Source organism: Ochotona princeps, chromosome 4 (genome assembly GCF_030435755.1).
Source record: "Ochotona princeps isolate mOchPri1 chromosome 4, mOchPri1.hap1, whole genome shotgun sequence".
NCBI lineage: Eukaryota > Metazoa > Chordata > Mammalia > Lagomorpha > Ochotonidae > Ochotona > Ochotona princeps.
The window spans coordinates 50,379,929-50,452,017 of NC_080835.1; the positions used below are offsets into that span (position 1 = coordinate 50,379,929).

The 72,089-nt window shown below is 39.4% G+C and overlaps 7 protein-coding genes across 9 annotated transcripts; 3 read left to right on the plus strand and 4 right to left on the minus strand.

Annotated features, from left to right (window-relative positions):
* Nucleotides 1-559: 559 nt before the first annotated feature.
* Nucleotides 560-1,528, plus strand: LOC101522319 (olfactory receptor 51I2-like). Its single transcript, XM_004590088.2, has one exon. The coding sequence runs from the start codon at nucleotides 560-562 to the stop codon at nucleotides 1,526-1,528; it is 969 nt and encodes a 322-aa protein (XP_004590145.2).
* Nucleotides 1,529-9,716: 8,188 nt separating this feature from the next.
* Nucleotides 9,717-59,888, plus strand: LOC101531597 (olfactory receptor 51I2-like). 3 transcript variants are annotated; one of them, XM_004589969.2, is made up of 3 exons: nucleotides 9,717-9,772; nucleotides 10,913-11,049; nucleotides 12,070-13,704. In XM_004589969.2, exon 3 carries the CDS (start codon nucleotides 12,197-12,199, stop codon nucleotides 13,157-13,159), a length of 963 nt encoding a protein of 320 aa, XP_004590026.2. In that variant the 5' UTR covers nucleotides 9,717-9,772; nucleotides 10,913-11,049; nucleotides 12,070-12,196; the 3' UTR covers nucleotides 13,160-13,704. The 3 variants fall into 3 exon arrangements, 1 of the variants encoding a protein (XP_004590026.2); XR_009245331.1 differs by lacking the exons at nucleotides 10,913-11,049; nucleotides 12,070-13,704 and adding exons at nucleotides 53,613-53,764; nucleotides 59,792-59,888 and having other exon boundaries at nucleotides 9,718-9,772; XR_009245332.1 differs by lacking the exons at nucleotides 10,913-11,049; nucleotides 12,070-13,704 and adding exons at nucleotides 53,613-53,760; nucleotides 59,792-59,888 and having other exon boundaries at nucleotides 9,718-9,772.
* LOC101531362 (olfactory receptor 51I2) lies at nucleotides 21,253-22,191 on the minus strand. The gene has a single exon (XM_004589968.2). It carries the CDS (start codon nucleotides 22,189-22,191, stop codon nucleotides 21,253-21,255), a length of 939 nt encoding a protein of 312 aa, XP_004590025.1.
* Nucleotides 32,905-33,889, plus strand: LOC101531110 (olfactory receptor 51I1). Its single transcript, XM_004589967.2, has one exon. It carries the CDS (start codon nucleotides 32,941-32,943, stop codon nucleotides 33,883-33,885), a length of 945 nt encoding a protein of 314 aa, XP_004590024.2. The 5' UTR covers nucleotides 32,905-32,940; the 3' UTR covers nucleotides 33,886-33,889.
* On the minus strand, nucleotides 45,028-45,990 carry LOC101530866 (olfactory receptor 51Q1). The gene has a single exon (XM_004589966.2). The coding sequence runs from the start codon at nucleotides 45,973-45,975 to the stop codon at nucleotides 45,028-45,030; it is 948 nt and encodes a 315-aa protein (XP_004590023.2). The 5' UTR covers nucleotides 45,976-45,990.
* LOC101522061 (olfactory receptor 51J1) lies at nucleotides 55,484-56,437 on the minus strand. Its single transcript, XM_004590087.2, has one exon. It carries the CDS (start codon nucleotides 56,435-56,437, stop codon nucleotides 55,484-55,486), a length of 954 nt encoding a protein of 317 aa, XP_004590144.2.
* A 3,312-nt stretch (nucleotides 59,889-63,200) lies between the features above and the next one.
* LOC101530629 (olfactory receptor 51M1) lies at nucleotides 63,201-64,187 on the minus strand. The gene has a single exon (XM_004589965.2). The coding sequence runs from the start codon at nucleotides 64,185-64,187 to the stop codon at nucleotides 63,201-63,203; it is 987 nt and encodes a 328-aa protein (XP_004590022.2).
* Between the last annotated feature and the right edge of the window lie 7,902 nt (nucleotides 64,188-72,089).

Consider the following 72,089-nt stretch of genomic DNA (forward strand, 5'->3'; position numbering starts at 1 on the left):
TGCACAAATGTGAAAGTCTTATACAATTTGATAAATGTGTGAAAGGTTATCCACGTGGATGTGTCTTTCTGTTCATTTAAAATTTTGATTACATGAACAGATGGAAACCTGAGAGAAAACATGGGATTTTAGGAGCTGAAAGTCATAGTGGAGCTTGAATGGAAAGGAGGACATTATGATCCACTGAATAAACTCTGCTCAGGAAAACAGAAGGGCTGTTAAGAAAGAAGCAATGAGGAGAGGGCTTCTCTGAAATCCTGAAGATAGTTGTATCTATAGACTGACTGAGACATGAGCTCTTAGTTTAAAGGATGTGAGATGGCAGGAGGGAACTAGTCTTGCCAACTAGACCAAGTGAAATTATAGCATTTCAGAAGTTTTAGAAACAGTGAATTGCAGGGATGAGTCACTCGGTGAACAACTTTGATCAATGCCCTCAAATGAGGAGCTGAATTACGTAACAGACCCTTAAACTACCAGCAGACAGAGGCATGTATCTAAGTGTCTGCCTGTCTTTCTTACAGGACAGTGGCCCTGGACTCGAAGCAGGAATCCCAGCATGACAAGTCATGCCCACAACGACTCAGGGCTACCTCATTTCACCCTGACAGGACTCCCAGGGCTGGAGGCCTCCCAGCACTGGATGTTTGTGCTCCTTGGGGCCCTCTACATGGTTTCCATTGCAGGCAATACCCTTATCCTTTTCATTATCAAGGAGGAGCAGAGCTTGCACCAGCCCATGTACTACTTCCTGTCCATGCTGTCAGTTAATGATCTGGGTGTGTCATTGTCCACACTTCCCACGGTGATGGCCACATTTTGCTTCCACTTAAAGAAGATCAGTTTCAATTCATGCATGACTCAAATGTTCTTCATTCATTTCTTCTCTGTCATGGAGTCTGGGATCCTGCTGGTGATGAGTTTTGACCGTTATGTGGCCATCTGTAACCCTCTGCACTATGCCACGGTGCTCACTGATGCTAATGTGGTACGTATGGGCCTGGGTGTTATTATTCGCAGTTTCAGTGTGGTTTTCCCACTGCCTTTGCTTTTAAAGAGATTACCTTTCTGCAAGGCCAATGTACTCTCCCATGCCTACTGCCTGCACCCAGACCTGATTCGACTACCCTGTGGAGACATCACCATCAACAATGTCTTTGGTCTCTTCATTGTCCTGTCTACTTTTGGCCTGGATTCAGTACTTATCCTCATCTCCTATGTACTTATACTTCGTTCCGTACTGGCTATTGCCTCTCGGGAGGAGAGACTGAAGACACTCAACACATGTGTGTCACACATATGTGCTGTGCTCATCTTCTATGTTCCCATGGTTAGTGTGTCCATGGTTGTTCGTTTTGGGAAGAATGCCCCAGAGTATGTACACACTCTCATGTCCCTGATGTATCTCTTTGTTCCCCCAGTGCTCAACCCTGTCATATATTCCATTAAAACCAAAGAGATTCGTCGTAGACTTCACAAGATACGCATAGGAAACAAGTGCTGTTCAGGAGACATGCTGAAAAGTTAATAGTCCTGGGATTTTTATTCCAACTGTGAAATTCGATTTTCTGATATCTGTTTTGACAAGTCTTTTTATTATTCACTTGTATACTGGCTTATCAAATATTTGAGGACAGCCTGATAATAGATATCATAAAAGGCAATGGGTTTTGCCATTAGAAACTTCTTTATATCTTGCCAAACAATATTTCCTTTTTGTAAAAAAAAATACACACATCCTCTTAATCTGTCCCTTATTTTCCCAATATGCTTCTTTTTCATCCTTGTTTAAAATTAGTCATACTACAGAAATTTACCTAATACCACAAAAATACTGCCATGGTATTTCATCTGTGAAAGAGATTATTTAAAATGTGTCTTACACATATATATTCTTTCACAAGGTATGCTTGCTAATGCTTGTTTCAAATAGCCACACTTTGCCATCTTTTAAAAGAAAATTAGAGTAATATCATATAAACATAATTGAATTTTTAAATTTTTAAATAATTAAAACCCATACATTTTATAATTTAGACTGTATGTATCAGTATATCGTACATGCAATGGAGGTTGTAATATAGTAGGAAGATTATGCAATGATGAAGAGATTATAATAATGTGTCCTACCTAAATTGTTTTCAGATTTTCAACATATGGTTTTATAACAAACATAAAAGAAGAAATTTGGCATCCAATTTTAGCCACCGTAAAATAATAAAATATGTTATAAAGTGATTCTGATTGTTTGAAATAATGTGAATGATATATATAGAGAAATCTGATACATCTTTAACAACTGCAAAATAGACATTGTCTGGGAAATGTAATCCAATGACAACATGGTAAAATCTTCCATATTATGAGATGGAGATATTTTAAAATTATAGTATGGGGCCCGGAGCGATAGCGTAGTGATTAAAGTCCTCACCTTGCATGCGCCGGGATGGGCGCCGGTTCTAATCCCGGCAGCCCTGCTTCCCATCCAACTCCCTGCTTGTGGCCTGGGAAAGCAGTCGAGGACAGCCCAAAACCTTGGGACCCTGCACCCATGTGGGAGACCTGGAAGAGCTTCTGGCTTCTGGCTTCGGATTAGCTCAGCTCCGGCCATTGTGGTCACTTGGGGAGTGAACCATTGGATGGAGGATCTTTCTCTCTGTCTCTCCTTCTCTCTGTATATCTGCCTTTCCAATAAAAATAAATAAAATCTTAACAAAAATTATAGTATAAAGGTGTTTCAGTAGATTGAGAGTTTGATTAAGCTATTTTGTCAATATATGCATGTGTAAACATGAAGAATTAAGTGATAACTTGAGAAATTGAAAGCTATGAAATAATTATACTCCTACCCACATTCAAAATAGCACCGTTCAATAAGCTCTTACTTTTTCATCGAGATATAATATTAGTCATCTATTTTTTTGAGTATGCAAAAATTTGGAAAACTATGCAAAGGAGCAAAATAGCCCCAATGAACCTTACAGGGAAGAATTATATGAGCAAAAGTGCCTATATGCTTTGTAAACTAATGGAAACATGTATAAACAGAAAAGTTGTGGATACAGTTAAACAAGATAAACAAAGATGCACATATACATATATAAAAGAATTAAAATAATTACCTTCAAAAATTCTCATTTGATCATATGAAATAATGACAAACATGTATTAGCACAAATTTCAGAAAATGTAAAAATGAATAACCCATTCTATACATGATTCAAATAATATGTTTCTTCAATTTCTTTTTCAAAGAAATTCATGAGTATGTTAGATTCCCAGGGTCACAGCAAATGTGAGATACTGTATAATTCTGATGATAATGTTATATTATCACAAAGAGAGCAGATTCAATGTAGCTTCTAGTGACAATTCTAAGAATGTCACACTTTCTCTTCTCCCTCCCTCCCTCCTTCCTCCCTCCTTCGTTCCTTTGTCTCTTTCTTTCTTTTCTCTCTCTTCCTTCTTACCTTTCCTCTCCTCTTCTCCCCTCTCCTCTCCTTTCCTCTTATTTCGTTACTTCATTAGTTCATATGCTTTTGAGTTAAAATATGAGGAAAGCAGTTTCTAAGATTTTTAGCCATGGCTGATTTATCACCAATGTCTAAGAGATTTTTGACCAATGTAACGAGATCTTGTAACAGAGGTGAATTATTTCCATATAATTTTGTAATCCGGTATTTTCCCCATGTCATCACTGTTTCTACCTTATTTGGGGTCTTCATTATCACTTATTAGTTTAAATTAATACTGTCTTACTGCTTACCATTCTTTTATCTCCCATGCTGCAGCTGTAATAATCTTTCTGGAGTCTATGTGATAACATGATAACATAATCTGTATTCTTTCATCATCTGAGGATCAAGCGAAAACCCTTAGCTGGTGTCTTAGTCATATCAGCATTGCTTGTGTCCATCTTCATGTCTTGTTATCTTTAACCACTGTTCTCATCCTGAAATTATTTTGCCCAGGTATACAAGACTATATGTGGTAACCTAAACAACAAGCCTGCGTTAAGGTTCTGTAATTTTTTTCTAAGAGTCACTATGTGGAATATCTTGCTACATTCATCTGCGTGGAATATGCTTACCTTCTATTACTGAGCAAAACTATGTTTGTTGCATCTTCATTATGTGCCAGACACTGACTTATCTTTAGGCTCCTTACCCTGGGGAGCATGTCCAGAATGTCCACTACCTAGACTCTACCTTCCTACATCCAACAGTGTTACAACAGAAGCTCTAATGCTTTTATGTTGCTAACATAGTTTGTGTGGAATTATAACAGAACCTAGATGCCATTTTGTCCTCTCCATTCATTATATGCGGTTCCATATTTACATCATAACCTTCTTCAAAAAATCTGTCATTGTTTCGGAATCAGAAATAACACGAAATAAATATAACACCACCTTGGAAAAATCTCACGTTTTATTAGACTGAAATTAGTCCTATGTAAAATATAATAAAAGAAGCCCTGTACCTACAACACTATGTAATGGGATATAGAAATACAGTAAAAACAGAGAGGGGGCACAGTGGTGAGCAAAACATCACCTGCAAAGTGGCCGTCCTACACGGGCATCAATTCATGTTCTGGCTGCTCCGTTTCTGATTCCCCGATAATTGCTTGGGAAAAGCAGCATCAGATGACCACAATTATTGCTCCCCTGCCACCCATGCGGGAGACCGCGATGGAGCTTCTGGCTCCTGGAATGGACCTGGCTAAGCTCTGGACATTGTGGCCATCTGGGAAGTGAACCAGCACATGGAAAATCTGTTTGTTTCTCGCTTTCTCCCTGAAACACTAACTTTCTAATAAACTAATGAATCTTAAAAAAAAACAGGGAAAAGATAAACATTTAGATATATAGATATTCACCCACACTGAGCATGGTCTTCTCAATGTCTGTTCAATTAATCCTGCCAATGTTTCTACAATGAATGTTTCATGAACAGAAATTTTTGTTATGTAAGAGGTAACAAGTGTAAGATGACTGGTATGTTGGTTGGCAAATATTGATATATGATAAGAGAGAATCACACAGTGAGTCAACTTTTATCTTAAAAATTTAGCATTATATTAATTACATGTTAAATTTTTGTAAATCCTTACAGATTAGATAAATGAATGAGTATGGCCATATTATGATGATCAACAAATGATGTAATCTACGGATCAAGAAAACACAAAGACTTAATTGGGAAGATTACTAAAAGTTGAGGACATTTATCAAATAAGATGTAATAAATATAAATGTAGTAATTAAAAATTAACATATTCTAATCAATATTTGATTCAATTTTCAAAACCATTATTTTATATCAAAACGATTTTTTTATTGCATTTCATTTTATGACATTGTTTCATAGGCTCTGAGGTTCCCCCAACCCCTCCCCGTGCCCTCCCCCCATGGTGGATTACTCCACCTTATTGCAGTATTACAGTTCAAATCCAGTCTTGTTTCTTTCATTGCAAGCATGTGCCACGCATAGAGTCCAGCATCTTATTGTCCAGATGGTTTCCCCAAAATGATTTTCATGATAAAAACACTATTGATGGTTTAAAAAATAAGTTTGAATAAATATATATGGCAGCATACATCTAAACAGAAAGATTAAACATATGCTGTGATGGTGTCTATTCTCCTTAATTCAGTATATTTAATTGTGAATATTTTTGGTAACCCTACAGAATATTTTTATAGTTATTCAGAATTTCTATGCAAGAAAGATTGCCTTCCATTAAGTCATGGAAAAGTGAGAAAATGAGGAGAGGAGTATATCCTTTTAAATGTTAAAAAATCAAAGATTTTACTCATGAGAACAAAAGAGATGTTGCCACAAGGTGTTTTTAGTATGGACAGCTTAGAAAATATACAAATCACTGCAAAGGAATATTTTCAAATATTACACATAGTTAAAATCTTATCAATACATGATGACTTTCTGATAAACATTTTAACAATGTATATATAGACTTGTCTAGAAAAAATATTTGGGAAAAAGTGCTGATAGTCTCTGGTTAGTAATATTTGAGAAGATTCAGTTTCTAGTTGCCAGTTTTAATACTTTTCTATAGCACATACACACTTATTTGAAAAGCAAGGAGGTGACAGATGATACAGACAGAGATAGACCATAGGAGACAAGAGCAAGAGAGAGAGAACAGAGAAATTCAGCTGAACGCATCTGTGAGGATCAGGAGGTGGGTCCCAAAGGGAAGGGCGCCTCTAGTGGCTGTCCGGTGGAGGTTTCCAGTGTTCTCTCTGCTCGCCTCTAAAGACTAGCATTTCCACGGAGCTAAATATACATATATATATATATATAAAATCATATATATAATCACTTCACTGCTGTAATAATTGGAAATTGAAATAACAATATACAGAGTGACTGTGGGACTAAAGGGAGATCAGTGATCAAAACATATTCAGAAAGTAGAGCTGAAAGGATAGAACAGTATCTCCTTACTTAGAGTTCTTAAGTCCAACACTTGTTAGGCTCTTGCTGTCCTTCACCTGCCTGTCTGCATGTGATCATTCAGGTTCCAGCCTAATCCTCAGATTTGTTAGATCTTTGCCTTTAAAGTAGTCTCTCCTTTTACTACTCAAAGCCCTTTCTCTGAAGCAAAAAAATACATATGACAATTTGCTTAGCCTGTTTTTTCAATCACTACAAGCAGGGAGAAAGGGTTTGTCTGGTTGATCACTGGGATCTTGCAACAAATCAGTGTATTTATAGTTCCCAGGATGAACTTCAGCATTTCATCTATAAGAATTAGATAAAATTTTAAAGTCTTTTGTAAATACTATTTATTGTGTCTGTTGATTCTGGTAAACTTATGGCATATAACACATGTTTAATAAATGGTAGCTATTTTGTGCCCTATATTGTAATCAAATTAAATCAGCAAGATCTCTAATGCATGAGAATAATTTTTTAAAATATGGATATTGGACCCAGTGCGGTAGCCTAGTGACTAAAGTCCTCACCTTGCATGCACTGGGATCCCATATGGGCACTGGTTTGTATCTCAGCTGCTTCAATTCCCAACCAACTCCTTGCTTGTGACCTGGAAAAGCAGTCAAGGATGGCCCAAGACCTTGGGACCCTGCACCTGCATGGGAGACTCAGAAGAAGCTCCTGGCTCCTGACTTAAGATCTACTCAGCTCCAGCCGTTGGGGCCACTTGCTGAATGAATCAGCAGACAGAAGATCTTCCACTATCTCCTCCTCTCTGTTTATCTGACTTTCCAATAAAATAAATACATCTAAAATATGAATATCTTTATTTCTCTTTTCCAATTTGGTGTGACTGTTTTACTGATTAGTTACAGGAAGGCAGACTTTTTTTTTCTAAATAAGAAGAGCCATTTTGTCTTGCTTATTTCCTTCCCACTCATCCATGTGTATATACACTCACATACATACCCACACATATACATGCAGACACTAGAAGCAGGCACTAACAGAAGTGTTCAAACAATTCTGTACGTCACTAGTGCTTCTTTATAAATTTTGAAACAAAATATTATAAATGGGCATAAATTCAGTGAAGCTCTGGTGTTTCCTTGAGGAAGGGAAATTTATTTATTTTTTTAAATTAACTCCGCTGCTGTAAATTTGAAGCTCATTTTGCATTGAAGAATCCAATACTCTTTGATCTGGAACATAATAAAATATATTCATAGACTGTCCTACACGTTACTTGATTGGCAGTGAGTGAATATTGGTCATTCTCAAGGCTAGACAGTAAAAAATATTTTGTATAGGAGGTATAATCTCGATCTACCTACTCCAGGATAATTTTGCTCAAACTCTGCCTATAAATCTGTACAAATTAGCAAACTTTTTTACCTTTGAAAGTCTTGATTTCTCCATTACAATAGTTTCTAGGTGGTACAAGATGGCCCAAAAGTTCTTTCCAAGAGTTGTATTCATGTTTAAAAGTTAGCCTTCCCTCAGAGCCTGGAGAGCCTCTCCAAGGAGCTGACTCTCACACATCTTTCACTAGAGTTCCTTTCTGGCAAATGAAAAGCGAGCCGGTTCTTACAGTAAGTAGCTCCTGCTGTATAAATGCTTATCACACAATATTTTCACATTTACCCATGTCTATAAAATTTGCACTTCATTTAAAAAAAACGAAAGATTTGAAACATGAAAAAAAATCAAAACTTTTCTTCCTGATGCTCGTGTAGATGTGGAAAGAGACGATTTGGGGTTCAGGTTTGCCTATAGGCTGATAAGTTGTCCTCTCGACGGAAACTGAACATTCCCCAGAATGCTCATTGCTAAGGCAAACCACACCCCGGGAAAATATTATGACTCTATTTCCGACTGTATATAATTATAATTATACTTGCTGCTTTGCTTTGTTACTGTTTGAAATCTGTCTGAGTTGGGAAATAGTTTCTGGAATTATAATCAATGGATTTCAGAATCAAATCATTTCTGTCGCCGATTTACCTAAATCATTCTTCCTCGGACTCAGTTGTAGAAAATGAAGAGCTGGATATGTTAACTGCCCCAAGACAACCCAGTTCTCATCTTAATTTCTTTAACACCTTTCAGGAGGAGTATTGACAGGTAACAGAAGAACTGTTCTCTAAATGTTTTCCACACTTGCTATCACCACAGCCACATCTTTAACCATAATCAGACCCAGGGGATGCTTCAGAAGCAATTTACAGAGCTCACGGCAGGGGGAGGGTGGAGGCTGATGGCAGTGCTTATACACATAGCATGTGGGATCTGGGTCGGTTCTCCTCTGAGTGGATACCTCACCCACTTCATGGCTGCCATCCACCAGAGTGACTGAGGAGGTAAGAGAGGGTTTCAGTTCTTCTTTCACAGTCGAAGTTGAGAATTTTATTCTCCTTTTCAAATGCTAACGTGATCAGAGTGTAGTGTTCTGAAGAGGCAGAGGCTGTTTGTGACTTAGAGTTTTTCCTTCTGCCTCCAGTTCCTGTATTTACACTTTGCATCTATTGCTATTGCTGCTTGTTATCCCACTATTCTAGTCTCATTTTGAAAAAGATATATGTTCATTTGAAATATTGTGTTCACTTGAAAGGCAAATTTACAGAGAGAAGGAGAGACAGAGAGGGATAGATCTTCTATCTACCGGTTTACTTCTGAAATGGCCACAACAGCCAGAGCTGAGCAGATCCGAAGCTAGGAGCCAGGGACCTCCTTCCAGGTCCTGGACATGGGTGTAAGGTACCTGGACTTGGACCATCCTCTGCTGCTTTCTCAGGCCATAATCAGGGAGTGGGATTGAAAATGGAGCAGCTACAACATGAACCAGTGCCTGTTTGGAATGTTGGCGCTTGAAAATGAAGGACTAGCCTCCATGGAAAATGGAGCCAGGATGCTAGCTTCTATTTTAGTCTCATTCTTACAGTTTTACTCTATGGTATGAATGGGTTTGGCTCAGAGATAATTTTCTAAAACTTTGAAGTGATTGACTTATACCCTAATATTCTCATCAAGCTAGATAAAATGTTGATACAAAAGAACACAATCAGTGATTTGGGATTTGGAATCTGAAAATGGGAACAAATTTTGGAGATAAGTCCCAGAAATCTCAGCCCCTAAATATCTGTCTTAATCACTGTGTTGCTGGTTATTATTTACTCAGTACATGACTCTCCTCAGGTTTGTGGATACACCATTTAAATGTTTGATTTTGTTTGCTTTTTCTATTCTATAGGTGAAAAAACAAAAGATATAAAGAATTTGACAAAAGTTACAGCTATTATGTGGCAAAGGTGAGACAACTAGGATTTTAAATGTAAAGGAAATTGTTTTACTTGCTGCTTCATTTTAAACTTTAAAATAATGCTCATTATACTATCTTCCTAAGGTGTTTTATCTATGAAATCAATACTTTATATAGTTATGGTGGGAAATATATAAAACTCTCTGGCTTTATAGTCATTACTACCTGCTTAAACATTGAGGATAAAACAAAATAAAACACAAATATGGAATCTTAAACTTTACTGGGGAGAGAGAAACTAATTGAATAACTAGCCAAAGATGTAATAATGCAGTATATTTCTAAAGTGTATAAGAGACAAGAGGAACAATATGTGTAAGAAATATAATAGGGAAACACAAATAGGAGTAGAGAAATAATAAGTGATTAGAATAGTTGGAAAATGGCAAATTTTTTGGATAGTTCTGCTGCTACTGTATGCCATGGTAAGGGTTAAAATTATTCTTTGACTGGTTTTAAAAGGTAATTAGAACCAATGATAGATTTTCAGTAGGAATGTAATTTTATTTGTATTATAACTGAGTAATCTAGTTGCTTTGTAGGGAATGACTTCTCAGCATGACACCAAGCTAAGTAATCAAAAAAGAAATTTCTGAAGGTATTCTGGTTAAAGACACTGAGGAATGTCCAACCATTGGAAGGGAAATGAAGAGTAAAAGTCAAATTTACTTGCTGTGAGCATAGGTTGATAGATCTGTGATGCCTTTTAGGATTTAGTTGGCATGGGCACATGGATAGATTTAATGAACTTAAATGATACAAGGGCTGTAGATAATGATCACGTATGATGATATAACAGTTTAGCTTTGTGTATGTTATGTTTGCGATTTATGGTCTGTTACAACTGATAACTGAATCAGGAGCTCTATGCATGAATGAAAAACTAGGAAAAAAATATTTAGGTTAGAGACATTGATCCATTGACTCTTTAATGGACAGAGAGACTAGAAGTGAGAATTTTGTGAAATGGGAAGACAGATAAGTGATGTCTAGAATAATATGAGGAATTAATAAAAGGATTTGTTGGTGGTGTTTGTATCGCACATAGTAACTGCTGAAATAGTCTCTCCCCAGGGCAGAGTTCCTTTTGGTTACTGGCTGGATTCCAGCTGTTCCATTTCTGATTCAGCTGTCTGCAAATGCATCTGGGAAAACAGTAGAAGACAGCCCAAGTGGTTGAACGCTTGCACTCATGTGGGAAACCTGAATGAAACATCAGGCTTCTGGCTTCAGCTCAGTCATTGAAGTTGTTTATGACATGAACCAGTGGGTGGAAAAAGTCTTTCTCTTTCTCTGTATTTCTGTTTCTCCTTCTTTGTCTCTAGCTTTGCTTTTTATGTCAACAAATAAATTTTAAAAAATATTGATATCTGATTTTGAGGTACAGAGACTATCAAAGTAGCCTGGGTAATGGGTTTAAAAAATATTTGAGAGGCAGAGAATGTGGGGAGGGGGAGAAAGAGAATGAGAGAAAGAGAGAGAGAGAGAGCGAGAGCAAGAGCAAGAGAGACTTCTACTGGTTCCCAGCCAAAATGCTTGAGATTAGGCCTAGGTTAAAGCCAGGAGACAGGAATTTAATCCAAGTTTCCTATGTGGGTTACAGGAACCTAATTATTGGGTCATAATATTTCCTGCCATGGTATGCATTAGCAGGAAGCTGGAATTGGGAGCAAGAGCCAAAAAAGTCAAAACCAGGCACTACAAAGTAGGATACAAGAATCTTAACTGATGTGCTAAATGGTAAGAAAAACCATGCTTTTCCTAACAAAAGGGCTTTTATTTTTTAATTTCTCAATGAAAGTTAACATACAGAACAATTAGAGACTCCTTGACCTAAAGAAAGAAAAAGAATTTAATCATGTAAGAGAACTAGGAACCAGCAGGTATGGAAGAGTGAGATTCTGGATGCTTTGTAAATAATGCAGGGACTCGCAAACACAGAAAGAATGAAACACTGAAGTGATGCTTAAATGTGAGTGAGAGAGGAGGGTCAACCTGGGATACAAGGGAAAATCTCAACTGTGCAGGAGGAACAAATCTGTAAATAGAAAATATTCAGACTTTATGGAGGACAGACTGTACCTGATTATTGAAGAAGGTGATGAGTAAAAACTGGGAGAGGGAAAATCATTTTCAATCATTAGAGAAAAATTTACACCTATTCAAAGAATCCACACAGGAAGAATGTTTAAGAGGAATTAATGTAGGGACGGAGCTGGAGTCCATAGCAGGGCTGGCGATATTGACAGACTGCAGAAATCCTGAAATGTAATCTCTTCCTTCCAGACCTTTCTGTGATCTTCAGTATTGGAAGCTAAGCATTGCTGTTAGTCTTGTCCTAAGACACCAACAGTTCCTGGTCTTCACAATTCTCCCTGTGTGACCTCACTTCACTCTGGTTGTATTTCCCTGAATGCCACTCAGTGTCCTCATGAAAGACATTGGGACCAACATCTCCAGTACCTCCAGCTTCACCTTCACAGGCTTCCCAGAGATGGAGGACCTGGAGCACTGGCTGGCAGCCCTCCTCCTGCTGCTTTATGCTATCTCCATTGTAGGTAACACCTTAATTCTCTTCATTGTAAAGGAGGAGCAGAGCTTGCACCAGCCAATGTACTACTTTTTATCTCTTTTGTCTATCAATGACCTGGGTGTGTCCTTTTCCACACTGCCCACTGTGCTGGCCGCTATGTGTTTTCATGTATCTGAAACTACTTTTGAGGCTTGTCTGTCCCAAATGTTCTTCATTCACTTTTTTTCCTGGTCAGAGTCTGGGATCCTGCTGGCCATGAGTTTTGACCGCTATGTGGCCATCTGTAATCCCTTACGCTATTCAACTGTGCTCACCGATGCCCATGTGGCCCACATTGGCATATATATCATCATCCGCAGCTTCTGCATGGTCTTCCCACTTCCTTTTCTCCTGAAGAGGTTGCCTTTTTGTAAGGTCAATGTGTTGACACATTCTTACTGCTTACATCCTGACCTGATCCGCCTACCCTGTGGAGATACTACCATCAATAGTATGTATGGCTTGTTCATTGTCATCTCTGCCTTTGGTGTAGATTCAGTACTTATCCTTCTCTCCTATGTGTTAATTCTAGACTCTGTGTTGGCTATCTCTTCCCAGGAAGGGAGGCTTAAGACACTCAACACATGTGTGTCACATCTCTGTGCTGTGCTTATTTTCTATGTGCCCATGGTTAGTGTGTCCATGGTACATAGATTTGGGAATCATATCCCTGAATATATACACAAGTTGATGTCCCTGATCTATCTTTTCGTGCCTCCAATGCTTAACCCAATTATATATTCCATTAAGACAAAGGAGATTCGCAGGAAGTTACACAAGATGTTACTAGGATGTAAACTGTGATCTTGAAGGAAGCTTTTGGAAAGCCATATGTCTTAGGAGTTTTGGGTCATTATTAATGTGTGGGTATAGAAAGTACCTCTTTGGAGTCTTTCAATCACCTTTTATACATGGATCTAAAATTAGGATCCTACCATCAGTTATATAGTCTAAGTCTGACTATGAAATATAACGAAAAGCATCAGACTGCCCTGTGTTATAATAATCCAAGTAAAAGGTTGCCACAAATGACTTCTCTCACAGACACCAAGGAAGAGGATTTTGAAGACTTACTGTAAAATAGTGAAATCATGTCCTAGTAAAGTTGTAATATCTATGCTTCCCAGTAATCCTCAATGTGCAATGTGCACATACATATCATGTTATAATTCAGGATTTTGTTATTTAACATCATAGGTATAGCTCAAGAATTGTTAGTAAAATAATACTGTATCTTCAGACTTTAAAATTCAAGCATGATTTTGATAATGTTTATATTTATGAAATAAGGAAGAGTACTGCCATATTGTATACAATAGAAAATACATTGCTGTCACATTTTATTATATAATATAAATCATTTAACATGTAAAATTTTGGATTTTATAACAATGAAGAATGCTTTGTGAAAGTCATATGCAGTTATCCATTAGCTAAAAGCGGAGGGAGAATGTAATTTCTTCCCAGGAGCTGCTAAGCACCGGGTGCAAGATTAATGCATGTTGGCGATGGCTGGATGAGCAGGGGCAGCTTGGCTTCATGGTCTGCTGGAATATGGACTCAACATTCTGGAGACAGCAGCCCAGCCCCAAGTATTCACCACAGGCTGCAGCAAAGGAAGTGTGGCTGGTGCATGTCAGGAAATTCAGAGTAACGCTCACTAAGAGGAAGGAACTCAAGCAAGCACACTGAAGTGTACACTAGCAGGCTGGCACTTAATAGAAGCAAGAGGGTGATACAGGGCCTTTCACTGGGCAGTGTGCTGGCAGTGATTGGGTTTCAACCATGCTAAGTGACAAATATCCTTTCAAATACCTTAGAAATACACTTGCCTCCTTTAGGAGATCCATATTCTGAGTAGAAATTGGGTAGATGGCTTTGAGATTGGTGAAACTGAAAGTAACCCTCACCTTCTCCAAGTCCTGGTGAATGAGAGGATCAGACACTGCTCACAGTCCTAAGCATCTGAAAGACTCAGAAATGTGTTAATGTTCTGTGATGTGCAAATCTTCCTAAAATATACAGCCTTATTCGAAAAGATACCCTAGGAAGTGGGTAAAAAAATCACTTAAGAGAGACAGAAGGTTCTAATCCAGGACAAAGAGAGGAAGCAGATGCATAGAAATGTTGCAAGAGCTTAACATGATTTCTGGAGTTGGTGTGCCAGACATAAGCAAGGCCTGTAAGGTCTAGGACTGGGAGAGATGGAGCAACGTATCCTGAAAGACTACCCTTATCTCTAACACACAGCAGAGTCCAGAAAGTTGTTGTTTTGAGCTTTTTTGCAAAACAGCAGAGTCTTAGAACTAAAAAAACTGAAAAACCTAGTGAGTCCTCTTCCTCCTAATCATCCTAGAAAACCAAATTTTAACTGTATTTTTATGGAGGGATAACAAGGGAATATTAGTGAAATCTGTGAGGAATCATAAGCAAGAATGAAAAAGCCATCAAGGACAAAGGTTAACCAATGACCCTTGTAGTCACATCAGTGAGGGGGGAGACATTCAGTTTCTTTTTTTTTTTTTTTGAATTTATATAAAGAGAACAAATTTTTGTGTTTCGTATATTCACTTTTGAGAGCATAATGATACTTATCACTCTTCCTCCCTCACACTCCTTCTCCTTTTCTTATTTTTCTTTTCATTTTTACAGCCACATATTTTCAAATTAACTGAAATGCTAGTGTAGCGATAGCTGAATATTAGAGTTCACCTTACAGATTTCAGCATATTTTAAGCTTTTAAAAATGACCTTTGGGCCTGGCAGCGTGGCCTAGTGGCTGAAGTCCTTGCCTTGAAAGCGCCAGGGTCCCATATGGGCACCGGTTCTAATCCCAGCAGCCCCACTTCCCATCCAGCTCCCTGCTTGTGGCCTGGGAGAGCAGTCGAGGACGGCCCAAAGCCTTGGGATCCTGAACCCGTATGGGAGACCCGGAAGAGGTTCCTGGCTCCTGGCTTCGGATAGGCGCAGCACCGGCTGTTGTGGTCACTTGGGGAGTGAATCATTGGATGGAAGATGTTCCTCTCTGTCTCTCCTTCTCTCTGCTGTATTTCTGACTTTGCAATAAAAATAAATAAAACTATACTATATATTTGAACAAAAGCCACACCCCCAGTTTACTAAAAAATGTGAAATTAATTTTGCTGGAAGAATGCATAGGGTAGCCTCGTTAGACTTCAAGATACCTTCAAGTTATTTAGTTAGGTGTCAAGATGGACAGAAACTAATAGGCACTTTCTTCAGATTCTGTCATCAGAAAGGCTTGGCTATAAATGTGTAGTGACCTTGAGTCACCCTGTTCAAGATTCAAGTAACACTGCATCAAGGTGGAGGAATCCACCAGGGGGGAGGGGGAGAGGGAGGGGGAGTTGGGGGGATTCCCAGAGCCTATGAAACTGTCACATATTGCAAAATAATTAATAAAAAAAAAAAGATTCAAGTAACAAGAGAATCAGCCCAGCTTGGCTGAATTCTCAGGCGCACAACTTGTCCAAAGGAGTTGGGTCACTTGATTGGCAGTCCCAGCATGTGGGATGCAGGGAGTGCCTTGCCAAAGGAAAAGTGGGTGCTAGCACCAGAAGGGGGAAGAATTTCTGGTCTGGCAAAAACAGATTCTGCCACAGAAGCCTGTGGAGTATTTTATGTCCTATTATTAAGATATTGGATACGGTGCATTTTCTTCCTTACAGTGGTTTTCATGTTTTGGACATTGGAACATTAAGGATAGTCCATAAACTTAGGGTTGAAAGGACACCATGGAGTTAAACATTCTTGTCAAACAGGCAGTTCCTTCACCCAGGTTGTCCTAGGAGGAGAGCTGGGGGAATGAGGAAACATTTCCCCTGACATCATCCCCCTGGCTCAGTTAATACATTTGTCCTAGTGAACATGAAAAGCCTCAATAGCAGCAAATTTAGCAACCCTTCCTCCATCCTTCCCGTTAGATACAATGGTTTGGACTTCAGAAGCCTGTGGCTGACTAAGCAAACGTTTTTAAAAGAGTCTTAAAAAAGTGGCTATTAAGTTATTAACCTTATTAACTCTGCAGATGATACATGTTTTTCCAGATTTTTGTCTTCATCATTCAATTCTTGGGCAAATATAAAGGGCCAGGACTGTGTTCCTACCACTGGCTGCCATGATTCCATACTTCCATAACGAAAAGGCATTTCATACTATTTTGGGGAATAAATGGATCATCAGTAGAATAAACATTGCTTCTGTAATTTCTTCTGTAAGAAGGCATTTTAAATTTTAGAAAGAAAGAAAATACATTTTGGACATTTCTCTTTGTTTTGGATTCAGATTATATTTGTAACTATTTATAACGTACTGTGTGATTTACCTATTGCTTATGATCCGCTTGCAGAAATTAGAATTCCTAAGGATAGAGATCATTGCCATTTTTGTTTTCAGGTGGGCTTTTAATTATGTACTTAATAAGCATTTTGAATAGATTAGCTCTACATATTTTACTGTTGTTATGTTGGAAGTTAATTCGACGTCTCTTTTAGTATAGTAAAATTTTCATATGGACAGATATCTTTGTTTTGAACTAGGATGGCACATTCTCCTTGGTTTTAAATAAATATTTGATTAATAAATAAAGTATTTTAATAAAAACATGAAATCAAATCAAATCTTAGTTTCTGATATTCAGATCAACATACATAACAGTTTCCCTCTAAATGTATAGTAGACAATTCCTTGGCCGATTCCTGAGCAGTTGTTTCAAGTTAGGAAGGTGGTAACTCACTGAGTGACGGCTCACCTTATAAATTGCTTGTTGTTTCTAAGAGAATCGCCTGAATTTAGAAGCCAATGCTCTACTCAGTTGTTTGGGGTCTATTAGTTATCTGTGCTGAAATGTTCAAACAGCACAGATCCCTTTTTATCTGACACTGCAAGAAAGCAACGATGGTCTAGAGCACAGTTAGAAAATCTGTCCTCTGGATAACTGGACAGTCTCCTGAGGGACTGCCCTTGCAGCTACAGCTTGAGATAAACTCCCTGTGCCCCGTTCTTCATTTATTATCATATAAAACATAGTGTGAAAAACTCTGTGCACTCAACTGAAGTGTACGTTCAAGAGCAAAGCAATCTACTTACTCTCTGTTGAATTCTTTTTTCTTAGCAAAGCGTTAAGCTTTTAAAATAAAACAATCTGACAATATATCATTGTAAACATGAAACAAAAAATGAGGAGGGAAAGTGGGAACATTGATGGGAAGTGGGGTAGAATGGTAACCATCACTATGGTCCTAAATCTAAACATAAAAATCTAAATAGAAAAAAATCTACATAAAAATCACACAAAAATCATATAAAAATACAAAAAATCATACAAAAAGTACATACAAAAGTTACAAAAAATCATACAAAAATCTACATATAAAAATCTAAATACAAAATACATGAACTTTAATCACTTTATGGAAATAATTAAAAAACAAATAAATCTTGTCCTAAACAGAGCTATTGTGTATGGAGATCACTTTAGGTGTTTAGAAAAGAAAGCTGATACTTAACCCTACATGGATACGTGAGCATTGACCTTTTCCGTCAAGGATTCTTTTCTGAGTGCCATTCCCTGGGTTCACAAACAAATCAGTTTAATTGAAGTCCAAGTAATATGGATTTGTATTTTTTTCATTCTCTATTAGATTGCAGTTATCCTGGCCCTTATCCATGGGTCACAGAGGTGGAAAACGTCTCCTATCAATACTGTCTTTCCTAGTTCCTCCTCTCGCTTCCTACTAACCTACCCAGCACTGACCCCGGAGGATACAAAATGCACTCGTGCATGAAAAGACAACATAGAATGATGCTGTTTATTATTTTTCTATTTTCTATAAATGATAGATGACTTTGCCCAGGTTAGAAGCAAAGCCTAAGAAGTTCCTCAAAAATGAGTAGGAGAGTTTCTCTTTGTATCTTTTTTTTCTAGGCTGGATTCATGAGTTTTTGCCATATCACGAGGGAAAGAATTGATTCAAAGAAAAGTAGAGCGATCAAAAGGTGGCAAATATGCAGTCCCAGCTCAGAAACTAAAATTTACTTCAGGTCCCTGAGATGATAGCTGCAAGTGGTGCTCCAAGGCTTCTTCCGGAGAGGAAAAAAACACAACACTCTCTCCCTTAGCCTCTGAAAAGCAGTGGCTCTTTTTTTTTTATTATTAAATTTATTCATTAATTACATTGTGTTGTAATTACATAGAATCTGGGATTCTCCCTCCACCCTCCCCCCATGGATGTTATGTCATATGTCGTGCATAAACTAAAATTGAACTGTGAATGGGGGGTCACAGAAAGTGGTTAAGAAACCGCATTTATTTATTTTTTTTAAAGATTTATTCATTTTATTACAGCCAGATATACACAGAGGAGGAGAGACAGAGAGGAAGATCTTCCGTCTGAAGATTCACTCCCCAAGTGAGCCGCAACGGGCCGATGCGTGCCGATCCGAAGCCGGGAACCTGGAACCTCCTCCGGGTCTCCCACATGGGTGCAGTGTCCCAATGCATTGGGCCATCCTCGACTGCTTTCCCAGGCCACAAGCAGGGAGCTGGATGGGAAGTGGAGCTGCCGGGATTAGAACCGGCGCCCATATGGGATCCCGGGGCTTTCAAGGCGAGGACTTTAGCCGCTAGGCCACGCTGCCGGGCCCCGCATTTATTTTTAACATGTTGACTGCTCAATACCATGTCAATTAATTCCATAACGATGTCAATTGTTGCAGATGGTATGTTAGTGCTTTTATTTGACTGGGATGATACTCAGCAGTGGCTCTTCTAATGGGTGATGCAGAAAGGAAAGAGAAAGTAACGTGGAAAGGACCCTGAAACTCTTAGAGGAAGCTCGTGTTTCCTTGCTTCTGGCCCTTTCTCTTTATGCCCTTGGATTTCAAGGTCAGGGTCATTTTGTCAAAAGGATGTCTCCTTTTCTATGATCTGGCAAGTAGTCAGTGTTCTTAGCTTCCTTAAGTCTTGTCTTTGCACGGGTGTCTTCCTTTGAAATTAAAATAACATAATGTCAAAATCATCATTTTAAAAATCATTCAGAAATCCTTCATTTTCATTTTATTTGGGAGGCAGAGAGGTAGAAGAAGAGACAGACAAGAGAGACTAGGGAGACATTTTCTGGCAAATTTTCTGACCTTTTCTGTGCAACACCAAGGGCTGGGCCAAGTTGAAGCCAGGAGGCCAGAACTGCAGCTGTGCTTCTTAGGAGGATAATGGAGACTCAAGCACTTGAACCACAGTCTGCTGTTCCCAGAGCTGTGTGAACAGCAGCTGGACTGCAACTCCAGTATGGCATGTAGCTTCCCAAGTAGAAACACAAGTCATTGTGTCAAACGCCCACTCTGAATTATTCTTTGTTGTTGAGAAACTGTCTTCTATATGAAGAAAAATGGCGTTTAATCGACAGAATATTGTACTCCACCGCAGATCACAAGATAATTAGCTACTGTTTGAAGTCACGTTGAGTTATGTTATTAAATCATTTCCCTAAAACCAAACTCATCTGTGGGCCAGGCACCTACTGAGTCTGTTTTGTACTCATGAGTAGTTTTGGAAATTTGTCTTGTAACATTTGCATTATGTCCATTCTGAAATAGTTCCCTCCATAGCTGACACTTCATGCATTTCAAAAATACAGTTTTGTATCTATAGAAAAACTCTAGATAATTTGAATTTTCTTCCTTTTGATGTTCCAGGGCATTTTTTTCCTGATAAATTATTAGATGAGACTTCATTGGGTATCTCTTGAATATTTTCTCCTTTTTTAAAAGACCTATTTATTTGCTTGCAAATGAGAGTTACAGAGAGAGGAGGACACACACACACAGATCTTCCACCCACTGATTCATCCCTCAAATGATCACAATGGCTGATACTGAACTAATTCAAAGCCAGGAGTTTTTTTCCCCAGGTCTCCCATGTGGGTGCACCAAGACTTCTGGGGCTCCCTCTACTGTTTTCCCAGGCCAGAAGCATTTAACTGGATCAGAAATGGAGCAGCAGGGACTCAAACTGGCCCTCATATGGGTGGGATGCTGGCACTGCAGATGGAGAATTAGTATGCTACCAAATCATCCCCAAGAAAATTTAGTTTCTATCAAGGGAGCAGAAAGAGAAGAAATGCCCTTAGCATTATGTTTTCTTGACAAAGTGTTATGGCTCAGCTCTTTCAGGTGTTGTAAATACTGAGCAGTGTTTTCCTTGTGAGGTGATTTGAATGTTGAGTGTCAAGCAGACCAAAGGTGAGAGAGGAGTCTGGGGATATTTCTAAATGTTAGCATCTATCAATTTTTCTCAGCCATATTTGTTCATATATGTTGATGTGAGTTTTGAAAACACATTGCATTTTATTTTGTGATGTAGGAGCAGTATATGAGTATTTGAAAATAATAGTGCTATGAAAAGCAAGCACAGAAATGGTCATGTTAATAGTTAAGCCCTTTAGACAAAGATACAGTATTTCTAGTAGTTGAAGGGCACACTAATACAGAATAATTAACCCAATTTTGTGTGCCTTATAAGATTTTAATGGCTGTTAAGTGAAACATTTAAGGATTTAATGCATAGATAATTATATTAGTAAAATTCATTGTTGAAGAAAATGATTCCTAGCTCAGATTAATCAGCCTCTGAAGGTTATGCAGTCCTACAATGGCTTGGGCATTTATCTTTGACTTTTATTTGTATTTACTAAGTGTACCATTCATTTGGATCTTCTTGTCTTTTGTTATGATTTTCATGTTTTAATTCCTAGCCTTATAATTCTTCCCCCAGTGTACACTTCTATTTTATACCCTATGGTGATAATAATTATTATGATGATGAAAGTGATGATAATGGTGATAATGATAGCTCCGTTTATGAGAGTCTATGAAAGTCACTTTTTGATGCGTTGAAACATGCGGACCACTGCCCGGCGGATCTCCTTTGTCTTGGCGCTATAAATGAGAGGATTGAGTACAGGGGGAACGAAGAGGTACACGTTGGACATGAGGACATGCAAGTAGCGTGGAGCATTCTTCCCAAAACGGTGCACTGCGGAGACCCCAATCATTGGCACATAGAATGCCAGTACTGCCAGGATATGTGACACACATGTATTGAGAGCTTTGAGGCGTTCCTCACGGGAAGCGATGGTCATCACAGAATGAAGAATGAGCACATAGGAGAGGAAGATGAAAAGGAGATCCATGCCAAAGGTGGACACAAGTACAAAGAGTCCGTAGATGCTGTTGATGGTAATATCAGCACAGGCGAGCTTCATCATATCTGGGTGCAGACAGTAGGAGTGGGAAAGGACATTGGATCTGCAGATAGGCAATCTCTTGATCAGAAATGGAAGGGGAAAGAGGGTAATGAAGCTCCTAGCTGTCACAGCTAAACCCATCCCAGCAATTACGTCGTTGGTGAGCACAGTAGCATAGCGCAATGGATTGCAAATGGCCACATAGCGGTCAAAACTCATGGCCAGTAGAATTCCCGACTCCATCATGGAGAAGGAGTGAATGAGAAACATCTGGATTAGGCAGGCATCAAATGAAATGTTGCGGGCATTGAGGCAGAAGGTTCTGAGTACAGTTGGCAGTGTAGCCATAGACATGAACACATCACTAAAGGACAACATAGACAGAAAATAGTACATAGGTGCATGGAGACTGGGCTCAAGGCGCACAGCCTGCAAGATTACTGTGTTTCCTCCAAGGGCCACAACATACATCAGGCAGAGAGGTCCTGCCAACCAGGGGTGAGAACGCTCCAGACCAGGGATACCAGTCAAGAGGAAAGAAGCAGGATGAGTGACATTAAACAACCCCATAACAAGGTCAGATCTTCTGACTCGAAGAATGTTAAGAGTTGCACTTACTAGAGGATAAAGAACTAGGAATTATGATGAAATAAATATGAATAAAGAACTTTGAGTGATAATATCTATACAATTGGAATTGATGCATTCACATCAGGGTACAGGACAGGCTAATATTTCCCTTTATTCTAGGAGAAACACATTGACAATTTCATTAAAATATCAATTAATTACAAAGAAAGTGTTTTAACCACGTTTTCCATAACTTTTATGGATTTTAAAAGCATTATTCAGTGGAAATGTGTTAAGTCAATTAATAAGTGGTTATCAGAGAAGGAAATACAGAGTTTGAGTCACTAACAGTTTCTGAAAGTTTCCAAATATTTCATATGTTTAACATCGTTGAGCCACTAACTAATGAGAGAATTTCCCATAGCTGACTTGAGATATGATGTATTCTTGCCTGGAAAGGCCAGGAGCAGTAGTATGTGGAAGGCAGACTCAGGGATTTTCATTTGCAGAGTTGCTTTGAAGAAAAAAAGACAGAAATAAAAGCAAAAAAGTCATACATTTGTAGAAAGATGCAAATCTTTCAGAAAAGCTATCAGCTCATCTGTAAACATTTTAGATCCACTGTCAGTCCATGGGAGGGCGTTGCTCCAGACTTCCACAGACTTACAGAGTCGTAGGTGTTCTCAAAATACTCGCTGTTAGAAAGACTCATTCAGGTACCTACCCTCACAATCTTCTGGTAGACCCCATGCACACTCTGACCAAGCTCTCACTCACATAGCAACTCTCTTCCTCACAACCTTACCCTGATTGTACAAACATATAATATCCTCCCTTTTGATACCTATGCTTTTAAAAAATTTTTTAAAGATTTATTTACTTTTATTGGAAAGGCAGATTTATTGAGAGAAGGATAGACAGAAAGAAAGATCTTTCATCTGCTGGTTTACTCCCAAGTGGCTACCTTGACAGGAGCTGAGCCAATCCTAAGTCAGGAGCCAGGAGCCTCCTCCAGGTCTCTCACATGGATGCAGGATCCCAAGGCCCTGGGCCACCCTCACTGCTTTCCCAGGCCACAAGCAGGGAGCTGGATGGGAAGTGGAGCAGCCGGGATGTGAATTGGCACCCATGTGGCATCCTGGCGTGTGTCCGGTGAGGATTTAGACACTGAGCCATCGTGCCAGTCCTGATACATGTACTCTTTTGTTTTACATACACTCTTGAAGTGTACTTCTTGCCTGCTCGTACTCTCAGCCTCATGGACATACTGACAATATTTCTGTATGCACAGGCATTTAGGTGTACAAGGATTTGTTTATAACATGCCTACTCACATGCTGGCAGACTGTCAGATTGTCATGTTTTGTTTACGCACAGTTTCTTTTTTTTCATATTGGCACTGCACATATATTATTAAGTTCCACAGTCATTTCTCTGTGAGGGAGATTATGTTTGTAGATACTTGTTTTTCTTATCATTTGGCTATTCTGCAAATGTTCTCATGTTCATTCCCTCGTGATGGCTGAGGGTAGAGAAAGCCAGAAATCTTTGCAGTTGGCACATATGTTTCAGGTTTACCAGGTACCACACTCATAGGAGAACTCCAGACATACATACTACTGTTTTCCCCTCCTCATTCATTTTCAACATCTAACAAACTCTACCAACTTCTTTTTTGATGGAAATGAAGGACACAGCGGAACCGAGTTGTAAGTATCTGAAAGTTAGAGAGTCCCTGAATTGGTTTGCAATGCAACATTGCCTGTTTGGGGGAGCATGCCTGAGTTTTCCCAGGGAGTACTAAAATTGCCTGCACTGCAGTTCCCAGCAAGTGAGCAAGCCCTGCTCTGTGACATTGATCACGTCTGTCTAGTCTTAAACCTTAGCCCGTGCCTGCTTGTGACATTTCTAGAACCACGGTTCCGTGGGAATCAACACTGAGCTGCCTTGTTTGTCTCTTGTACCTCATGCTTTCATCCCCATTTTTCATGGTGAGCCTCATAGCAGGAAATCAGAAGATACAGAAGAGAACTGAGCTAACAACGAGGAAACAGAAAGGAAAGAGAAAAATAGGCAAAAGCAGCATCCTGTGCATGCCACAGCCAAAGTCATTATAGATCCAGGAACCTGAGTTTCAAAATTTGTGGGAAGAATGCCTGACAATCTTAGGGTTACACTTTTTCTGATGAACTGGGGCTGTTGACGTTGTAGGTTGTCTAGATAGCTGTGAATAAAGGATTACAGAGAGAAAAAATGAATTCTTATTTAACACATGCTATACACCAGTTATTCTGCAAAGAACTTTATTACTGTTTTCTCATGTAATCCTTGAGAGATGTGGAAGCAGGCCAAGTGAGATTTTCTTGCCTGCAAGACTCTGTTCACTCACCCATGTCTCTGAGGCATCATCAGGATGTTCAAGGGGGAGGCAAAGGGGGAAAATAGAAACATGCATTATGTAATTTCTGTCTGATCTCTCATGTATCCTTGAATAGATAAATAGCTGAAGTCAGATACATGTAAAAAAAAATGAAACCAAAGTTACCTGTCTCCAAACTGATTTTAATTTATTCTGCTCATGGGATAGAGACACTTTAAATTATTGGGAACATACAGCAACCAGGGCAGTGTAGGGGAATGATGCTGGCTGTGTCAGGATTCCTGAGATTTAAACTAGCTCGGTTACTTCCTGGCTACATGATCTGGCAAAATACATTTTTAGACCCATATCTTCTTTACAGCTTTTGAAAAGACATTCTCTAAGATCCTTTAATAGCTCTGGTGTGCTTTTATCTTATTCTGCCGCGAATGCTGCTAGGATCCTGAAAGGAGGTAGAAACGAGGACGAGACAAGGTTGGAGGGGTAAAAAGAGGCATGTGTAAGCACAACAGCTTTGAATCTATTTCCTGGAAACCAAAGACTAGAAATAGCTACCTGTTCATAATTCACATAAAGCTGACCACTAGCCCATATCTGCAAATCTTTTGTTCTCATGTCTAGCAAAATATCAGAAATAGGAAGCTGCTGATAGTTCATGTGAAGTTTATGATTAGCTCGTTCTTGCTATTCTTCTTAGCTGCTTTGACAACTCAGAATTTGTAAAAGAATACTAAATGAGACTGCACGTGTGTTTCTGTTGTTAGTTTGGGTCATTCAATAATAAGAGGTTGTGACCATTTCAGGCTTAGATTTCTGTGTTCTGAGTTCTGCTTCCTTCCCAGAATTTGCAGCAATGTCAATGACTTCTAGAAATTGCATCTTTTACAGTTTGATGCCCCACAAAAATAGAATATGACAAGAAAGTAATCTAGAGAGGTGCAGTGAGCCACCCAGATTCTCACTATCATTAGATGGCAGCAGCAGAATGAGAAATCAAATCTGGAATTTTCTGCCTGCTCCTCTCCTTCTGCTAAGATGCTCTTCTCAGAAACTCCCATCCAGCTTCTCCCTCTTCATCTGGTGCGGATCCTTGCAGGCCTAACCCTTTCTGGGAGAAGGCTTTAGGAGGATCACCTGGTTCACCCGTCCAGAGCACCAAAACTCACCACAGGGCAGATTGATGAGACACCCGGCAGAACAGGCTGTCCTCTCCGTCTGCTGAATTCCTGCCTGGCTCTTTTAAGTCTCGTTCTGAGCCCAGGGGAGAGAGGAGTGGTGCTGATGTTGTGCCTGAAAATTCTTTAGGGAGGATTTAATCTCTCAAAGTCCTTAATGGAGACTGAGAAAAGATACGTGCACTTTTAACTGCTCCAGCAGTCTGCTAGATCAGTTATCCATACAACACAAGACACTGTGTGGTGATAGATGGGCAGGTACTATAGGACACAGCCCCTTACTTTCCAAGTGACACCAGTGTAATATGTAAGCCAAAATAAGGTGCCATCAGAACATGAAATTTTTAAAAAAATTTATCTTATCCCCTTAAGTGTATTGGGAGTAGTTCTTTATTACCAAATTAAACTCAGTTCATTTGATTTTTGGTTACATTCACACAATAAAATATACTGTGGTAAACAATTAGAATATTAATATCATGCAATATTAAAGCACTCAGTCTTCAAAATCAAAGACTTTCCTTTTCTTCCATCTCCCGGTTTCTAACCATGGCTTTCGGAAGAAAGGGATGAGAAAATTAAAAAAAAAAAATCATAATTCATTCAACTACATTTAGTTGTTATCATGTTTGTTGAGCTTATTAAAATTTAAAGCTGATTCTTTTGACATTTAACACTTTCAGAAATTATTTAAGTAAATTCTCATCTTTTAATTGTTTTTTATTTGTTTCATCCAAGTTCATATGTTTACTCTGCATGCTTGCTTTTTAATATTTGCAACCCAGCTGCCCTAGTAGAATATCTTCAATATGAGCATCTGAGGCAACACCTGGCCAGGTGTCTTTAGCATGTAGTTGATCCAGGAAATGTGCAGGCTTCCTTGATCACAACGCATGCTCTCCTGAAAAGCACGAATAATCTCTTGATCTATCTTCCTGCCGTGACAGAAGGCACTTTTAAAAAAAAAATCAATTTGAGGTTTGCTTTTTAATTCCAACATGCAAGTGCATCATGCTTTGTGACTCTGTAGAATTCAAACGTTATCTGTCACAACATAACCTAAAAAGCAAACCTAGGATTCAGTTATAGGCCAATCAGAATGGAAGAGCCACAGCAATCCCTTTAGTCAAAAAAATTAGTATAAGAAGTTGTTTAGTCACTATTTGAGAGCATATAATACAAAATCAGAATATAAATGCGTCATTAGATATAGCAACTAGAAGTAGCTTCTAGCTGGAGAGTTGGAGAAACCGGGAGAGGGATTTGGAATCACTAAGGCCTACCAGCTTGGGAGAGGAATGCTGTAAAGCTAAAAGGAGTGTGCACTGCTTAGATGCTTCTGGGTCTGAAGCACTCGGAGGGGCACTCCTCCATGGTTTATATTTACTTTCCTGAGACAGGAGTTTGGAGGGAGGCTTTTCTGGTTTGCTTGGAGCTATTTTAGGAAGTTAATGAAATGTTTATTCAGGGAGTGCTGGAAGCTGCAAAATAAAATTTAACTAGTGTCACTGAAGTAAACCCCGGTGTGCGAGTGAAGACAGTGTTGCTAAGGTAACAGAAAAGGGAGTTGGAATTCCTCTCCTTTATCTCAGCCCCTTAGGGCTCTCTGATATTAGATCTTGGGAACTGGTTGGCTAAAGAAAGGTGGTCTGCACTGGAGAAAGGAAAGTAGGGTCAGAAAGTGGGATTGAGAATGAGGATCATCATATAAATGAAAATAAAACAAAATTCATTTAATAATGGAGAGTGTTTATGTAAATTTCAGAGGCAATTCAGGCTAGATGTTTGCGACGGTGGGTGTTCCAACCACCCAGGGGCTGAAGCCTCAAGGGTAGCCTTGCCAGAGCTACTAGCAAGGTGACACTGGCAGCTAGGGAAGAGTGCACCCCAAAACAGAGACTCTAGCTGTGACAGGGAATTGGAGTTAGAGCCACACCTTTAACTGTAAATGTTTCCAAATGGCTGAATCCATCTGAAAGTCAGATGGCCTGTGACTTTGCAAGGGGCTTCAAGTAATCATTTGAGACCTGTGATGTAGGGGAAATCCTAAGAGTGGCAAGTGAATTTGAAGGTACACAGGGAAAACCCCCATTGAATAATGCCCAATTCATTCACCTAACTTTTATATTGTTACTAGCGTTGTAACATGGCGATCTCCCTTGAGCTTTCATCCACAATCCCATTCTAGTGTGAAGTGTTGGCTCACTGTCATCTGAGTCAGGCATAATTGAACCTTTAAGCTTCTCAGGAGTAGAAATTCTGTCGTATAAACTGATAGCGAGATTTCATCAGGATCTAATGATCTAATCCTACTCCCTCTAAAATCTAACCCACTCAAACAGAACTGATTCTCTTTCATTCTGTTACTTTTCGTGAAAGTAATGATTGCTATCAATTATAGCTGAATTGGATCTGTGACCTTGGAAGAAAGCTTTGTAAGGAAAGAAATAGATGTCTCAAATGGGACATATTATGACAAAGAGTGCTAATTTGTTGAACGTGGTTATTTAATCTTGGACAAACCATGTTATAAATGAGAAAATTGGCTGCTACTTTCAATCACGTGAAAAGACATCAGTTATACCAAATTCAGTAAATTTGTTCCATGACATAACATAGATCATATAACATATACACAAGTTTTGTTTGAATTGAAACTTTGGATCTCTTGTATTAGATTGGATTTTCATTGCTATAATTAATGTGTAAATGAGAAAGAATAGCTTTTATCTTCATCTTTTTCTTATTTTAAACAAATTTCCTAATATCACAAAATATTCAAACACACAGAAGAAAAGAACTTTAAAGTGATATTGTATCTGACACCGAGTTTGTAAGATGCATAATGAGTGACTAGAACGTTGAGAAATTGCATGGTCATATCCATATTTGTGTTTATTGAAAAATGAAATGTGATTGTTTAGAAAAATAAAGCTGCATGTGTATATATGTAGAGGTGTATCTGTGGGGATCTCAAGGTGTCCATGTCTGTGTGTGTGTACTGTGTGTATGTGTTTGCATTCTCAAATCAAGGTGTAATTGCCATACCAGTGTGTAGGATGATGACACCAGGGGTGATGGGGCCAAGAAAATTCTCTTAGGAGCAATTGTCCAATGACTCAGCTCACTATTTACTGATAGCTTGATCTCAACTAACACCCACGCTCCCCCTCCAACCAGATGCAAATGAGCCCTGGGATCATGAGATATGCATAAATTTGAATCCTAGAATGATGGACCGATGCCGCTTTGCTGGCTGAAGCACGGCCAGCTGCTGGGAGAAGGCAGCATATCCTACCCCAGTGAGTTCCCCTTCTTTTAGACTTCCTAAATGTGCTTTCTCTAACTCTAACATCAGGTTTTGCCCAGGTTTTTGAGATGCCAGGCAAATTGTGATTGTTAAATCTCCTCTCCAAATGCAAGCTGTATCTGCCCCGTTCCAAAGCCAGGAGCACAGATTCTGCTTCCAAATTATCTGACTCAAACCCTAATACCAAACTGTATGCTGTTTGGCTAAGGATCTAATATATTAGCTCTAGAGTTTCCTCTGAAGTTGTTTTCTATTTCTCTTAAAAAATTCTTAGTTTGAACTATTGAATCCTATACTAAACTTTTAAATGTGCAACAGGACAAAAATCGCGAAACCAAATGAACTGTTCATTCAGCATTTTGGTCTTCAAATTTCTTTTTTTTTTTTTCCATGTTGTTTTCCTTTCTTTTCTTTTCTTTTTTTTTTTTTTAAATCTATTTTATTGTGTTGTTGTTGACAATCTTTACATAGTTATTGGTCTTCAAATTTCACTGAGTTTTCAGCATGTCGTAGAAATACAATTGAATTATTAGTGTGATTTTGATAATGATGATGCATTTGTGATACCATGTGTATGTATGTGTTAGTAAATTGTTTTCTGAAGGTTGTATGATTTGAGACATCATGTGGTTGAAAATGAAGAGCTAGGAATATTCCCAAATTCTGTAGTATTTGTATAAACAAGGATGTGAGTTGTAACAATGCCTGCTTGTGTGTGAGGGAATATCTATGACTGTGGTGTAACTTTAATGTGAAAGGATAAAACATATTATTTTCTGGTACTTTTCAGTGAATGGATCCATGGACAAAATAAATAAACAGTAAAATTGGTTGTTGGGTAGTGGTTGGACATTAGTCTCCTTGGGAGAGAAATTTTCTTTTTTTTTTCTTCTTTTTTTTATTGATTACATTGCATTATGTAACACTGTCTCATAGGCTCTGGGATTCCCTCAACCCCTTCCATGGTGGATTCCTCCACCTTGTTGCAGTATTACAGTTCAAATTCAGTCAAGATTCTTTCATTGCAAGAATATACCAAACATAAGGTCCAGCATCTTATTGCCCAGATAAATTCAACAGTTTCTTGGGGAGACCATTGCTGGTCTGAAAGCAGAGCTGGCAGAATATCATCCTGATCAATTAAAAGCCACAACATAACGTCAACAACAATTTACAACATTATGGAATTAATTGACATGATATTGAGTAATAAATACGTTAAAAAATGCAAGTTCTTAACTACATCTTGTGACTACTTCATTGAGATTTCAATTTTAATTTATACACAGAACCGGCTGCTATACACCTTAAAATGGCTATAGGGTACTATTCAGCTGTCTCATGGCTATTTTCATTTTAGCGTTCAGCAGTTTATAGCGTTGAAGCTTAATTTTGCTGAACTTGGCAGATTTTGGGATAGTCGAATCTGGCTTATAACTCTAACAAGGCATATGTCAATAGTTTAGGTGCAGAACAGTTTTAGGAGGGGTGTGCAGAGAAATCTTCAATACCCTTGTGAGGAGTAACTAATCTTTGTGTCCTACCTAGTAAGGCATGAATGAGTCCACACTGACCATTTCTTGTCTGGTTCCAAGCTTTCCTTGTTGTTCTTTGTCTGTCTGTTCTAGTGTGTGTGTGTGTATGTGTGTGTGTCTTGAAGTGGGGGGCTCCGGAGTGACCCTGATGGTCACTGCAAGATAGGGTGGGGATCCAAAGTTGGAATAAGCAAGGACCAGAGAAAGATCCTCTCTCGAGTCCTGAAGGAAGCTTACTGTTCTTTTTTCTGCGGACCACTCAGGGCTCCTGGCTGTTGTTCCGAATACCTTGGATCCTCCAAGGAAAGGTTTGGGCTTCTTCCATCCCATGTGGTAGATCCAAATGGGGTGGGGATGACCTCAGAGTTCTTGGCCTCCGAAGGCATTCCAGTTCTTCGTGGTCTCCTTGGCAGTTGGGATGTAGTCCTAGGTGCCTCTGTGCTGATAGTCCTTGGTGAGGATCCGGGAGTGGGAGAGAAATTTTCAAAGCTTTTTTCTAACTGAGGGGATTGTGCAGCATAGATGAGATACTGCCTTTGTAGACTACCTCAATTAGCCCTGGAATATTATTATAGATAGTGGAGCAGAACTATCTTTGAGAAGAGTTCATAGTATCTGTTATTACCCCCCCCCAAGGGTCTGGATGTCTTCAGGACTCAGAGAAAGTGTTAGAGATAATACAAAGAATACAAATCTGGACAGATTGGATCTAAAAAACACTTCTTGATACATTGACTTTAAGCATGGGTTGGGGGGAAAAGAATTTCAGAGAGAAATCAAGGAAGGAAGAAAATTTGGTGATTATAGCGCCCTAGAAGGAAGAAGGAGTTTCTAATAAAGAACTCAATAGGAGTAAATGGATTAGCAGTGAAGATTGGCATGAGACTAGGGACAAGAAATCACTAGTCACTAAAGGGAAAGGTGTTTCAGTTTGGAGGGTGAGAGTATGGAAGGCACAATTCAATGAAACTAACAGTGACAGAAGGCAGGTTGCTGAGACGGAATCCCGACATTGAGTATGTTTGACACAAGTGGAGCAGCACACACATAAACAGATAAAGCAGCGGTAATCATCTTTAGTATCTGGAGAGATAGCAGCTCAAGAGATTTTCCTAGGAATTTAAAGTGATGGAGAGGCAGTTAATCAGGAAAGACTAGAACATTTTTGGATGGGATGGCCTGGCATGTGCTCATTACCTGAGGGGGAAAACGCAGGAAGAGAAAGGGACTGAAGACACAATGCAATGGACCGATGGAAGAGGTCTCTGAAGGAGCTGGAAAAAATGGACTTTCGAATGCAGAGGCCTTCTGGGGAGAATGAGAGGCAGATGTTTCACAGGCAAATGGGAATAACAACATATGCAAGTGTGAATAAGCTTAAAACTTCCACAGCAGTAATCATTCTCTCCTTTGTTTCTTGGTTCCAATAGAATACTTGCTGCTTTGGTTTAAACCAGCTGCACACCCGGTTGATTCTAGAATTTACAAAAGTTTGGGACAAACCACATGGATATGAAAGAGAAGCAAAGAGCAGATGAAGATGGCAACCTTTTCAGAAGTCTAGCCAGAAGAAAGTAAAGGAAAAAGAGATAACAGACAAGTGGACTAGACAAACCTTGAAGAATCATGGCAACTCAAGAGCAAGTGCATGGGATTAATAAAATAAGAGGGCTGGAGAGTTAGACTATAAAACCTTGAATTTAGGATTCCAATGAGGGATCTCATTTGAAGAGTAAATTAGAATCATTTTTGTTGACAAGTTTAGGAACAGTTATTGATTGAGACTGGGAGACTGAAGTGAAGTCCCAGTAAAGGTTATTTGATATTTCAGAGGTTTTAAAGATTATTTGAAATTTGATATTTTGGAGATTTTAAAGGTAACTAAAGGTCATTTTATAGCTGTATATATTCCACATATGCTATCTACCGAACATTTCTCAAAGGCCTGGGCAACTGTTGCCTCTTCTCAGTCTATCCTAATTTTGTCTTCTTAAAATTCCCAGGATATAATTTTCAAGCAAGACAGGAAGGTAAAGGAATGTTGCAGGATAAAGTTAGAATTAGAGGAGTTTATTTATGTTCTGAATTACCTTGTTGCCTGTGCGTGTTATTCCATTTGATCATTTGAACTTCACAGTTTTTATGACAGCTCAGGTAGAGGTGGGCCTTTTTGGTACAGACATTAATAAAAGCCAGGAACTCATTGTAGTAGAGGAAGTAGGAACACTGACAAACCTTTTCAATCTCTTACCTTTTATTGGAGACAGGATATCTGAAAAAAGAAAGTGAAGAACTCCCCCAACACCTCCTTTTGAGCCATCTCCCTGCATATACTCCCACCAGCTTGCCATGCTGGGCCTCAATGGCACCCCTTTCCAGCCAGCAACACTCCTGCTGACAGGCATTCCTGGGATGCAGACAGGCCAAGCGTGGGTTGCTCTAGTTTTCTGCATCCTCTACCTGATCTCCATTGTAGGCAACCTCAGCATCCTTGCTTTGGTGGTTCGAGAACCTGCTCTGCACCAGCCCATGTACTACTTTCTCTCGATGCTCTCTCTCAACGATCTGGGTGTTTCCCTTTCCACTCTTCCCACTGTACTTGCAACCTTCTGCTTCAACTATCCTCAGATTGGCTTTGATGCCTGCCTGGTGCAAATGTTTTTTATTCACACATTCTCTTTCATGGAATCAGGCATCCTACTGGCTATGAGCTTTGATCGTTTTGTGGCTATTTGTGATCCACTGCATTATGCTACTGTTCTTACCAACAGCCGGATCTTGACTATGGGACTGGGCATCCTTACCAAGAGTTTCACCACTCTTTTCCCTTTTCCATTTCTTGTGAAAAGACTTCCTTTCTGCAAGGGCAATGTTTTACACCACTCATACTGCCTCCATCCAGACCTCATGAAAGTGGCATGTGGAGATATCCATGTTAACAATATTTATGGGCTCTTTGTGGTGATTTTCACTTATGGTGTGGATTCAACTTTCATCCTACTTTCCTATGCATTGATTTTGAGAGCTGTGCTGGCCATCGCATCCCAGGAGCAGAGACTCAAGGCACTCAACACCTGCATGTCACACATCTGTGCAGTGCTGGCCTTCTATGTGCCCATCATTGCTGTCTCCATGATCCACCGCTTCTGGAAAAGTGCTCCACCTGTTGTTCACGTCATGATGTCCAATGTCTACCTATTTGTGCCTCCCATGCTCAACCCCATCATCTACAGTGTGAAGACTAAGGAGATCCAAAGAGGGATTCTCAAAGTTTTTCATAAATCTCAGGACTGAGGAAACCTTCAAACTCCAAGAGAATCCCTTTGGCAGGAGGACCGAAATGTCATTGCCAGCTTGAGGAATACTAAAACAAAGAGGAAGTGGATCCAGGCTTTTGACAATTATGAATGCAAAATTAATAAAAGAATAACCTCACGAAATAATATACATACTGCATATTTACTTTTACTGTGTGAAAGTTTTGGCAGCAGTTGCTGAGAATGCTGTCATGGTGAGTATATTAAATAAACAGACACGTCAAGGGAAGTATATAAAGGAAGAGCAACAGGTACTATGAAAAAATGTCTCTTTATCATACACCAGAATAAGGAACATCTGATAGAGCAATTAAGTTTGAATACAAGTAATTTTACTGCTATCCTGAGTGAGGGAAATGATATACAGTAAAGACAGACAAAATGCTATGAAGTCTCAATACTTTAAGCACAAGAGAACAGGCATTTGGTTTGTGGAAACAAGAACGGACTATGTTGCATGGCTATGAAGTTCTTGGTGAAGGAGGCTAGGGGTTTGGAGACCTGATCCTGGATGGCATGGAACAGGGCAGGTAATGATATTGGCAAATATAACTTCATGAAAAGAAATGCACCAGCAATAAAGTTCAGAACATAAATACCAAGTATGGCTTCCCAGCCAGATTGGTGTATCCGGTAGCATGTTAGAGAACTTCAGATCATATGCATGATCTGCTAAATGAGATCTGCTTTTAATATGAACTTTTAATAATCAAAACTTGAGGAAAACTTCTAAACTATGATGTGGTTAACAATCTGCTGTTGGCGAGGTTGCGGGGAAAAGGGAACCCTACTCCACTGCTGGTGGGGCTGCAGGCTGGTACAGCCTCTATGGAAATCAGTATGGAGAATATTCAAACAACTCAAATTCAACATACCGTATGATCCAGCAATAGCACTCCTAGGAATATATCCAAAACACTTGTTTTATGAGAAACCAACATGCACTCCTATGCTCATAGCAGCACAATCAGTAATTGCAAAAACATGGAAGCAACCAAAATGCCCATCAACAGAGGATTGGATAAGAAAGCTATGGTTCATCTACTCCATGGAATACTACTCAGCTATTAAAAAAAACAAAATGCAGTTCTTTGTGGCCAAATGGGCCAAACTGGAAACCATAATGCTAAGGGAAATGAGCCAATCCCAAAAGGTTAAATACCACATGTTTGCCTTAATTTAAGATGATATGATGTTATGTATAACATGTTATGTTTTGAATGTTATATGTTGTGTATAAACTAAGATTGAAGTATAGGTGAGGTGGTCACAGAAGGTGACTGGGAACTCGCATTTACTTTTAACATGTTGGTTACTCATTACTATGTCAATTAATTCCATAATGATGTAAATTTTTGCTGATGGTATGTTGGAGCTTTCAATTGACTGGGATGATGCTCTGCTGGCTCTGTCTTCAGACCAGAGAGGGTATACCTAAGAAGCCGTTGGACTTGACTGGACAATAAGATGCTGGACTCTATGTTTGGAATACGCTTGAAATGGGGGAATCTCAACTGAACTTGAGCTGTGGTTATGCAACAAGGTGGAGGAATCCACCATGGTGGGAGGGTTTGGGGAGGGGTGGGGAGAACCCAAGTATCTATGTAATTGTGTCACATAATACAATGTAATTACTGAAGTTAAATAATAAATATATATATTAAAAAAAAAAAAAAACAATCTGCTGTACAGCAAGTCTCACAAGGCTCGTATCTAACAAGCATTTCAGAAAGTGGTTCTTATTGTATGATCCTCCAACCAGCATCTAGCCCTGCTTGACGCTGATTAGGCTGGACATTCTGAGCCCTGTCTCACACCTCCTGATCCAGAATCTCCGGGAGATGGGGACCAGCTGACCGTGCTGTAACTAGCTTTCAGGGTCATTCTGACACATGTTAAAGGTTGAGACCCGTTAGACTAGGAGATCCACCTAGGTTTGGAAAATTGCAAATAGACTTCTTTTTAGACTAAGGAGATCTTTGTCTAAAACAAAGAATAAAGTTTTGAGTGATTGCCTAAGTTAGCATTTAGCTGACATCTGAAGCTGGCTTAAACCGAGAGTGTCACACATAAGAATGTGGCATAGATTGGGAAGAGAAATACAGGCTTACCATCTCCAGGCGGTGGTGTGGGTGGAGTGCAGTAATCACTTCAGGATAATACAATCCTCAATTTCTCCACAGTCACTGCCCCAGGTTGTGATTCCCCCTTTTCCCCCTGACGTCCCAGCATAACCATAACTGACACCCCAAATTCAGGCAAACTCTAATTTTATGTGTTTATCTAAGAAAACACAACCAAGAGAAACAATCATATCAGATATTGTCACAATGATGTGGAGAATCAGGCTATAGGACTTTGTAAAAGTCTTTTGATCAGGACTTCTTCTGAGATATTTTGTCTCTTTGTGATTCTGTTTATAAACTGTCTTAGCTGCAATGTCTGTTATCTTCTTATGTTTAAAGAGGGAATCTAGAGCAGGCATTGTGACGCAGCAGGCCAAGACACTGCTCGGAACATCCACACCTCAGTGTCATTTTGAGTCCTGGTTCCTCTGTGTTCAATCCATCTCTGTGATAAGATGTCTGGGAAGCATTAGGTGATGATCCAAGTACTTGAGTTCCTGCCACTCGTGTGGGAGACATGGGTGGAGTTCATGGAACCTGGCTTTGTCCCATCTCGGTCCTGAGTGCTGTGGACCATTGGAGAGTACACCAATAGATGGAATTTCCACCCCTCTTCTTTCGCTTCTCCCTTTCTGCTCCTTCCCCTCTTCTCTCAATCATATTTTTAAAAAGATTCAATATATTTAATCTGGTTGTATTATCATCTATCAAAACACTGACTTGCATTGTATGCTTTATTTGTTTTACTGCATTGTGGAAAATTTCACTTACCTCCACAGGACACTTAGACTTCTCTAAACCTCGTGTAAGGAACAGCACAAACAGATCTTCCCCACAGACGATATTTAACATTTACAACACATCCTCTGTGCTGAGACTTGCACAGGTATGGTAACAATATTCACAGAGGGAGTATTTTGGCTGTCTATTTACCCATTCCTTCACTTAATGGAGACAGAAACCAAGTCCTGCAAAAATAATCACTCAAAGGAAAAAAAAAATAAGCTCCATGCCTATCCTGAGACTGGAATATCTGCTAAGCATAAATTAAATGAGCAATCAACTAATTGAATGAAGGAAGGAACTGGTTCCAGACTGGGGCTCACTCCCCGTTTGACAGAGCAGAGTCCCTTCCCTCTGTAACTTCTCACAGCCTTTCCAGAGGCTCTAGTTCTTATGAGGATTCACTGCTATTTCCTTCATTTCACACAGTTTGGAGACCTGCATGTTGCTGAATATCTAACCCTCCTAAATGTTCCATAATATACAAGATCTCCTCTAGGAGAGACTTTGCAAGTCCCAGGACCATGAGATTCAAAATTACCTAGATCTAGGTTTAAATCCTCACTTGCCACGTACTAACTTTGTGGTGTTAGGAGACTGGCATTTCTTCATTATGAAACCTAACCTGTACTGAGAATAGCATGGATATAGAGGAGAGAGAAATCCAAATAATAACTGGTTATTTAATTTTATTATGTATTATTCTTCTGAATCCTATGTCTTGGTTCTCAACTTATTTATGACCTACACTATCCTGTAGCAAAAATGGAGAGGAGAGGGGTTTGTTTCTCAGACTACCTCTCTGATATTTCAGAGTTCTGCAAGAGGAAAGGAGGATGCTCTCTGAGCTCATCTTTGGTTTGCCTCCCCACACTCATCCCACTACTTGATAGAAAGTGGAAGGGAGTTATCTAGTTGTTCCTTCTCTCAGCAAACTTTCTCTCAGTTCAAAGCTGAAATGAAGAAAACAGGCAAAGTTAAACATGTAACAGAAAGACCAGATATTATTGCCTAGTTATATAATAGATCTGAAACCTGAAATAAAATTGATGAAAAGAGTAATTATATTGAATTAAAAGCAACTATGTGATGGACCTTTTGCAGTTAACATGCCAGGTGGGATGCTTATATTTCATACCAGATCTGGTCCCTGGGTTTGAGGTTCAGTTCAACCTAGGTTTTCAGTCCTCTGCTTTTGTGGACCCTAGAAGGCAGCAAGCAATGGCCAAATATCTGGGACTCTGACATCACCCACATGGAAGATCCCCGTTGGGTTCCTGGCAGCTGGATTCAGCCTCATCCAACTTTTATCATCATGGTCATTGAGGAAGTGACTCATGTGTTAGAGGCATTCTCTGTCTCTCTGAATATAAATGAGTAAAATAAATAACTAACAAATTCTTATTTGAATTTCTCCTCTGACTCCATAGTATCCTCTGAACAGTTTGGGTTTCATGATGAAAGAATATTAATCTCCAAATACCACAAAGTTAGTAGGTGGCAAAGTGAGGATTTAAACCTAGATCTAGGTAATTTTAAACCTCATTGTGCTTAAACTTAGAATATCTCTCTTAGAGAAGATCTTGTATTTGTGGGGCTATTAGGAGGATTAAAGAGTAGGTGATGGAAATGGGTATTGACTAGGAAACAGAAGGAATAAATGAATTAAGGCAACCAAGGTTGCATCCTCTGTTGCTTAAATTCTGGGGCTTTCTGTGGGCTGAGCTCTATTGCCTGAGATAAGGGCCTTGAAATTTTCCCAGTAGGCTCTAATATTTTGGTTCTGCCTAGCCACTGGGGTGAGCTTAGAATTTAGAGATCTAGAGTCTGGAATCCTGGTACAACTACACAGGAGTCTGAAGAAATCCGTCTTCATCCTGTTCTTCATCACGAAGAAGGAGTGAAATTTCATACTCTGGACAGAAGGAGGTAACCTTTTGTTTCATATATTTTGCTTCATATCTTTCTATTCCCAGATGACACCTAACTCCCCCTCCCCTCTCTCCATCACCATGTCCTTTCAGGAAAGGCAGAACCCTAGAGGCCTTGTCCTCTAAGAATCTTACTCAGAGACATAAAGTCTACCTCTTGTCTTAGCCAGTGCCTGCCTGGGGCCCATTCTGGAGCCATACGTAGGCTCTGCCTTCTGTTTGTCAATATGATTGCAAATTACAAAAAAAAAATTTTCCCAGAAGATACTGAGTCTGTCTTCTACTTTTGGGATATGGAGTTATGTTTTGTCTATAATTGTGTTTATGTTTCTGTATGATTCTTTCAGTCCCTTATCCCATCTCGTTAAATTTGGGTAAATTTCTATCAGTGCCCCAAGTGCTTTCAGAGTTGGTAGAGTCATTTAAGGAGAAAAAAAAAATCCCCAAATCTCATTTTTATGTAGGTTTTCTACGGAAAGACCAACATTTACTCAAATAGCCACATACCTCCTAGAGTTGCTTTAGCCGTGGACATGTGGGTGATCACAGAGATTGAGAATTTGCTGGTGTTCTGCCCCACACAAACCCACTGCTGTTCTATTCTGCCACAGAACAGAAGACATCTGGTGGTCTGGAACCTCATAGCTGAGAGCAGAACTGAAAAGACTTCATTCTCTCTTCAGCAGCTCCTGGCAGCCTCACTCCAACATTCTCAATGAGGGTCATCCTGACTGAACATCTCCACTGGCCAGAAACTTATCATTTCACCTTATGCATCTAACCTTTAGAAAAATATTGCTTACATAAATTCCAGACTGTTCTGTGATCTCCTGTCACTTTCTACCTCTCGTTGCCATTTTATCCACTGCCGCTATGGTCTCCTCAAGTCAAAATGAAGCAACATTCATTCATTCAATGATCATCACAGGACTAAGTCCCTTTCCCCTTGTGCACATATCATAGCTAGTTGAAAACCTATCTAAAGTATGGTACCCAGGGATGGACTTTTGACATAAAAGTTAAGCCACTGCTTGAGATGACTGCATCCCATATAAGATGACCTCTCAATTACTACAGTTGATTCAATGAAACTTGCTATTCATTGGTCACCCTGACAACTTGTGTAGCACAGAAACTTAAAGTCAGGTAATCTGAGAAGAAACTGAAGTAATTTAGGATAGGTAATATGTGGAGGGGGAAGATCAAAGAATATCATGATTAAAGCTTTTATTTAATATTCATTCATCTACATATTTACTTACTGGTTTAGTATTTACTGATCATTTCCTAAGTACTTGATACTCTGCAAATATTTCTGCTTCGAAAATGTCGACAATCTTTTAGGAGTTGCACACATTAAAAAACAAATCACACAGATAAATGACTATGTTTACAAATTCAGACATTCTGCTTTAAAATAATAACATAAAGAATATTATTCCTGTGACACCTGGCTGAGATGAATACGTTTCTGAGTCTGCAACACTATAATGTGGATAAAGCACTTTTGAGGTCTGTGAGCTATGAATATGATCCCTGTTTTGGGATCCATTTAATTCCCCTTCATTGTGATGTTCAAGCTGAATACGGATGACTGTCTGATAAGGATTCATACAGAACAGTCTCTCAGGGGATTCAAGATCAAATTCTGATTTCAGATTGTGGAGAACTGTCAAGTTGACAACTAAATCAATGGGGTTATTTTAAGAATGTTATTTGGCAATTTTTCCTACTAACTGTTCTCCAGGGTGTGTAGGCGCCAGGCAAAAAGTCTGTCTTTGAGTCCTTTCTTCTGCCTGGAAAAGTGCAGGCTGCCTCTCCAGGATCTTCCCCATCTTCTAATTTAGGTGGCTTTAGTTTCAGAAGGCTAACTGGGCTTATTGTTGCAAGAACTATAATAGAAAAAACATAGCCCAAATCCCCAAACCTACAAGAAAATAGATAATCTGTTGTTGTATACTATAGTTCCTATATCCTGCTGTGTAACAATAGGAACTTATTCTTTTAATCTAACTCTGATTTGATATTCATTATCCAAAGTCCCTATCTCCTCTTACCTCACTCCTCCCAGCTTCTTATGACCATTACTCCATATTTATAATGAGAATTTTTTAGCTTTTACATATGAGGGAGAACAAGTGGTATTTGCTTTTCTATGAATGATTAATTTCACCTAACATAATGATCTCTGGTTCTATCAGCTTTCCTGCAAATGACAAGATTTTATTTTCAAATGACCAAATAATATTCCATTGTACGTTTGTACTGTATTTTTTCATCATGCAATTCTTGTGAGACACTTTGATTGAATCTGTATCTTGACAATTACTAATGGCACTATAATAAAACCATGATACAGGTGTCAGTTTCAAATAATTATTTCATTTCTTTGGATACATACACAATTATGAGATTTCTGGATCCAATCAAAATTAACTCCAACCTAAATAGAAGTAAGGTAAACTGTCATTTCCATAACAAAATTGGGACATCACTAGAAGAAGAGCCCACAGATCTAAGCTTCAATACTGGCTCTACAGAAATTGACATATAGGTTGTTGATGCATCACTTTGTTGAGTCTCAGTATATTTATTCAGTATATTATGTGTCATAAGGCATCGTGTTTACCTTTATAAAAACAGAAGGAAATGGTGTGTATTTATATACCTCCTTTCCACATGGAGATAGGATTAAAAGGGTTAAGTTCCCTGAGGAAGCTGTACTGAGAGTATGCCACCAGATGGAGTTTGAATTAAACTCTTCCAAAACCCATTTGAAGATAACTAAAATGTGGAAAACCGTATTAACTTACATATTTTTCCTTTATATCTGAGCAAGAGAATAATAGTATATATTCATTTTACGGTTATAAAACATACAAAGCGAATCTTCAGTTCACGGTATAAATAAGTGGTCAAAAGTGGTTGAGTGTGGATTTAACTCAGATCTGCTCTACTCTAAAGTGAATTCTGTCTCTCAGAGATGGTGTAGTGGAGTCATAGCATGGGCGTCTCATACGAGTACGGGTTCGTGTTCTAGGAACTCCATTTTAGGTCTATCTTCCTGCTAATGGCCTGGAAAAGCAGCAGAAGATAGCACACATGTTTGTGACCCTGCAACCACGTGTAAGACCTGGAAAATGCTGATTCCTGGCCCCTGGTTTTGACTCAGCTTTGGCCATTGCAACCACTAGGGGGAGTGAACCAACAGATGATGGAGGAGCTTTCTCATTTGCTCTTGCTCTTGCTCTCGCTCTACCTCTCTCTCTCTCTCTCTGTAATTCTTTCAAGGGACTGAATAAATCTTTAAAATATTCTATAGTTCAGGCCGCTTGGTTGGGTGGAAGATCTTCTTCTCTGTCTTTCCTCCTCTCTGTATATCTGACTTTCCAATAAAAATAAAATAAATCTTAAAAAAATAAAAAACAACCATTTTGTGCTTAAACTGACCAAAACAACAGAATCATGGTACAACTCTTTTTATATACTAGTAGTAAAATAGATTCCAATATGAAATATATTACAAGAATAAAATTTTAATGTATGGAACTTGGCTTATTTTCCCATAGAAAATCTAATCATTTCATTCTTTGATACTTTCTATGCTGTTTCGTTTTTTAGACACATAAAAATAATTTTCAAAAATTATGTGGCTTTAACTAAATGCAGGTGTTTGTTATTGCTAGATTGTCATCATTTCTGGACACCTAGCTTATCAAGTAAGGGAATATATCTATACTCTAACTTATATGTTAGTGCAAATTTTGTGTTTAACTATCTGTATCTAAGACTAAACTACAATGATTTAAGATGGAAGCTTCTAATCTAATTCAGGGATTGTTCAAGGCTTTTCCTCCTATTGGAAAATCATCTAAGAAGATTGGTTTACATTCTTTATTTTCCATATACTTATTTAATTCCAGTACTTACAGCAACTGCAGAATTGCTATTCAATCTAAACCCGCATGAAGACTGCATTATAAACTAAAATATAGCAGTGCTTAATATATAATATATTTTCATATGCCTTTTTCTTGCTGAGTCTACCTGTACCAACATAACTTAGGTTAGCAGCTTTCTGCAGGTTCTTTCTGCACAGTTGCTGCACATGCTGACTGAAGTTGCATGACTGAGGGTTGGGTAGTTCAGGTCAGCCAGGTGCTCAAGCATCAAAGCAAGCACGAGACTAGAGGAGGATGCTGCTGTTACCAATGGTGGTGGTGCTGCACTGGCAGTAGGAGCGATGGAGAGCCAGATGTGGGAGACACTGAATCCAGAGATATCTGGGAGGCTAGAGCAGAAGACATCTTGAGTGGCAATAGTCATCTTAGACATGACCTTGGTGTATGGCTTCAGATTTAGTAACTGCTTAGGGAGCACTCGGTGCTTTAGAAATAGTCTCTTTCTTGGCTTAATTTCATCTAATTTCAATGTAAATAAGTATTCATAGTTGTTAAGTGCAGCTAACACAAATTTTGGCATCCACAGTTGCCCTTCCTTGGCTTGCCTGTACAGATTGTTTCCACATAGCTTATTTTCCTTAACGACTGGCTTCTGACAGGTTGACTTGGCTCTAGCATTTCTTCCTTTTCAAATCCTCCATCACCGTGCTTTTTGTATCAATAAAATAAAATAAATTTTTAAAAGTTACTAAGAAAATTTTTAATCTATACTCAGCCTTGATACTTTGTTTTTATTAGTAGTTTATCCATATTGTTGACAGTTCTGTGCAACATATTGTTTATGGTGTCTGAATGGCAGGAATTGAAAGGGATAGCCTAAGAGTTATCCCAAATATTACTTATCATTCATGGATATTCTCTGGACAAACACACACTCACATACAGGTGAATACAAATGAAAACCTTTACTGAATGGGATCAGACGAGGTAAGACAACCATCCTTATTATGAGCAACTGAAAATTAAACAATGATTTCAAGACATTTCATAATGAAGTACTCATTTCCTTTCCCCCACTGTTATTACAATTTTGATGTAATTACATTTGATATTAGTTCAGCAGTATTTCAGAATGCTTTATTTTGATCTGAGTTTTGAAATATGATTGTTTAGTGGTGTTGTACCAATGTCAATAATAGTGTTTTGTCAACTTTCTCTCCTGTTTTATGAAGTTTGTCTTTCATTACTATAGATTGAAATTAGATTAGAACACATGCTTCTTAGGTATACCCTACGGGACAATAAGATGCTGGACTCTATGTTTGGTATACGCTTGCAATGGGGAAATCTCAACTGAACTTGAGCTGTGGTTATGCAACAAGGTGGAGGAATCCACCATGGTGGGAGGGTTTGGGGAGGGGTGGGGAGAACCCAAGTATCTATGTAACTGTGTCACATAATACAATGTAATTACTGAAGTTAAATAATAAATAATTAAAAAAAAAAAGTCTGATGCCACTAATAAACTACAGCTTTTGACCATCAAAAAAAAAAAAAAAAAAAAAAAGGAACACATGCTTAATGAAATGTTGACATTTATATTTGCATTAATTATTTGTAAAAAAATGTAGGCATTCTTATGTATTTATCAGAATTTTGAGTTTATAAAACAGAATCTTTGACTTTATTACATGTTTAGGACAAAACCGTTAAGAGCAAAGAACGGATCTAGTATCTTGAATTAACTATTTTTTTAATTTTTTTTTAATTGGAAAGGCAGATTTATGGAGAGAACATCTTCCATCCCCTAGTTCACTCACCAAGTAGCCACAGTGGCCAGAGCAGAGCCAATCTGAAGCCAGGAACCAGGAGCTTCCTCTGAGTCTCTTGCATGGGTGCAGTGTCCCACAGCTTTGGGGACATCCTACACTGCTTTCCCAGGCCATAAGTAGGGAGCTGGATGGGAAGTGCAGCAGCCAGGACATGAACCGGCACCCATATGGTATCTCAGCATGTGTAACGCAAAGATTTAGCTACTGAGCCATAGCACCAAGCCCTTGAATTAAATGTTGCTCTTCTCCCAAAGTCAAATAGCTAGTGAAGAGAAAAGTTTAATTAAAAAAATGGTTTTAGTTCTTGCAATTGCTAGTCAATGCAAGGACTGATAGTGTCTCTTTGTCTATTTTGTAGGCTTTTTAAAATTTTATTTTAAACTAATAACCTTCATTTTCCTATATTTGGTGCTGTGACAGATGCAGATTGTTAGAATTTTGAGAATCTTCTATATAGCACCTATTGCTTTGTGCATTGATGCTAGTTTTGATGGCAGTGGTCTATATTCATACTACTTTAATATGAATATATGAAATTTTACTCTTTAGTGCACTTTTCCCTGGAACAGGAGGTGAATTATCCCTTGGCGAATCTGCTTAGTCTTTGCACTGTAAATGATGGGGTTCATCACAGGAGGTGCCAACAGATAGACATTGGCCATGATAACGTGGACCAGTGGAGAGGCATGCTTTGCAAAGCGATGAGTCATTGATACACCAACCATGGGGACATAGAGGATCAGAACAGCCAGAATGTGGGACAGACAGTTGTTGAGGGCACGGAATCTCTCAGTCCAAGTGGATGTGCTCAGGATATTTTTCAGGATGAGCGTATAGGACAGCACAATGAGAAGAGGGTCCAGTACAATAATGAGCAGGACCAGAGCAAATCCATACCAGCTGTTGATCCGGATGTCAGCACAGACCAGGCGAATCATATCCTGGTGGAGGCAATAGGAGTGAGAGAGAAGGTGGGAGCGGCAGAAAGGCAGGCGCTTGAGTAGGAAAAGGGAAGGAAGAACAGCCAGGACACAGCGGCAAACAATGGCTAGCCCAATTCTTCCAATGACTTCATTGGTCAGGATGGCAGCATAATGAAGGGGACGGCAGATAGCCACATAGCGGTCAAAGGACATGGCCAGCAGGACAGATGATTCCATGAAGGAGAATCCGTGGAGAAAGAAGAACTGGGCAAAACAGGCCTCAAAGCCAATTTTTCGATAGTCGAACCAAAGGAGCTGCATGACTGTGGGCAGGGTGGTGAGGGTGAGGCCCAGGTCAGTCACTGCCAGCATGGAGAGAAACAGGTACATGGGTTGGTGGAGGCCTGGCTGTGTGTGGATGACTGTGAGGATGGTGGAGTTGCCCACGATGGAGAGGGTGTAGAGGCAGAAGAAGGGGATGGAGATCCAGAGGTGAGCGTCCTCAAATCCAGGGATTCCCGTGAGGATGAAGTGGAAGGGATCCTGAGTGGTGTTACTCACTTCAGACATATTTGGTGAATGCAAATCAGCATCTGTCTGCTCTGCATGAAGAATCGCATTAGCACACCACTGCCACCGTGCCGTTGCCTGTTCAGGAAGCAAAATGTATTTGGGACTGATCTTTCTGACACCACATTCCAGCCAGAAACCTAACACCTGTGAGATTGTCTTTCATAGATTTCTATTTAAAATAAGTTTGGTTGTTTTTGACTTTCATACTCTTTGTTGTGCACTGTACTTTAGCTTTACACTTCTAGAAACTCTCTTGGAATACCTGCTCTTCTGACTTTTGTGTGCGTGTCTGTGTAGCTGTGTTGTTACACATATGTATTTACTCACTGAAACAGTTTTCATTACTATTTCAAACATCTTTTAATCAACAAATCAAGAGAATTACTTTAGTTTACATTCTGCTACTGCTGATATCTGAATGGAAATAGTATTAAAGGGGGAATTAACTGACGATGATGCCAGTGTTCTTATTTGAGCAACTATAAGCATTCTAGTAATAATTCTGTTTATGTAAAGCAATAGCGTAGGTCAGTTTGTGCATATTTAGTTTAATTTTCATGGAAGCATTCTAAGAGAAGTAATGATTAAGAAAATGCATATAAGGTCAAGGACAGAGAAGAAGCCAATCAGGAGATGTGTGAAGTTTTGACATACTAATGGTACTTCAGAAGGTTATGATAATTTGGGCAAAAATTCAGGATGAGAATGGAAAGATGTTTACCACAGATCTCTAAGAAAGAGTAAAATTCAGCAGTTTAGCAGATGTAAAGGAAAAACACTGCAAACACTGTAAAGGACTGCTGAGAGGGAGGGGGAACAACAAAGAAAGTTAAAACCAGAAAACAAGCAAAAAGAGAAACCAAAATCAGATTCGGAAGGGCCATGACTTACTGCTGCTCTGACACTCCGTGAAAAGGATCCTGAGAAACACCTGTTGCGTTCAGTGACATGCATGCAGCAAACATTTGCAAAGACACGTCAGCAGTGTCATGAAAAGGAGGCCAATTTAAATTACTCTAAAGAGTGAATGAAAATGAGATGTGGCTTATGCTGCTTCTATGGGATGAATACAGAATTCCAATAAAAAGTAAAATTGGATGTGATATATAGTATTTAACAGTAAAGCAAACATGTTAAGATGTTAAAAATCACCCAGGGCCCGGCACAGTAGCCTAGCAGCAAAAGTCCTCGCCTTGAATGTGCCGGAATCCCATTTCAGCACTGATTCTAACCCAGGCAGCCTGCTTCCCCTCAAGCCCCCTGCCTGTGGCCTGGGACGGCCCAAAGCCTTGGGACCCTGCACCATGTGGGAGACCCTGGAGAGGCTCTAGGTTCCTGGCTTCAGATCAGGTCATCTCTGGCCATTGCAGCCGCTTAGGGAGTGAATCAATGTACAGAAGAGCTTCCTCTCTGTCTCTACTTCTCTCTGTATGTCTGACTTTCCAATAAAAATAAAATAAATCTTTAAAAAGGAGTCAAATCTGCATGTATTCATTGAACTCTTTGCAAAAGGTATATATAATTTTAAATATTTTAAAATAGATTTAAGAGTTAAATATAAAATGATTAAAAACTAAGATCAGTATCAATATAAGAAATAAAGTCTTAAAATTAAGCATTTGTCTATGCACAGTCTATTCACGTTTTACTCATTGAAGAATATTGCTGGTTGTGTGTTCAACCAGTGGATACAAATTAAACTGAAATTATGTTTCTGTAAAAACTAAAGAAAAATTAAGAAAAAGACAAGAAGGAAGAAGGGGACTTGGAGCTAAAGAGGAAGGAAGGGGAGTACGGTTATCTTCTTAGAATTGTTTCTATGAAATGCATGAAACCTGTTCTTTTTACACTAAAAATTAAGAAGGCAACAAAAAATTCAGAAAGTCTAAGAAACTCAAGCAAATTCAATAAGCAATCAAAAGCATAATAATCTCATGTAAAAGCGGAATAAAGACTAGGTAGATGTACCTCAACATGTGATGTAAATGGCCAATAGGTACATGACAATGCTCGCCACTCCTACCCTTCAGGAAATTCAAGTCCAAATCACAATTCATATGAGTTAAAAGAGTTATTATGAAACAGGCAAAAAAACCCCAAAATGCTGGTGAGGATACTGACAAAGCAAACTTTTATTCGCTGTTGATGGGAGTGTAAGTTAGTACAGCCATACTGAACACAGCACGGCAGTTTCCCTAATGCTTACTAATTGAATTTTAGAATTTTATCCTGAAACTAAAGTCCATTTGAATTTCTAACATACTCTGAACACCACAGAATAGGCATTTTTGTGTTTGCTAAGTACTCAACCAAAAACATTTCAAAGAACCCTTTAGGATAACAAAATAGATTTATGATTAATGAAAGTGTAATTAGAGCACAGCTGGGCATTTTTCCACAGGCATCTTGACAAGTTTTATCTTCTTTCATTAATGTATTTGGGAGTGTTACTTTTTTGTATTTCTTAACAAAAAAAGGAATGAGCCTACAAGACCTGGATGAAGCTTCTAGCCCCTGACTTCTGCCTGGCCAGTGTGACCATCTGGGAAGTGACCCAGGTTGGTGATCTCTTCGTTTCTCTCCCCAAACCCTCTGTAACTCTGCCTCTCAAATAAATAACTAAAAAGTTTATTTAAAAAGAGAAAAGAGTACAGATGAACATTTACAAAGGAAATGCAATAAGGCAAAATTGTAGAGAAATTTAAAGGCAAGAGATTACTAATAAAATAGCAAATAATAGGATTTGGGATATTCTTGAGGCTTAAGTCTTAACACACACCGGCACAAATTGAAAAGGGAGGCCAGGTGAGAGGTTTCTTACACCTGTTTCCACTGAGCTAACTAATTAGTCCTTCATCAATATGCCTATGGCATTAAAAAATTTATAAACTACTATAAATAAGGAAAATGTTCATCAGATATGGTTGTCTGTTTACCAAAGTATAGAGGTAAGAAGATTCTATGGAAATGTGACATTAGTTCCCATCTAGGCTCGATGCAAGTTAAAAATATGTTTATCAAACCAGCAAATGATAACTTCTAGTTGGGAAGTTTATAGGGAAGGAAGGGAGACAGGTATAATTAGGAACAACAGGAACACCGCACGTAAGGGCTGTTTCAGGACGGAACAGGATTCCGTGTCTGTGTCGGTGCACTGGCAGGCAGCAGCAACATTTTGACTACAAATCTGGCATCAATGGGAATGATGGCCCCTGAGCTACTCTTTATGCCTTTGCAGGGGCACAGTGATCTTGACAGATTTTCTGCCTTATGCTGGTCACACTCTGTCCCGTCTCTAGGAGGTCATGTGTACTCACTCGCCAAGCACTCCCCTCTGGTTTCTGACCATCCAAGGAGTGTTCCAGTCTTGACAGTGTGTTCTATATTCCTGCCATGCTCTCTTCAGCTTTTGTGCTCTGCTCTGTGGTCAAGTGGGAATTAAATGCTCCCAAAGAGCCCAGATTGGAATGCCGGAGGCAGGTAGGGAGGCTTCCAGAAGGATCTTATGGGAATTTGAGGATTGTGCTTGGGGACCTGAATTCTTGGGGAGGAAATCCACAAGACAGTCACTTGTTCAGGAGAGGTGTCTGCACTGTAAGGGAAAGTAGGGAGCCCTGGCACACTCCTGATCCAAAGCCCAGAAAGAATGTGCCTTGGTTCTGCATAGGAAGCTCATTCTGAAAACCAGTACTGAGAAAGTCTAGCAGGGATAAGTTACCCTAGAGGACACAGGCAGAGGATGCTACTCAAGAAGTATGTCTTGCAGAGCTGACATTGGCACGGCCTGGAAATTCATTTTCACATGACTGAGGAAAAAATATTACTGATTCAGGTTTAAGTTAAAAGTCTAAAGTTAAAAGCACAAGAGTGGTTCCCAGAGGCTGGAGAGGAAAGGAAAGAAACTGTTGATTGACAAGTATGAGATTATACCTAGATTGCCGGAGTCAGCTCCAGCCGAGAGTTCGGAGCTCGGGAAGGGTGCGTGGAGTTGGCGATAAAGAAAGACACAGACACTGTCACTTGGTGGCTTCTTGCTATATGCTTTATTCTTAAGAAGAAGCTGTCCTTTTTATTTGCTTAGACACATCACTAGCCTCTGCACAAACGTTTGCTTTTTTTATCTTTAACTTTAGAACTAAGACAGCGTACACAGATGTTCAATTAATTTTTACTTCATGGTCAACCAGGTGCTCTTAAAGATAATTCTGTAAGTTACTATAATCAATTTCTTTAAAGGAAGCCATTATTCATTCTTCAGAAGTAGCCATTAGGTGACAGCCAGAACTCCAAGGCCAAGACACAGATGGTTACCTACTAATCAGTAAAACAATCCTACTACATTTTATTTTCACAACTTATCTATCACTTAATGGGAAAAATACATCAAAAGAGAAAGAACATAAGGATCTAAGGCAAAAAGTTTCAAACGTTAAATCCCCCTACAACTATAAACTCTATAACCCCATAAACAATGAAACAATAATCAAAAGCATTTTTCTTTAATAAAAGCATCCTTAATTCCTCTAGCTAAAAATTATAAAAGCGACTAAAACAGTTACATTTTCTATGCTCCAAAAATTGCAAAGACAGGCTAGCCTATGAGATAACAATAACTATATTTATTGCCATAGCAATTTCAGCTCTCACTCCCATCACTTGCATTAATATTTAGGATATTTTCAAGCCCCCTCCCAGAAGGAGTGCTTCATGTCTGGACCTAATTCTGAGGCAATGGTTAAGTACCCAATAAGGTGTCCAAAAATGGCATGGGCTTAATTGTACTCCCGTGTGTAAATTGTCAAAGGCCCACTCACCAAGACATTTTCAGTGACATTAACTCTCAAGCTCACGTTGGTGGCAAAAGCCATCTCACAGGGGCAAACAATGCCTCAATAGATTACAGAATTCTTAGTGGGGTGCTTGAGTTTCCATGCAAAAAGGTGGTGAGACTGCTTCAAGGTGGTCAGAGAGAAATCTGCCAGGCCTTGCCAAACAGCTGGAAGCTCCCCCGGGCCCTGCCAAGCAGGGGAGCTGTTCTCTTCACACCTTCATGCCATCCACACCTACTGCACGGACCCCAGCACTAGATAGAAGAAGAGAGATCTGGGATTTTATTGTGCAGTAGTAGACTAACTACAGGTAATATTAACACATTGTATACTTCTCTTTAAAAAACATAGGAGATCGGATTTTGGATATCTATACCATAAAGAAATGTTAAGTGCTAGAAAAGATAAAAATATTTACTATGATTCTACATTATGCAATGTTTACATGTACCAAAACCACACATAGTACCTCATAAATAGGTACAATTTTGTATATCTGTCAATTTTTTTTAAAAAGATTTATTTATTTTGAAAAAGAGAGAATTGCTGTTTAGTTCCACAGATGGCCATAGCAGCCAATGTTGGGCCAGGCTGCAGCCAGGAGCCGGGAGCTCTATCCAGGTTTTTCACATTGTTGGTAAGGGCCCAAGTGCTGGGACCATCCTCTACAGCCCTTCTCTGGCCATCCGCAGAGAGCTGGTTTGGAAGTGGCCCAGCCATTATACTAACTAGTGCCAACATGGGGTTGAGTCACAGTAGGTGGCTTTACCCAGTATGCTAAAATGCAGCCAACCCTCTCCACCCTATTCATTTGAAGATGTAAGTCAAAATGTGTTAAAAGGAAAATTTGTCAAAAAGACTTCAAGGTGTTAAAGATAGCTTAATTGAATTCCTATTGTCTATACTCTTAAAATAAGTTGAGACAGTCTACATATAAAGGCTGATAAGACAAAATATTAAGTAGGAAGAAAATCTCTCGATTTCAGTAAGTATGAAGACACCTTCTAAAACTTACAGTAATAATAAATATAAAAGGTCTTCAAAAGGTTTATGGAAAGTACATATTATGAAAACACTATATAAGGATTTCATTTTTTCTGCATCAAAAATAACAATTTTTTGTTTTGAAAAAAAAATCATTTCTTTTAGAAAAGATTTACTTATTTGTTTGAAAGTCAGAGTGAGGGAGAGATTTCTCTTCCACTGGTGCTCTAAAGGTTGTGTGAGGTGACATGGAAACGGCCTGGTCCATATTCTAGCACATCTTGCCCACCTACTCAATACTCTGATTCAACTGGCTTGTAAAGACTGCAGTGTTGGTGCAGAACTGTCTTTTAAGGTTGTTATGTCATGGATACAGGCAAGCTCACAGATTTGAAGATGCTGGGAAATTATATCAGATCTCTGGGCAGATTCAAGTCTCCAGCACCCACGCGGGAAACCCAATTAAGCTCTCAGTTCCTGGCTTTGACCTGGCCTAGCCAAGGCCCTTGTCAACTGAGGAGTGAACCAGCAGTGGAAGAGGCCTCTCTGTCTCTGCTCTTTCAGTAACTTTGGCTTTCAAATAAATAAATAAATAAATCTTCAAAATGGAAATAGGAATAGAAGAGAAATATCAAGGAAATAGATACAGATAGCTACTGATTATATGAAAAGGTGTTCATTCTAACTCAAAGTTGAAAGTCAAAAATTTTATCAAGTTGAGATACAGATTTTTATTCATCACACAACCAAAATTCCTGAAATGCCAAGAAATGATGGTTGGCAGATAGATGAATGACAATATCGCATTTACCAAGTTATAAATATACAAACTTCTTTACCCTAAAATTCCATCTCTAGAAGTAGTTTATAAATACATTTACATCTGTGAAAATTAACAAGGATAAATGTTCTTATTCAACATTGTTTGCAAGAGCACACAAATGGAAACGAGCCAGTTATTTGTAAAATATAAGCTGTCAAATAAATTCTGACAATTTAAAAATATGTTTGAGTTCATAAAATATATGTGGTTTTACAAATAAGTGGGTTTTATCATGTACTCAATTGCGATCCTAAAGACATCTGTGTATGTCAAGTCAAAGAGGATGGTGCACACTTTTCAACGAGCAAGTACAAATGTGCACCACTTATTGCACATCAATGTTTTCCTAAAAATAAAATAATATATAATGTAACATATTACATATAATATGATAATTAAAAATAATAAATGATGCATAAATGTTTTTCTGAAAAATACAATAAGCTGAAACTATTTTCTGTCATGGAGAGAGGGAAGCCAGAGTGATTGAAATATAGACTAAAAGTGAATATTTTCTATATATGTATATATATATATATATATAAATATATATAACCCAAATCTTTTGAAATGTCACATGAATATCTGACCTTGTCAATAATCTTTTATTAAAATGTGGACACAAATTTAGTCATTTTGATATGTAAATTGGAATAAAATAAATGATAACTCAATTTTACTAAGTTCTAAATTTGAAGAGCATATAAAATGTTTTTAATAACTTTGGACTTTCTAAACTACATATGTTAAAATTTACTGATCAGAGTATAATTTATAAATCTGAAATATTCTGACTCTAAATGTGACATAACACAGAAAAAGAAAACTGTCACTGAAATGTTAAAAAAATAAATGAAAACTTTTTTCAGATATTCATAATAACATAACTCTAAACGTGTGGTAGCAAATATAATGTATTAGAAAACAATAGTAAATGAGAAATGTTTAAAAATTAACAGAAATTGAAAACTCATACGACTGTGTAGATTGATTTTGAGAGTATACAGGAGCAAAACCTAACTGGTTAGAAAAGTAAGTATTTAAGAATCCTCGCCACTGAGAATGTTAGTGTGGGCTCCTGAACTGAAAAAATCATGAATTTCAATGTAACTCACATGCAAAGATTCACTCTTCACTATCAGATAAGTTGGTAATTATTATTTTCTAAAATCAAAATTGCATTGTTATTAACAAATGTTACAATTGGCTTATAATATGTATAAATAAAATGTGCCCACTCTATAGAGATATGGCTGGATATTTATCATAAATAATTCTGTTCCTTCAATCCTAAGTGATTAAACATTACTAAGACTCCAGTTATTAATTTTGGAAGGTATCCTCCATTCATTGAACAAAAAGGTGTGATATGCAATTATTGCTTACCTGGTATAATTTATGTCAAGGTTTGTAACAATGTTTTCAAATCGTTTTTGTTTGTTTTGCTTTGTTTTTAAAGATTTATTCATTTCTGTCAGAAAAAAATTATGGAGAGGAGAGCCAGAGACAAAGTTCTTCTATTCCCTGGTTCACCAAATGGCCACAACAGCCAGAACTGAGCTGATCTGAAGCCAGGAACCAGGAGCATCCTCTGGGTCTCCCACATGGGTGCAGGGTCCCAAGGCTTTAGGCCGTGCTTCACTGCTTTCCTAGCCCCACAAACAGGGAGCTGGATTGGAAGTTGAGCATCTGGGATACGAACCAGCACTCATATAAGAAGCTCGCATTTACAGACAGAGGATTAGCCAGTCAAGCCACTGCACTGGACCCTGCTTTCAAATCATTTAAAAAATACTTATTTATTTTTATTGATAAGGCACATCTATAGAGAGAAGGAGAGACAAACAGAGAGATCCCCATATACTGGTTTACTCCCCTACAACAGCCAGATCTGAGGCAATCTGACACCAGGAACCAAGAGTGTTTTCTGGGTCTCCCACATGGGTACAGGGCCAACGGAGTTGAACCATCCTCTGTCACTTTCCCAGGCCACAAGAAGAGAGCCAGATGGGAAGCAGAGCAACCAGGGTTGGAACCAGTGCACATTTTGTCTGCTAGCACTGCAGACTGAGCTACAACACCATGTGCTACAGGGATATGGCTCTGGCCCCTAAAACATTTTAAATTCTCATAATTTATTTTGTTTTTGTTTGTTTCTGTTTTTCTTCTGTTAGTTACTAGGAAAAATGCAATAAAATCTCACACTATCATTGTGGATTGACCTATTGATTTTTGTGGTTGTGAAAATTATTTCCCGTGCATGTCAACCTTCTCAGATTTCTCATTTTATCAAGTATGAATTTTGAATCAATAAATTTCTGCAAAATAAAAATGGCAATTCTACACTTATTTCTCTCAGCTTCCCTTCTTTGGAGTTTGGTCTTCATATTTTCATAGTCTGAGATGTTCCCTGAAGTCTCTTAAAATATTTTTCTGGTTTCTCTAATGTTTGTTTGGAACATGGCTTGAAATAAATCAATATTTCAGTAAATAATGGTCAAAGATTCAGAGTATTTTATGCATCACAGATTTCTAAAGATATCTTCCAACTCTCAGTTGCTTTTATCTTTGGGAAAGTTTTCATAAACACTTCTCTTTTCCTGCATCCCTGCAACCTCTTTGTAAAGTAATGAAAAACCTCATGCAGCCTGATATGTTATAATACAACACGTTCTGAATACAGTTCTGTCACACACCATTCTCTCCCATTTGTCCAATTACTCTAGTTCACTGTCAGACTACAAAGAGACTCTTGTTAACCACCATGTTTTAAGGCAGCATCAATTACATAATTTGCACATCAAGCCCAGCTATGTTTATAGGAAACCAACCAACAGACTGAAATCTCCTTTCCTAATTTTGCCTTTGCCTAAACTCCAAATCTCTTCTCTGATAACATTCGGAAAATGCCACGACGGATCTCCTTGGTCTTAATGCTGTAGACAATGGGATTAACAACTGGTGGGAAGAAGAGATAGGCATTGGCCATCATGACTTGGAGCAGAGGAGACACATGGTGTCCAAAGCGATGCACCATAGACAGGCCAATCATGGGCACATAATATGCAAGTACTGCACAGACATGTGAACCACACGTACCAAGTGCCTTCTTCCTCCCTTCTCCAGTGGCAATACCCAGTACAGTATGGAGGATCAGTCCATAGGAGACTACAATGAGCAATGAATCCAGCCCAAAAGTGGAGAGAACAATGAAAAGTCCGTAGATATTGTTGATAGACGTGTCCCCGCAAGGTAGGTGGATGAGGTTGGGGTGGAGGCAGTAAGAGTGGGCGAGGACATTATGGCCACAGAAGGGCAACCGTCTCAAGAGCATAGGCAATGGGGCCATGAGTAGAACACTTTTTAACCCGATGATAGTTCCTGTGCTAAAGATGCGGGGAAGTGTCAGGATTGTAGTATACTGCAGTGGGCTGTAGATGGCCACAAAACGATCCACCGACATGGCAAGCAACACAGCTGATTCCATGATAGAGAAAGAGTGGATGGAGAACATCTGGAAAAGGCATGCTTCAAAACTAATCTCAGTGATACCAAAAAGAAATATACCCAGCACTGTAGGCAAAGTGGATGCAGAGACACCAACTTCAGCCAGTGCCAACATGGCAAGAAAGAGATACATGGGTTGATGTAGGGCAGGATCTGTTCTGATGACATGAAGAATGGTGCCATTGCCAAGGAAGATGACGATGTATATTAGGCAGAAGGGAATGGATATCCAGACTTGCTCTGTCTCCAGTCCTGGGATGCCAGCCAAAACGAATGTTGTGGGTAAGAACTCCAGAGTGCTATTAAAGTATTTCATATTGAGATCTCATCCCATGATACCAGTGCCACCTTGAAAAGTAGGGAAGGAAAAAAATAACAAAATAACATCACTATGGGAAAAGGTGACTTAATGTTGAAGAAAGGACAAAGAAAAACACACCAGTTCATATAGCCAAAGATCTCATTTATGAAAACTGAAATAATATCAGGAAGGAGGTTATGGTCTTCACCTTTGGAAAGTTTTAGGCTTGTAGACCATCATGCATGTAAATTGCAGTGCACTTTTTATTAGTTGAGCAAGAAATGACTTTCTTGTATTGGAGAGTTGAAGCCTAATTCCAGAAAGCTGCTAGGAAAAAGCAGGGGTAGGTAATCTCAGCATAAGACTTGCATAATCGTCTAGCATGATGGCTTAACTGATCCTCCACCTCCAAGCACTAGTATCCCGTATGGACATTGGTTTGGGTTCCAGCTGCTCTGCTTCACATCTATCTCCCTGCTTGTTGCCTGGGAAAGCAGTCGAGGATGGCCCAAAACCTTGGGATCCTGTACCTGTGTGGGAGACCTAGAGGAGGCTCTGAGCTCCTGGCTTCAGATCGGCTTAGTTTTGGCCATTGTGGCCACTTGCAGATTGAACCAGTTGACAAAAGATCTTTCTCTCTGTCCCTCCTTCTCTCTGTAAACCTGCCTTTCCCATAAAAAATAAATAAATCTTTAAAGAAAGAGAAATAAATGGTGGCAATGGACAGAGTCTTAGGCAAGTGACAGGAGAGAAATACTAAAAAGCATGGAGCATGCTGAGCTAACTATTCTGAGTTTTGCAAGGACTAGAAAGTGACTGGATGCTTCTCTACTTCCAAATCAAAGATGAACTCCCAATGAAACTGTTGGATATATCTTGACAATAGGATGCTGGACTCTCAGCCATTGTCTGTACCGGCAATATCAGGACACTTAAACAGCTCAAAGATGGACTTACGACTGTTTGTGAAGGACTATATTGTAATAATATAGGGGAAATCAGTGGTGGAAGAGATTTGGGGAGGGAAGATGGAAAACCCCGGAGCCTGTGGAACTGTATTATAAAATAAATAAATTTTCACAAAAGAGAAAATGACTAAAGATTATGTGCAAATGAATAGATGATTCATGAACAGGTGAGAACTTAGGTTGCTGGATTTATGCACAGACTAAGGTTCATGATAATATATACAATTCTGTCATGATAATATATAAAATTCTTCAGCATAGTTCTTAACACAGCTTACCTTACCCATTGGGACTTGCTTTAAATTCATGCACACTGATGCAACAACCCTGGAAGCCTGAATAATTTTTTAAGGAATGTTTTCCTGACAGGAGAGGAAACTAACAGAGAGGAAGAGAAAATAACCTGCTTAGATTGAACTTGTTTTGAGCCGCAGCATGGTTTAGGACAATATGGTTATAGCATCATGTTTAGTGAGATAAACCAGATATTTCCCCTGTATGTGGGAGTTTGAATTTCTTCTGGAAGGTGCTGTAGGAGGTAGGGAAGGCGGATGAAGGGATTGAGTGCTCACCACAAGTAGAACTGATCTGTGAGGATGAAGTGGGACTGGAGAGGTTCCCTTCAGTAGGTCCCTGCCACCTTAGCATTGGTGTCTTCCTGGTCCTATGGTTTCGGTGATGTTTTTGTTATATAGAAGCCCTGGGAGTGGAGAAATGAGGAAACAGTTAGCTCCCCAGAGGAGCTACGATTATACTGCTGTTTCTCAAGATTCAGAGATCCCTGTGGGAAATATGAAAGGATAATGCTGTTGTGAAAATGAAAAAAAAAAACCAACATTTAGTATGATAATTAAATAATTAAAATCCATAAATTTCTTAGAAAGATTCTCCTTACATAAAATATACTATAGAAATGGTCTAGTATAACTCTTTCTGGATAGTTGTGTCTAGGAGAAATGGTACGGTGACCTAACATGATGATCAACTATCATGCATGGACATGTATTTACTAAGTAAGGATTACACCTGGAATTGTTGATACCCAGAGAATTTCAAAGGGTGCTCCATATCAGGAGATGTAATACTCTACTGGATTAAGCTATTGAGAGAGTAAAGTTCCAGACTGAACAGAATTGAACAGAAACTGTGAGACAAAGCATCCTGGCATCCTTGTATGTGGTGGCTAAAGAGAGTGTCTGGACATCTCAGAACTCAGTATTAAGAAAGGGTTTAATGTTGTGCCCATTGAGTTTAATTGTTTGTAGACAGCTGCTGCATTGACTAATTGTCTGATAGGAAAGAGGGGAAAATGAGGGAATTTTTGTTGTTGAAAAATCCTATTTTTAGAACTATCTAAAATTGTCTAGAAATTGCTCTTTTTTTGCTTTGACTTAATAAGGCAGAGGAGGATTTACACAACTGGTAGGAAGATGCTTTAAATGATAGCTTACGCAAGCTAGATCAGATCCAGATATGCCCCCACTGAAGTCTTACACTGAGGTGTAGGACAGAAACGGAATGGAGAAGACAACGACAAAGCAGCGTGGAGAAAATCACAGAGGGGAGAGAGGGGCGCCCTCAGGAACATGAAGATCTTCCCACGTGTGTGAAACTGGTGAAAAACACATTTTTAAAACTATGCTGTTCAGAAGAAAGGAATTTATACCTAAATGCTGATTTGAATTAGTCCTCAATATCTTTTGAAGAAGATTATTACATCACTTAGGCCAGGGGGATTAAACATTGCATGTGTGTGTGTATGTATGTATGTATACATGTATGTACATTTAGATTTAAAATCTTTCTTTATGATCTACTGAATTCTATAGGATATGCATGATGTATTTCATGGGGCTGTAAGACTGGGTAAAATATTTCATTGAGACCTTCGCAACTTGACATCAACCTTGTACATTGTCTTCCTGCTTTCAAACTTCCTTGCAAATGTGCTCTCTTAACTCACGTTTCACACCTAAAATAGTACCATAGTTTTCCATATATGATTAAGAATAAAATATGTACTGTGTACTTTCAAAAGTCTCCAAATGTCACTGGGATGTTTAACCTAAACATAAGTACTGGCACTAGGATGAGATTTACATCAGGACAATCAGGATTTTATTGAAAATCTGAAGGATTTAGTATTTTCCTGAATGTCCTTAGATTTGGAGATTATATTTATATTGTAAATGAGAAGAAGAACGTGAATAAAGCTCATTACTAGTACAGAAAAAACAGGAAAGGCAAAGTAATGTACACTGTCTCACAATTTCGGGTTAACATATGTAATAGGTGAGGGGTAAGATAAATACAAGTAGAAGAAATGCAGATCTATACTTATTCACCGAATAATCCACTTATCCATTCATAAAATATTTATTAGACATCTACTGTTTTCCAGACACTGCAGAGCTCATGCAACTATAGTAAGCACAAAAAACATGCTCATGCCTTGTTGTCTTTAAAATGTATTTGGACATATTGACATTTAAAGAAGAGTGTACAGGTAATTAATTGGTTAAACTTGTGATGAATGACATGAGAGAGAAGGACAGTAGAAGGAAAAATAAATGCAAATATGGGCAGAGCATGCATTTAAATGAATGTGGATCAACTAAGTGTTGAGAGTCATGGAGGCTGTTCTAAAGCAGAAGGACACTGGTAAATCAAGCTCCCCCATCCCCCAATACAAAGAAAATAAGGATCTCAGGTGATTTGTCCCTCGCCTCCTATTCTACTAAATATAAGATTGTTATGTTGCATTGCTTTTAATCCAGCACAACTCCTTCTGAAGCCTCATTTCTCTATCATGAACAAACTTACCCTCTCTACTCTCTACTTGAGCTCTTTAGAGGATCCTTACATTAAGTCCTTGCAACATGTCAGAAGGAGGAATTAGTGTGCTCCCCCCACTAAACTGAGCATGACTGTTGAGAATTTTTGCTTGCAATCCTCTCTTCGTTTTGTTGTCATTATGTGATCCTCTGCATGTTCACATGCTTGTACACAATGCAAGTGTATTTTAGCAGAAATACATGTTGTGAGCTGCAATAAAGGTAGCATCTCTAAATAAACTGTATAAGCTAGACTAGAGGAACCTGAAGATGCTGCCCATGGAGCCTGGGGAGATGCCTGAGGTCTGAGTTACTGGGTGCTAAGTGTCGTGTGTTCCTGGAGCGGCTAAAGAAGAGAAAACGCTTGCTTCTGATCATGTTGTGTTATCAGATTTTAAATTTTTTCTAAATTATTAGTTTAAGGGACTGTATGTCATTCATTTTTTCTTGATATTTAATAAAGGTGAACATGTTTTCAGGTTTATCAGAATATTTGTTCCACTGTTTTGTGCATTGCCATTGCCTGTTCATATATTTGCCTAATATCTTATTAGATTCTATTTTTTGTCCTCTTAATTGTAGAGTCTCTGTATCTATTCTGGACATGAAATCTAAGTTGCTTCCATAAAAGTACATTACAAACAACATTTCCTTGCCAATTGTTTGCATTGCTTCTTTATTTGCCATCCTTCTGCTATTTAAGTGATCATGGCCTTGTAGGTATAGACAATGGTAGAAATTTTGTTGTCCTAGCATAAGCATTTATGATGCTCAGTGAGGTTTCTGAACAGAATTGATTCATATATTTACTTTGTAATAGCTGGCAAATTAAAAAAACAGAGAAATAATATTCAGTAAAGTGTTTTATTTTGCATATACGTCTATAATTTTATGTCCATAGTGTGTTATTGTCACATACATCTTGAACATTCATTAATTTGATTTATTCTAGGTAATTTATAGTTTTGTTGAATTTTGCACCTGTTTTATACGAGTTTCTTGATAATGAAAATGATCTGTTGGAAGCCATAGGAGGTAGAAAACTGTATTTGTCTGCCACCAGATGTCACAAAATAGAAGACAGCATAATATCAGATTCTAGGAGATCAGAAACTCATAGATCAAGAACTGACTATGACTTGGAAGTTCAGCAGTTACATCATGCTCCTAACCTACCAGGTATCTTCTTCAGGGTATGGGAGTCTGCTTTGTTACCTGGTCAAGCATGTGGGTTGATACAGCAATTCTGGGCTACAGACTTTTGTGGTGGAGCTGCCTGTACTCTCCTGCTTTATACCACTACTTGCATGTTTTCTAGATGCTTGGCTCTGGGTCACCACTGTTCATGTCTCCTCTGGTTTTACCCAGCATATATATCTAAAAAAAAACGCATTAGAACCCAGTCAAACAACCTAAACCTTTGTACCATCTGATTATAAATCACCTGAATAGAGAAGAGGAATGAAAGGGCAGTGTGGGATGGTGGGATACAGAGTGTCTAAACCAGAGTCAGAGGACCATGTCTCCTGCAGAAGTGAGGATATATCTAGCCTGAACACGTCTGTATTCCTCAACTCTTTGATTAGCAGACTCAGCAAGTTTGATGTTGGACTTTCATTCAGGCAGTAGCAGGCGGGGTACTGCATTGTTTATAATCTCTTCCATGTTCCAGATACAAGCAGAGTAACTTTCAGAAACTGCGTTCCATTACTGTGATTTTAAGCTGAGGCAGAGTGGACGGGAGAAGCCACAGGAAAGTCATGGGGACTTTTCCTTTGATAGATGCCAACAAAGAGGCGACTTCATGATCTCCCTTAAATAAAACAGGTTTTCTTCCTGTGTTCTGAATCTCACATCATGCTTTTACGTATCTGGGTATGAAATTTATATCTACTTAGCATACAACCTGTGCCAGACATTGGGTTTATAGCCTGTAAATTTACGGGTAAGGGAGACAAGCATAGTTCCTTCATGCATCTTGATTTAGTTTTCTATTGTGATGAACATACATAAATACCCACACACAGTGCATTACCGTGTGATAAGTGTTACAGTGGGAAACGCAGGGCTCCGAGGGAACAAGCAGAAAGGGCATCTGCTACTTTGGAAGTGAAAATGTCTATGAGAAAGCAATCTGAAAACTGAGACTAACACACATTGATTTAATCAATGATGGGGATGAGCTAATTAGATCCATGTCCTCAGAAGCAGAGGAATTATGTCTTAGACTCTTTTGTGGTAGTGTCTTCATTGAAATTTATCAGATTATATGTCATTTTTAAATATCACACAATGAAAGCACCTAGAAGTAAACACTGACTTTGGATTAGTAGAGGACTTGAGGTTGTGCGACACAGGAGTCCTCGGGAAAGATAAAATCAGAATTGAGAAGAATCTGAGGTAGAGTGAAGGGCTTCTTTTAGGGGAACAGGGATAGAAGATAAATATTTAGAAAATGCTAGGGAAGTTTTGTCTGAACTAGGCACTGAGAAAGTGTACATAAATTCTGATGAACCTTGGGAGTTAGGTAAATGCTGCTCAGCTAGAATAGAAGAGACCAAGACCCTGGCCAGCAGAGAAGATAAAATCAACCCAAAAAGCCTTGAAGGAAATATATTTCCTTTGTAGAATTAGAACAAATGACACTTACTTGGTGTCCACCCGGCTCTGTTTTCAGGGCTTTGCTATGTATTATTCCTTTTCAGTTTTTGTTTAGTTTTATTTCAGTTTTAGTATTTGTACATTGGTGATGACTCTTGTAACAGTCTTTTGGATAGTATTAGACACCATCAAAGAGTAAGACTTCAGATGAACAAGGAGTTATTATAACTTAAGAAAGAGAAAATCACTGATATTAAGCCATGGCACAAGAAATAAAATGAACCATACTTTAGTCATGGTAAAAGAAAAACATATATACTCAGGGCTAGAAATAGTTAACCTGCTTCTTATGAGTACTCAGTGACAGATTTAGCACTAGAATTCAGCCCTGGTCTCTCTCAGGCCAAGGAGATTGGTGATGATTCTGCGGATCTCCTTGGTTTTAATACTGTAAATAATTGGATTGAGCATGGGAGGCACAAAGAGGTAAATGTTGGCCATGAGAAGATGAACAGCGGGAGGGGCATTCTTCCCAAAGCGGTGTACCAGGGACAACCCCATCATAGGCACAAAAAATACCAACACAGCACAGAGATGTGAAGTACACGTTTGGAAGGCTCGAAGCTGCTCCTCTTGGGAAGCCAGTCCTGCAACTGTGTGTAGGATGAGTCCATAGGACAGTGCAATGAGCACTAGGTCCAGCATCACAGTGAAGACCACCAGGGTCAGCCCATACAGGTTGTTGAAGGTGGTATCCGTGCAGGCCAGGTGTATCACTTCTTGGTGTAGGCAAAAGGAGTGGGAGAGCACAAGGGGTCCACAGTAGGGAAAGAGCTTCAGGAGGAGGACAATGGGAACAAGGGCCATTGGTCCCCGGAGGATGACAAGTAAGCCTACCCTGATTATTCTCTGGCCAGTGACAATAACCGAGTATCTCAGGGGATAACAAATAGCCACAAACCTATCAAAGGACATCACTAAGAGCACCGAGGACTCCATGAAGGAAAATGAGTGGATACAGAACATCTGGATTTGGCAGGCTTCAAAGTAGATACTATGGGATTTGAACCAAAAAATCCCCATTGTGGTAGGCAAGGTGGATACTGAGAGCCCCAGATCAGTAAGCGCCAGCAAGGAGAGTAGATAGTACATGGGGGTGTGAAGACGAACATTGATCTTAATGATTATCAAAATAAGACAATTTCCTGAGATGGCCAAAAGGTACATAAAGAAAAAGGGAATGAAGATCCAGTGTTCAATGGTTTCCAGGCCTGGAAAACCTGTGAGGTAGAATATGGGGCTAAACTGAGTAATGTTGGACAGGAACATGAACTGAGGCGTAAGATAGTATTGAGCTGGCATTTCACAGGGTTGAGCTGAAAAAAAAAAAAAGATATTTCTGATTATTAAGTCTTCAGATTAATTCACACTCACATAATCATAAGCAGCAACATGAACACCATAACCTTCAGCATCATCTGGCCCCCTTTGTCCATCATGTCTTCTGAAATTTTCCCGGATGCTCTCCTTTCCAATGTCTAGTGTTTCATTTTCTTCTCAGTCATCTTTGCTGGCTTCTATTCATTGTGCATCCCTTAATTATAGATGTTTCCATCCTTAGTATGTTACTGATATTAATATACTGCTTCTCAGGTAATTTTTCAGGCAATGTCATCTCTTCTATGATTTCATTTATCATGCATGTACAGATAAATGCTAAGTTTATACCTTAAAAATGTCTTCATCACTTGATTTCCAGACCTGTAAATCCAGTAATACATTGAGCATATTGAGCATCCGTACTGTGATGTTTCTGTTATATCTAAGGCATGTCAAAAACTTAACTTCCAATCTTTTCCCCTTACAACATTCTCATTCACTTGTATTTAATATCTCAGTGGCCTATTAAGTTTTATGTTTCACTCCCCTGTATTACATGTCTTAATAATCTGATCAACTAACAACTAACTCCTGCTATTTCTATCTTCAACAATTGGTTATTTGCCATCATCTTTATTAATTTTGTCCTACTTAGACTATTATAGTTTTCTAGGTTATCTCAACAAACTGTAGTTTGCACGATTCTGTTGATTCACTACACTATAGCAAGGAATGTACTTACAGAAGTTTTAAAATGATATTTGAATTGCTGACTTATCTATTTTCCTATTGAATATTCTTTTCTATCCAAACTTTTTGCTTTGTATCTTTGAAATACATGATTATTGACTATTGTTTTAAGCCCTTACACACTTGTGGAGCTGTGGTTTTTCTACTTTTTATTTGTTGAACATTTTGGCTAATGGTGAATTAAGCTTGTGATTATAGAGCGAATTGAAATTATGCGTTTGCAAAAGTTCAAAAATGCAAAAAAAGAAAAAGAAAGGAAAGAGGGGAGTTGAGGGTAGGGAATAAAAACGGAGAAAAATATGATTGTTTCAGAATTGTATTTGAAATACATGAATTATTTTCTCCTTATATTAATACAATTAAAGATAAATGAATAATTCTCAGTTTCTCTGGTATTCCTACTCATATCTAAACACTAATATTTTAATTTTCTGGGTTGAAAATAACTCTTCCTACGATAGCTTTCCTTTGCACCTTGTCTAGTTGACTCCTATTCACAAAACTACGATAGCCTGGGCATGACGGGGGATTTTCTGGAGTAAAGCCACCAGTTTGACTGCAGACTACCAGAAAATGAGTTTTCTTTCTTCCTTCTCTCTGTGTTAGAAAAACTACAGCTCCAGCAGGGAGAACTGAGGACAAAAGAGTCAGGCTGACAAGATTGAGAGTAATATCTTCTCTGCCATGTTTACTGGTCTTGCTCATAAAATGCACCTAACGTGTGTTGGATGAACGAATGATTGTTGGTTAAAGGGAAAAGCTAAGTATGTACCAGAGCACTCAGCAATGGAGGAATCCATGGAGACCTGGGGACTTCTGATGCCAGAGGGAAGTTTATGTTTATACATGATCCAGAAAGGGCCCAGCCTGGGCTGGAGGAGCAAGGGAGACTTTTTTCCAGTTTGCATGGTAGAATACCAAAGAGGATGTCTCCATTTCTCCAGGAAGACCTTGTCTTATTCTCTGATCCTTACTCTAACCCTGCTTGGGGGCATAGAGTCTGACAGTAACAAAGAATAAATGATTCTGTGAATATCTAAATTTTCCAAGATCTCACTTTTCAAATGAAAACCAAGTCAAATCCAAAACAAAAGCCTCAATCCCAGTGTGGTGGATATATTTGCCTGAAGTCACTCATGTATTTAAACAAGAACCAAGATTAGAATTCAAACCATGCTCACTGCTCTTTTGGGACACTTAGACATCCCCGCTGTCTGTATTTTCTCACATGCACTCTTGTTACTCATCCCCTGAACTTCCAGTGCAAGACATCAGTGCAGACTCACCAGCAGTTGGCTAAATCTAAAGAAGCAACCCCAGGTAGCCTGTGCCAAAGAGGATGGTGTGCAATGTTGGCTCCAGTACTGGTGAATGACTGTAGGCTCACATCCACTGGGGAAGGATTTATCCTCCTTCCCTGTGCTCACAAAGCAGCAGAGCTCCAACAGGAAGCCCCTAAGCGCAGAGTCCCTAGGGCTGGAGCTCTCTGGGTAGAATTCTCTCATTTCCTCCATCCACTGCTCCTTCTGTGGATTCACCTGAAATGGAAGAGCAAAGGCTACAGATGGCTCAGTCCTCAGGCTCTGGACACCAACAAACAGCTGTTGCAGCAGAAGTGGTACTATCCCACCTCATCTTTTTTGCCTTATGATAGAATTGATCCCTCTCTACTTGCCACTTCATTCATGCCTGCCTCCTTCTCCATTGCAATGTATCCATAATTTGCCAGAGAGATTGGGCTTATTATTTGAAGAGGGTTATTCATTGGTGATATAACATTACTTTCTAAACTGCTCACCTGCTTTGAAACATACTCAAAACCACCCAAAGCTCTTCTCACTCTGCAGTCATTTTTTTTGTCCATTTCTGTAATTATAGCTCATCTGGTTCTCGGCTCTGTCAGACATTTCTATTTCTGAGCCTATAGGTCATCTGGATTAAAACCTTCTTTATATGATCCTTACCTAAAGATGTCCATAACTTAGGCTTTCCCAAGGTTGACCCCTCCACTTTGGCAATTCAGGGCGTTCCTTCAGCAAACCCTACAAATAGACTTTTCAAAACTTCATGCCTTCTTTCCTGCTCTGGTAACAAATATCATAGTGCTTTAGAAGTGCTCAATTTGTACTTTTAAAAAATATTTATTTATTTTTATTGTAAAGCAGATTTATAGGGAGAAGGAGATATAGAAACACCTTTAGTCTGCTGGATTACCCCCAAAGTGATTGCAATGATGGATGCAGGGTCCAAGGCTTTGGGCCATCCTCCACTGCTTTTCAGGCCATAATCAGGGAACTGGATGGGAATTGTAGCAGTCTGGAAATGAAGCAGAACCCAGTTGGGATCCTGGCACATGCATGGCAGGGATTTTGTCACTGAGGCATTGTTCTGGGCCCAGCTTGTACTTCTTTATTCAGACCATCTTAAAGAGCCCAAGTTGATGTATCCAGGTCATAGACATGTTTTCCTTTCTACACACAAGCAGAAACACACGCATACATGAATGTACACACATATATATGAATGCACACACACAAGCAGGAGCAAATCAGGTGTGTTGCTGTGTGCAGACAGATGGCTGTTCTACCAAACATTAACAGGAAGAGGGTTCTGGCAAGTGTGTGAAACAGTGGGGTTGAGAGCCTTCACTGAGGCTTGTAGGAGGCAGAATTCTTACCAGAGAAATGTGAGAAAGTTCTGCAATTTCTGAGAACATGATTTTGGCCCTTTCTAGAGGAGCCTACTCTGAGACAGCATAGCAGCGATGCTATCCTAACTTTCAACAACAAGTATTGATAATAATGCTATTATTTGGGGACATTCATTGAATATTGACAGCAAGTATTCTGAATGCATAAAAAACTGCAAATAGAAATTAGAGGTGTGTGTGTAACTGAACCATAGGTGAAGGCTACAGTGTGGCCTAGTGGCTAAGGTCCTCGCCTTGATCCCATGTGGCCGCTGGTTCTAATCCCGGCAGCTCCACTTCCTCTCTATCTCTCCTCCTCTTAGTACATCTGACTTTGTAATAAAAAAAATAAAATAAATCTTTAAAAAAAAAAAGCATGATAGGAAACAGCCCAGAACAGGCCATGGAAAGTTACCCATTGGCATACATTTGGCATGGGTCGGGGGAAGACCAGGCTGAATCAGTTCACGTCATCCACTGGTGAATCCGAGCACCAGAACAGAGCGTGGGTCGAGGTTTGGTCGCGACAAAAACCAGTGCACGTTACAGAATGCTAAGGTGAGGTTACCTGTACCAGATGTGACCGCAGTGCCCAACCAGCACATGTGAGAACCAGGAAGGGAGGGGGCAGAGCCGGCAGGGGAATATGAGGGGGGGATCCCTTGCTGGACAGCTACTCCCACTGGAGAGCATGAGCTAGGATGGTGGTAGACCAGACTAGGCAGGGCTACAACACCTGTGGGCCTCATGTGGACTAAATCAGGGAAAAGCCAGGCTGGGCTGATTATTCCTACTGGTACAAACAAAATTAGAGTGGGTGAGGGTTGTTTGGGCTTAGCTGCAGCATCAGCTGGCAGAAGCTGGCACTGGGGTCTAATTCTGTCAAGTCAAACCACAGAACTACCTGGAGAGTCCATAATCTGGGAGTGGGAGAGGCCTGGGAGGGAATTAGTGGGCTTCTCCCCCTTAGGTCACCACCTCCATGGGAGGGCACGAAAACTAGGACAGGGGCTGAGGTGGCTAGACAGATACCCAACAGCATGTGTGTGGGCTGCATAGTGGAGCTGGTTAGATGGAACAAGGCTTTAATACCCACTGACATGTATGAGAGCTGAATGGGGTGTGGGACAGATTGGACTAGTTTGCTACACATACTGGCAAACCAGGGTAGGGGGTGGGCCTGGTGGGGGTTATTGTGGGTCGCTCCAGCTAGGCTGCAACTCCCACTGGTTTATGTGAGGGCTGAGTATGTGCTGGGCAAAACCAGGCTGGACTGCAACACCCATTATTTCCAGTGGAAGTCAGGGCTGGAACAGAACCAACGTAGCGATTGCAACCACCAGCTGATCAGGGTGATGGACTGTGCCGGGCCCTGTACTTGCTAGAGCATACAAGAATCTTGTTTGGGAACACCTCAGACAAAGTTTCTTTGGATATCTCCCCAGTTGAAATGCTGGACTCAGAACCCTAACCATGAAAAAACAGAGGACAGAACAAGTCAATCAACCACCTCAGCCATATGTTGACAAACGGAGACTCTATGATGGACTATGTCAATCAGTGGATTCTTCAAAGACCTCATCGTGCTTGGAGTGGCGAGATTGGCAGCAATTCATAACTGCTGAACTATCAAACCACTTGAGCAAGAACCTCAGAGCATGCCCCACATCAGGGACCTGGAGTGGGTGGGAGACTGTGTGGGGCTTCTCCCTTAATATCCCCCTGTATCTCAGATACATGAAGGAAACAATATGGGAATAATAGTCTTATCCACTTTCCTGTAGCCCTTGAACATTCTACCTTAATTAACTATGTAAAGATCGTCAAAATATAATAAAAAATGGAAAAGGTTAAAAAAGATATTATTCTTCCTGTCTCTTGTGTATATACAAAACAGGCATCTACACTGGAATAAATTCACATAAAACACTGAAATGGATGAGACAGTTTTTTTTCTCTGCTTTCACACATGTAGAAAATGGCAGTTTGATCAGACACAAACCTCTCTGTGTGGACTTTAATCTTAGTCCTATTGACCAGACCATGGATTCCCAGTCTAACCAGACACCTGAATGAAACCCTTTTCTCAAGGTTGTCAGTGGACACAGACTTAGGGACTTTCTGTCATGGAAAATGCCCAGAAGAGCAACTCATTCCTGATTGATCCACAACGCATCCCTATTGGAGTCAGCCATCCTGTGATGAGCTCCACTGTACAGTGTGAGATTGAGGTGTGTCTTCTAGGATGTAGACTCACAGAAGTGAGATTGTTAAGGGGATTCTCTTGGTTGATCAAGAGCCTTAAGAAATGCTCCCGGGGCCAACATTGTGGTGTTAAGCAACCATCTGAGACCTCAGCATGCAAACAGGGTATGCGTTCAAGTCTTGACTATTTTACTTGCAATGTAGCTCCCTACTAATGTGTCTGGGAAAGCAGCTGAAAATGACTCTTTGATTCTTGCACTAACATGGCAGATTCACATAAAACTACTGGCTTCAGTCTGGGCCAGAGACTGCTGTTGTAACAACTTGGGGATGTCTCTCTTTAGTACTTCCTTTTATATATATAGTACTTCCATATATATATATATATCTTATATTCCTTTTATGTATAAATATCTTTTTTTCAATGCCCTGGTTCTGGTACTGATTGCTGCTAACTTAAAGAAAGCACGGTCTTGGCACAATTATATTGGCAGATACTGAACTTGAGGCGGATTGAAGCCATCAGTTATCTCCACTTATTTTAATTTTTTAATTTTCCCTTTAATGTTTCTTATGTAGTTGAGAGCGATGCATGCACATGTGGGACTCTGATTAGGGTAGGGAAAGTCAGGCATAGAGGAAGATGAGTGGGATAAATGCTTCCATTTTTTTTCCTCCTGTGTCAGCAGGGGAGGAGAGGAGGGAGCTGGTCGTTGCTGTCAAACTACATCAGCACCTGGTGAAGGGGGATAGTCCTATGATGATGCCCTAGAGACCCCGATGTGGGGAAGTGTTCTAGGATGTTACTTGAGTAGTTTTGGTACTTCTCAGAAGTGGTTGGTTACATGGCTCCATAGTTGAGGAAATTCCTCCAGGGTCTATTGGTTGACAAAGTCCACCTTAGTGCATCCTCACACCCAGGAAGTCACAGCAAAGCTTGGCCAAAAATTTCTAAATAACTTGTTCTGCTTTCCTTCTCTGATAGTTGATGCCCTGTGCTGGCCTCGATGAGCTGGCAGTCATGTCCCCATGTGCGTCTGGGTGTGCTCTCCATTGCAGACATGAGCAACTGAGGATATCCAGTCCTGACACACACTCCCAGGTTGGACAACACATCTTGTGATTTTTCCCTGTGGCCAGGATCTGAGTCCAGAGTTCCATTTGGGGTGTCCCCTAAAAAATATTGCCTGGGGTGAACTCAGACTTTACTCTTATGTGTGCCAGTGCAGGGTCAGGTGTGATCTGTCATCTGCACTGGTCAATGCACATAACAGTGGATGCAACTGCCTGGTCAGTACCGCCCCACATCTCACGTGATCTGATGGATGCCGCAACTCAGCCCAGGCAGCCTGCCACAGACCCAGTCTTGAACCCATGCTATTGGGTACCACAGCTAAGCTGGGGAACCGCCCCCCCCCCAGTCCTGCTGTCAGCCTTGGTTTTTGCTCATGTCAGCCTCTAATGTGGCCCAGCCCACATCCCATCCAGCATTTGTGTACACCCACAGGTGCCACAGCTTAGCTCAGCCCTATCTACTCAAAGCCCTCATGTATGCTGACAGGTGCCTCTGCTTTGCCCAGCCCGGTCCACCCCTAGTGCTGGTTCTCATGCTCACCAGTGGCAGATACAGCCTAGCAGGGCTATGTCCATGATTCCCCTGCAGGGCATGCTCCCAGTCCTGGATCTTGTACCTGCCAGTGGATACTGTGGTCAAACCTAACATGACTCAGATCCAGTTTTCTAGCAGATTTTCTCATAGAGAGTGAGCTGTGTCTCAGCAGCAACACTCACAGAGCTCGGGGTAAGTGATGCATTTGATGGCATGGCGAACATTTAATGACTCAGACAAGTAATTAATTTGGGCTGGTGTCGCAGAGCTAGTTTTATACTTAGGTGATTTAGTTTTCTTCATTCATAAAAACAATTAGCAGTAATGGACACCAAATTGTAAGCTAGCCTTATCTCTAGCAGCTGCTCCATCCACACCACACAGTGGACAGAGGAGGCTGTGTCAGGCAGATGTCCCTAGCTAAGACAACTGATGACATTAATCAGCATACACTGTCCTCTGCCACAAACATCTGCAAGCTGAACCGTCCCAGCTGTTTGATTACTCTCTAGCATGGTCCATGCTCTTCACGTTTCTATTGGAAATAACTGACCTTGATTCCTTTTCCAATATTGATATTTTATTTTGCTTACTAAGTATTCATATTATATTGGCAGTAAATGCCATTTTT

Coding starts and splice junctions, on each gene's coding strand:
- LOC101530866 (XM_004589966.2), bottom strand. CDS start 45,975: ATGTCTGAAGTGAGTAACACCACTCAGGATCCCTTCCACTTCATCCTC.
- LOC101531110 (XM_004589967.2), top strand. CDS start 32,941: ATGCTGGGCCTCAATGGCACCCCTTTCCAGCCAGCAACACTCCTGCTG.
- LOC101522061 (XM_004590087.2), bottom strand. CDS start 56,437: ATGAAATACTTTAATAGCACTCTGGAGTTCTTACCCACAACATTCGTT.
- LOC101530629 (XM_004589965.2), bottom strand. CDS start 64,187: ATGCCAGCTCAATACTATCTTACGCCTCAGTTCATGTTCCTGTCCAAC.
- LOC101531597 (XM_004589969.2), top strand. CDS start 12,197: ATGCCACTCAGTGTCCTCATGAAAGACATTGGGACCAACATCTCCAGT.
- LOC101522319 (XM_004590088.2), top strand. CDS start 560: ATGACAAGTCATGCCCACAACGACTCAGGGCTACCTCATTTCACCCTG.
- LOC101531362 (XM_004589968.2), bottom strand. CDS start 22,191: ATGGGGTTGTTTAATGTCACTCATCCTGCTTCTTTCCTCTTGACTGGT.